Raw genomic sequence first — 70,756 nt, 5'->3', positions numbered from 1 at the left:
GGAAAATATCTCTGATCAGGGAGGAAGAACTCAGGGTAAAATTTCCTCTCATGAGAGAAGTAACTTTAGCTTCAAAGAGGCTAAAGAGTTGCCTAGTGGAGAGAAACAGTTGTTCCTTTTGTGAAAATATCTGAGAAAGGTACATACAGAGATAGTTAATGTACATAATGAGATGGAAGACAATCTACTCTCTGGAAGGGTTTCCTACAGCAGTTCCTCTTAAACTCTGCTTCAGATGGTCTGAAATGTCTCTGAAAGGTCTCAGAGGCAAGACAAAATAGTTAAGAGATTCAAAAAAACTCACAGTAGCCTGCTTCTAGAATAGAACTTAAACAAATTGATCCATGTTCCTTTAAGGTGCGCCTTTAAAGGGATTTTCTTTTGGTTGGATTCTATTCATCTGCTCACCAGCCATTTACTTAATGCATATTGGAAAAGAGAATTCTAGAGTTGGTAAGAACTTCAGGCATCTCTTATTCTGATTCTTTTATTCTCAAAAAAGCATCATGAGGACCAGAGAGGGAAAATGTCACTCATTTATTCATTCATTCAAGTTTACGGATCACTTCCTATGTGTTAGGAACTGGAATTTGTATGAAGAATAAAAGAGGAAAAAGCATTGAGAATAATCTAATGGGGGTAGGGAGGTATGTAGACAAACAACCATAATTCAATAAAGATAATTGCTTTAATGGAAGCTATTCCAAAAGCAGAGGGACATAACCCCTTCCTACATCTGCTAGAGGAAGATCACAGTGGAGGTAGAGGTTGGGCTGAGACCTGGTGGATGAGTAGGGGGTTGTCAGGTGGGCTAATTGTGTTTGTTCCAGGCTTTGGAAATGGTGTGCACGTTGGTCCGTGCAATATGGTGCCAGACCAAGGGATGAGAGGGGCCTGAAGCCCAGCCTGCACTCCGCTGGTAAGAGGAGGTCCCTTTTCCTAATTTTCACAAAGGCACAGTATAGACCACCGGTCCTGAGATGTGGGCAGAAGCACAGAAATGTACCAGAGCAAGGTATGCTCTGAGAACTATTAGTTCTCAGAACCATAGCTCAGAATCCCTAGTATAAAAGCAGACGGAGAGGTGATGAGTCTAGCCAGGTAAGTCTGGACAGGGGTCTGGGCAGGTGAGTGAGGCCACTCTTCCAATCAGGTTATGGAATAGTTCCATTATGCAATGATGTTCCCTGGTGCCGGTTTCTACTCTACCTCCCTCAACCCCCTCATCTAAAATTAGATGACGCAACCATCGTTCTAGTTTTAATCACCATAGATTAGCTTTGCCTGTTTCTTCTCAGGCTCTATCCACCTCCCCACACTGACCACGCACCTCATGAAAACCTGTTTTTAAAAGCCAGTTAAGGGCTTCCCTGGTGGCGCAGTGGTTGAGAATCCGACTGCCAATGCAGGGGACACGGGTTCGAGCCCTGGTCCGGGAAGATCCCACGTGCCGTGGAGCAATTAAGCCCGTGCACCACAACTACTGAGCCTGCGCTCTCTAGAGCCGGCAAGCTGCAACTACTAAAGCCCGTGCGCCTAAAGCCCGTGCTTCGCAACAAGAGAAGCCACCGCAATGAGAAGCTGGGGCGCACCACAATGAAGAGCAGCCCCCGCTTGCCGCAACTAGAGAAAGCCCGCGCGAAGCCACGAAGACCCAACACAGTCAAAAATAAATTAATTAATTAATTTAAAAAAAAAAAAGCCAGTTAAATGTGGATCTCACCCGTGTTTTCCCTTCTTTTAAGCATTAAATCTCTTCCACTTTTTGCCCTTTGGGACACTCTCCAATGTACTCAAGCAACTATTTTTAATATTTAAAAATATCTATCTATAGATAAAATAAATATCTATCTATCATCTATCTATTATCTATCCATCTACCTATAGATAAATATAAATATTTATCTATCATCTATCTATTATCTATCTACCTATAGATAAATATAAATATCTATCATCTATTATCTATCTATCTATCTAACCAAAACAAGCTATTCTGCCATTATCAGAACATGGTTTGACCTTTTAACAATGTTGTCAAACTTCAGCTAATCTGTATACAAGAATATTGAAGAACTAGTTGGCTGTTTTCTGGACTAGAAAATTCAGACAATCCTGGCAGAGTCTAAATCTTAAAGGGAAACCAGCTCGTGCGTCCATCCTTCTAACACACTTAGATTCACTAAGCCCTTATCGGCATCAGGCAATTTTGCTGGAAGCAGGAATGTCTGAGGCACAATTCCCACCTTCAAGAACCTGACAGTCTAGTGAAAAACCAACCAACAAACCAACACTGGTATGGTGTCTAGCAGTTTACGAAGCACATGCTCTGTCACATTTAATTTTCATTGTTCACTTCTGTTGTTTCCCCCACTTTACAGATGTGGAAACTCTGACCATAACCCCCGATTTCTTGCTCAGCTGCTCCCTCTGTGCCTGTTCTTTACTCAGGGCTGCCAGTCTACGGCCTCATCTGCCTGGTTTCCAGCCATCAACTCCCTCCATTTTCACTTCCCTTTCTGTCCATCTTAGATCCTACACTATTTCTGTCTCTCTCTTGTCAACACTATAAAACTCTTACCTCTTTGTGTTTTTTTTTTGGCCACATGGCATGTGGGATCTTAGTTCCCCGACCAGGGACTGAACTCGTGCCCCCTGCATTGGAATCGTGGAGTCTTAACCACTGGACTGCCAGGGAAGTCTCTCCCTTGCCTCTCTGACCTTTAATCAAACCTTTGTAGAAATACCCCAATCCTGGATGAATGGAACTATTTCCATCTCCATGTGTGCAACTGGGTTTCTGAGCACCACGGGGCAGTCCACAAGTCAGCATAGATCAGTACTTCAGTTTATCACCAGCTGAGTCCCCAACTCTGCCTGGTGACCCTGCTACGTCCTTCTGGTCAACCTGCTCTTTCCCTCCCTGCAATGACCATTCACGCTTCCTCTCTTCAAACTTCCTAGCACTATCTCATTTTTTCACTCTCAACAGATAACTTGGCATCCATCTTTGCCAAAAATCCAAACACTACCAAATTAACAAATACACGTGCATTTGCACACATCCTCACCCTCCTCTCCCCTTACAACAGACAAAGGTCCCTCCTCTGGTCTAAGGCCAGCTCCTCCACATGCACTCTGAACTCCATTTCTTGCGGTCTGCTTAGGAACCTTCTGCTATTGATTATTCCCTCCCTTCGGAGGCTCCAACCATTTCTTCTCTACTGGCTCCTTCCCCCAAACTTTAAAATATGCTCAAGCTTCTCCTCATCTTAAAAAAAAAAATTTGGGGCTTCCCTGTTGGCACAGTGGTTGAGGGTCCGCCTGCCGATGCAGGAGACACGGGTTCGTGCCCTGGTCCGGGAGGATCCCACATGCCGCGGAGCGGCTGGGCCCGTGAGCCATGGCCGCTGAGCCTGCGCGTCCGGAGCCTGTGCTCCGCAACGGGAGAGGCCACAACAGTGAGAGGCCCACGTACCGCAAAAACAAAAAAGAAAACAAAAAGAAACTTCCACTCAATATTGTTAAGATTTCAGTTCTTCCCAACTTGATCTGTAGATTCAATGCAATCGCAATCAAAATCCCAGCAAATTATTTTGTGTATATTGACAAACTGACTTTAAAGTTTATACGAGAGGCAAAACGACCCAGAATAGCCAATGCAATATCAAAGAACAAAGTCACAGTACTGAAACTTCAAGACTTACTATAAAGCTATAGTAATCAAGATACTATGGGATGAGCAAAAGAAGTAACAAATAGATCAATGGAACAGAATAGAGAGGCCAGAAATAGACCCACACAAATACAGTCAACTGATCTTTGGCAAAGGAGCAAAGGCAATTCAATGGAGAAAGGAGAGTCTTTGCAACAAATGGCACTGGAACAACTGGATATCCACGTGCAAAAACGTAAGTTTAGAACAGACCTTACACTTTTCACAAAAATTAACTCAAAATGGATCATAGACCTAAGTGTAAAATTCAAAACTACAAAACTGCTAGAAGATAATATAGGAGAAAATCTAGGTGATCTTGGGTTTGGCAATGACTTTTTTTTACTTTTGACCACTCCGAGAAGCTTGTGGCATCTTAGTTCCATGACCAGGAATTGAACCCAGGCTCCTGGCAGTGAGAACCCCAAGTCCTAACCACTGGATGGCCAGGGAATTCCCTCGGCAATGACTTTTTAAATGCAACAGCAAAAGCACTATCCATGAAAAAACTTTTGATAGGTGAGGCTCCATTCAAATGAAAAGCTGCTCTGTGAAAGACAGTGGCAAGAGAATGAAAACACAAGCCACAGACTGTGAGAAAATATTGGCCAAACACAAATCTAGTAAAGGACTTGCGTTAAAAATATACAAAGAGCTCTTAAAACTCAACAATAAGCAAACAAACAAGCCGACCAAAAAATGAGCCCAAAAGGGGCTTCCCTGGCCGCCCAGCGGTTAGGACTCCGTGCCCTCACTGCCGAGGGCCTGGCTTCAATCCCTGGTTGGGGAACTAAAATTCCACAAGCCATGTGGTGTGGCCAAAAAAAAAAAAAAGAAAATAGGCAGAAAGATCTTAGCAGACACCTCACCAAAGAAGATATAGAGATGGCAAATAAGCATATGAAATGATGCTCCACATCATGCGTCATGAGGGAAATGCAGATGAAAACAACAAGCTACTATCGCACTACATACCTACCAGAACGGCTAAAATCCAAAACATCGACAATACCAGCCACTGGGGAATACGTGGAGCAACAGGAACTCTCATTCATTGCTTGTGGGAGGGCAAAACGGTACAGCTACTTTGGAAGACAGTTCAGCAATTTCTTACAAAGCTAAACATAGCTCTACCATATGCTCCAGCAACTGCCATCCTTGGCATTTCCTCAAAGGAGGTGAAAACCTATGTCCACACAAAAACCTGCACATGCATGTTTTAGCAGCCTTATTCACAATTGCCAAAACTTGGAAGTAACCAAGATATCTTCTATAAGTGAATGGATAGATAAACTGTGGTACATGCACACAATGAAAAATTATTCTGCAATAGAAATGAGCTATTGAGCCGCAAAAAAACATGGAGGAAACTTAAAGCCATGTTTCTAACTGAAAGAAGCCAGTCTGATAAGGCTACATACTGTATGATTCCAACTATATGATATTCTGTAAAGAGCAAAACTATAGTGACAGTAAAAAGATCAGGGGTTGCCAGGGGCTGGGAGAGAGGGAGGGATGAATAGGTGAATCACAGGGGATGTTAAGGGCAGGGAAGGTACTCTGTGTGATGGTGTAATGATGGATACGTGACATTATACATTTGTCAAAACCCATAGAACTGTCCAACACAAAGAGTGAACTCTAATGTAAACTATGGACTTTAGTTAGTAATAATGTATCAATATTGCTTCATTAATTGTAACAAATGTACCACTAATGCAAGATGTTAATAGTAGGGGAAACCTTGTGTGTGGAGGGGGAGAAAGCATAGCTGGAAACTCTCTGCACTTTCCATGCAATCTTTCTGTATACCTAAACTTTAAGAAATAAAGTCTACTAATTCTAACAAAACAAAACAAAAACCACCTTTCTTTAATTCTATGCCCCCTTCCAGCTATTGTCATTTCTCTTCTCCCATCATAGCCAAACTTCTTGAAAGGATTTGTCTAAGTTAATACAGAAAATAATAATTCACATTTGTTAAATTCTTACCATGTGCTAAACACTTTACGTAGACTGTTGTCTTTACTCCTCACGACAATCCTGTGGCATTGGTACTATTTCTATAGATTTAGATCTTGAAGTGCAAGAAGTTTGAGTTACTTGGCCAACTTCACATCGTTAGTAAGTGGTGGAACCAGTATTTGAGGACAGGCTGCTGGACCTTAGAGGTCGTGCTCTTCAATCACTCTGCTCAGGGGCTCCATTTCTCTCCAGGGTCTCGGCATAGCACGGCCCTATGGACACCATTAAACTGTAGTCTGTGTACATGGTGCCTCCTGGGGTATAATCTGAACGGTGCTTCTGCAGCTGTGCCACGTGGTGGCCCTGCTTACCTCCCACCCAGCCTTCATCTCACTCCATCCCCATATCTTCATTGGACCTACTCTTGCCGAGGTCAGTGACTACATAAATCCAATGGACACTTTCCAATCTTCATCTTATTTGACCTCCCAGGAGCATCTGACATAGTTGACCACTCCTTTCTGTTTAAAACACTTTTTTTTTTTTTCCCAGACAGCATATTTCCTTGGTTTCTTCCTTCTTTCACTATTCCTCTTCTACCTGACCATTAAATGTGGGAGCTCCACAGGGTCTTGCCCTAAGTCCCCTTTTCTTGTCACCTTCCTACATGCTGTAGGTGATCTTCTCTTATGCTTCAGTTATCATCTGTATATCCAGGACTCCCACGTGTACATCTCCAATCTATTCAGCACCAACATTTGATTGTCTCACAGGCACCTTGTACTAAAATGGTCAAAACTGAATCCTTTGCCATGCTTCACCCAAACCTGTTCCCTTTCATCGTACTGTGTGAAATACACATCCTAGCAGGAAATTGCATAAGCATGTATGTATAGTTTATGAATAACTATAATGTGAGATGACTATGTAATTACCACCTAAATCCAGAGATGGAGCATTACCGGAAGCTCAGAAGTCATCCATCCTCTTCGATCATAATCAACTTCTTCCTTCCTAGAACCATGACTACAGTCTTTGGTGGTGATCATTTCTTGCTTCTTGTTATATTAACTTCACCACTTATGTATGTATGCCCAAACAAGGTGGTTTCATTTTGTAAACTCTATGAATGGAATCACGCTGTATGTTTCCTCTTTTGTCTTGCTTTTTTCTCAACGAAATGTTCATGAGATTTATGCATACTGCCATGTTTCACTATAGTTCATGCATTTTCAGCACTATATAGCACTCCATTGTGTGTCTACACCATTATTTATGATGGTGAACATTGGGTTCACTTCCTGCTTCTATTGACCCCGGCGTATGTGTATACTGGTAACCGTATGCGTGGGTCTCTCTGGGTATATACCCAGGAGTGGACTTGCTGGGTCAGAAGATGTTGTCAGCTTTACTAGACAATGCTAAACTGATTTCCAAAGGGACTGAAGCAATCAACATTTCCTGGACTTTATGTGGGAGTCGCAGTTGCTCCACACCCTTGGCAACATTTAGCACCATGTATTGTCAGAGTTTTGAATTTTTGCCAATCTGGTGCATGTGGTTTTATTTGTACCTCTCTGATGTCTAACAAGGCTGAGCACATTTTTAAGTGTTTATTTGCCATTTAGATTTCTTTTTCGGTGAGGCAAGGATTTAAGCTTTTGCCATTTATATGTCTGCATTCTCACTGTCTCTTAGATTGTTTTTCTGGGTAATTCCCTATTATCTTGTCATTTCTCTGGTACTTTTTCCTTGATTAAAAAAATATGTCCATTATTTTTAGTTTCTTTCAGCCAGAGGTTTGTACTGGAAGACTTAGTCTGTTATTACTAAAAACTGGACTTCTGTTTTCTTTTAAAAAGTACTTTTAGGGCTTCCCTGGTGGCGCAGTGGTTGGGAGTCCGCCTGCCGATGCAAGGGACGCGGGTTCGTGCCCCGGTCCGGGAAGATCCCACATGCTGCGGAGCGGCTGGGCCCGTGAGCCATGGCCGCTGAGCCTGCGCGTCCGGAGCCTGTGCTCCGCAACAGGAGAGACCACAACGGTGAGAGGTCCGCGTACCGGAAAAAAAAAAAAAAGTACTTTTAAAGAAATATTTATGGCATATAAAAAAGTGTAGATAATAATATAACTAATCACACATGTAGCCATGACTCAGCTAAAAAAATGAAACATTGCTTGTAAAATTGAGGCCCATTTGTATATCCCTTTCCCCTCTCTTTCTCCCCAAGATAATATCCTGAATTTGGTTTCATCATTTCCATGCATATTTTAATAATTTTCTACAAATATCTTATAATATATATATATTTTGCATGTTTCTTAACTTCATATAAATGGTATTAAACTATGTGTATCTTTTTACCAACTGACCTTTTTTTTTTTTGTCTCTGCTGCTTATCAGCATGGTAAATTTCAAACACAGATGTATATATGTTATATATATGTATCTGTATATATATAAATACAACATAATAGTAAAAATGAAAGAACTAAAGTTACATGTATCAACATTTTTTTACTATTTACTATATTACTACATTTTACTACTGTATTTTGGCTGCCTTGGGTCATCGTTGCTGTGTGCAGGCTTTCTCTAGTTGTGGCAAGTGGTGGCTTCTCTTGTTGCAGAGCATGGGCTCTAGGCACACAGGCTTCAGTAGTTGTGGCACGCGGGCTCAGTAGTTGTGGCTCATGGGCTCTAGAGCACAGGCTCAGTAGTTGTGGCTCACGGGCTTAGTTGCTCCGCAACATGTGGGATCTTCCTGAACCAGGGCTCAAACCCATGTCCCCTGCATTGGCAGGCGGATTCTTAACCACTGTGCCACCAGAGAAGCCCTGTCTTTTTCTTACTGATTTTTTTAAAGCATTCTGGATACTAATTCTTTGTCAGTTATATGAGTTGTAAATATCTTCTGCTAGTCTGTCCTTTATAGTGTCTTTCAAAGGACAGAAGTATTACATTTCAATATAATCAAATGTATTAACCCTTCACAGTGTTGTAGTTCAGTAAATGACATCATCACCCATTCAGTGCTCAGGCCACAAATCTGGGAGTCATCCCTGGCTCCCTGCTTCTCCCTTACTTTCCACAGCCAATCAGTTAGCAAGTTCTATTTACTCTACTCCCCAAGTATCTCTAGAGTCCATCTTCTTCTTATCCCCACTGGTACAAGCCTTGTCCAGGTGACCATCACCTCCTTCACGTATGACAGCAATGGGCTCCTCCTGACATCTCCACACCCTTCCTCTCTTGCTACCAACAAATCCATTCTCCCCACTGTAGTCAGAGTAGTATTTGAAGTTGCAATCTGGTGGTGATCATTTTGAAATATATAGAAATATCGGATCACTATGTTGGGCACCAGGAACTAACATAGTGTTGTGGGTCAACCGTACTTCAGAAACAAACCAACTCATAGAAAAAGAGATCAGATTTGTGGTTACCAGAGGAGGGGGAATTGGATGAAGGTAGCCAAAAGGTACAAACTTCCAGTTATAAGGTAAACACTAAGGATGTAATGTACAACATGATAAATGTAATTAGCACTGCTTATGTTATATATGAAAATTGTTAAGAAAGTAAATCCTAAGAGCTCCCATGACAAGGAAAAAAAATTTTTTTCTATTTCTTTTACTTTGTATCTGAGATGATGGATGTTCACTAAGCTTATTGTGGTCATAATTTCACGATGCATGTAAGTCACGTCACTATGCTGTACACCTTAAACTTATACAGTGCTGGATGTTAATTATATCTCAATAAAACTGGAAGGGAAATAAATAAAGTTACATAGCTGATCATTTTATTCTTCTGCTTAACACCCTTTAGTGGACTTCTGATCCACACTGAAATGCTGGCAGGAGTATTGCTCCCATCTGCACAAGAAAATAGCTAGAAAAACTGCACACGACTTTTCTTGATCTCATTAGAGAACTGAGGTCATTCGACAAATAATTAACCCGGAATCTAGAGGGTGACAGGCACCTGCATGGAGAAATAGGAACTGTGATTTGCTTACTTGAGAAAGAGGATTAAACTAGACTTTTTAACAATTTAATTAATTAATTAGGCTGTGTTGGGTCTTCGTTGCTGTGCGCGGGCTTTCTCTAGTTGTGGTGAGCGGGGGTTACTCTTCGTTGCAGTGTGCGGGCTTCTCATTGCGGTGGCTTCAGTAGTGTGGCATGCGGGCTCAGTAGCTGGGGCTCGCGGGCTCCAGAGTGCAGGCTCAGTAGTTGTGGCGCACGGGCTTAGTTGCTTCGTGGCATGGGGGATCTTCCCGGACCAGGGTTCGAACCCGTGTCCCCTGCATTGGCAGGCGGATTCTTAACCACTGCGCCACCAGGGAAGTCCCTAGAATTTTTTTAAACAAATTAGTAAAGGCCTAGGATTGACTATTGAGAGAGTGTGAACCCCCTGGGAGCTATAGACACAGAGGGGTTTACATTCCCTTTCAGGCTTTTCCTTCAGGAGCCCCACCGGTCACCCACAGGAAGACAGTGGAAATGGGGAGGGTTCTGAGAACCGCCCTCCTCCCCGCTGCTGGCTATCACTGTTAAAATTCCACTCCTCTCAGACTTCATCTGCTCCAGAAAGGTCATCAAAACCTGTAGGCTGAGAGCACTGATGGAAATCCACTGAAATCAGGGAAGGGGATCAGGGAACAAAAGAAGCTCTTCCTTTCAGGGAGAACAGGAACACATGCTGGTCGCAGCAGTGCATCTGGGGAAGAAGGGGGAACACTCGTGAGGGTCAGTGCCCCCAAGACCCAGGTTCATAGTGCCTAAGACTGCCTGCCTGAGACTCTGGTGATAACACAAGAGAGCACGAATCCTCCTCTACTTCCCACCACCGCATGAACAAGCGTCCAGTCAAATGAACAGAAATACACCTGGGAGAGCTTGCAAGAGACAGACTCTCTGGGAAACAGCACAAAAGGAAGATGCAAAGCCAAGTGGGGAGACACAAACAAGGTACCATGAGAGGAACTTGAAGACCCCAGTGCACTGCAAGTAACCATAGCAAAGGAAACTTCAAGCCCAGTCCAACTCCTGACTAGGTGAATGGAAATGAAACCTCACAACTTGGATTGGGACTTGAGCCCGTGGGCTGGGACTCTAACCCAGACAAAACCCAGACTGGGACTTGAACCCACTGTCTTTTAGCTAAAATCACACAGCTGGTCTCAGGACTTAATGAAACTCAGGCAAAAGAGGCCCTGCAATATGGGGGTGGTTAGTTTTCACAGGCTGGGTAATTTCCTAGGCTGATGACTGGGAGGATTATTTCAATTATCTGGGGGAAGGGGTGGGGATTTCCAGGAACTGGGCCATCACCCACTTCTTGGTCTTTCATGGTTGGCCTCGGGGCCTGTGGGTGTTTCATTTAGCACGTGCTAATGTATGACAGGGAGCATATAATGAGGATCAAGGTCCCTGGAAGTTGAATCTTCCACCATCTTGGACCTAGTTGGTTCTAACCAGTTTATGTCATGTTCTCAATGACTATGTCATTCTTTTAGGGTTGTCCTGCCCCCTTCCCTCCTGTTTCAGAAACCCTGACACTTAAAGGACTGGCAGAAGGAAAAGAAATGCTCATCTTCAAGCATAAAAAATATGTACCTCAGTATCTATGGTGTTATGCAGCATGTCCAGATTTCAACAAAAAGTCACAAGGCACACAGGAAGGATGGATAAGACACAATCTGAAGAGACAAAGAATCATCAGAACAAGACTCAGATATGATATCAGATGTGGAATTTAAAATAACTGTGATTAATATGTTAAAGGCTTTAATGGAAAAGGTAGACAACGTGCCAAGAGCAGATGGATGATTTCAGCAGAGGAAACCTTAAGAATCAAGTGGGGATACTTAAAATAAAAACATAGTGACAGAAATGAAGAAAGCCTTTGACAGGCTCATCAGTAGACTCCGTACAGCCAAGAAGAGGACTAGAGAACCTGAATATAAATCTATAGAAATTACCCAAAGGAATACCAGGTACCGTTTTATGGTCATAAATTTGATAACTTAGATGAAATGGACTGATTCTTTGAAAGACAAAGACCAAAACTCACTCAAGGGGAAACAGATAACCTGAAAGAAATCGAGTTGATAGTTAAAAACCTTCCAGTAAATAGAACTCCAGGCTGAGATTATTTCACTGATAAATTATACCAACACTTAAGAAAGAAATAATACCAGTTCTACACAGTCTCTTCCAGAGAATAGAAGAGGGAATACTTCCTCACCAATTTCACAAAATTAGCTTTACTATAATATCAAAAGCAGACAAAGAAATTACAAGAAAAAAAATTACAGACACTAGTATTCCTCATAAACACTGGTGCAGAATTCTTCAACAAAATATCAACAGTCAAATCAAGTAATATGTAAAAAGGATAATATATTGGGTTAAACGTTCATAAATCAATCAATGTCATACTTCACATCAATGGACCAAATAGGAAAAACCATATAATCATTGCAGTAGGTGCTGAAAAAGTATTTGGCAAAATTTAAAATTCATTCGTGATAAAATCTTCCAGCAAACTAGGACTAGAGGGGAACTTCCTTAACCTAATAAAGAATATCTATGAGCAACCCACAGGTAACATCAAACCTAATGGTGACAGAATGAATAAAGTTCAGGAGCAAGACGGGATATCCTCTCTCACTCCAGTGACATAATAAGACATATGTGTTCGGTCTCTGCCCCCAGATCCTGACACAGAGCTCCTAAAACCCTTTGTAATTTCCTGAGTGCTAGGGCTGCTAGGAGCATCTTTTGTTCTATATTTGGTCTTTGGTTCCTGGCTTTGGTTCCTTTGGTTCCTGGCAGGACTCCTAAACCCCTTGGGATTCCCTAGGTGATAGGAGTGTCATTTGTTCTAACGAGGTGACTCTGGGTGGGCTCCTGGGTGACTTCAGGATGGGAACTGTTCACCAGAAAGACTAAGCCATGATTAGCAGCTTGGAACGTTCAACCCTACCCCCGCATCCCCCCAGGAAGGGGAGAGGGGCTGGGGATTGAGTTAGTCATTGATTATGCTTACATGATGAGAACTCCATAAAAATCCCTAAACCATGGGGTTCAGAGAGCTTCCACGTTGGTGAACACATCCACGAGCTGGGAGGGTGGTGCTCCCCAAGCTCTGTGGGGACGGTACCGCCTGTATTCTGGACACTTCCAGACTTTGTTCTATGTACTTCTTTATCTGGCTTCTCATGTTTATCTTTTGTAATATCCTTTATAATAAACCTATAATAGTAAACAAAGTGTTTCCCTGAGTTCTGTCAGTTGTTATAGCAAATGATGGAACCTGACGGGGGGGTCTTGGGGACCCCTGATTTGTTGCCACGTTGGACAGAAGTGTGGGTAACCTGCTAACTCTGGGTGTTTAGTGTCAAAACTGAGCTAAATTGTAGCACACCCAGCAGGTGTGAAAACGGAAGGGTATCTTGCTGTGGAAAACCCACACATTTGGTGTCAGAAGTGTTGTGAATAGAAGCAGATCCTATTAACCTCTGTCAGAGAAGTGGGATTTGCTAAAACAGCCTTGGCTCATGGAAACTTGTGGTTTGGGAAAGAGAAGCATGAAAGGGTGCAGGATGAGGAAGCTTTGATCCCGGATGGCTACCTAGTCACGCAAAGTCTGAAACTGTCGCTGTGCTGCGATCAGTTACCAGTGGGATTTAGAAATGGTGGTAGCCTCAGTTCCCAAGGAGTTGGCTTACTGGATACATAAGAAATGAAAAACAATCAGAAGCATGCTAAATACACAGTCCCTTAGTTATTGTTAGCTGACATAGTGAAAGTGAAAGTAGAAGTGAGCGCTACAGACGAGATGTTGGACCAAACTCAGGCTGAGGTCAGGCCTCAAAGCTGCTCCCAAGGGAAAAGCTTTGCCAGGGCCACAGAAAGCACCGTACGTCCTCTGCTTATGGAGAAGGTAGTCAACATCGGGGGGAGGACAAAACGAACAAGCTACTGAAACCAGGGAGTAGAGTGAGAAGGAATTGTCTCGTTTTGTAGACTGGTATCATCAACTTCCTAAAGAACCCTTACTGAGATGGATTGTGGGAGTATTTAATTTGGGGGCTGTGTCTTTGGTTTTGATGCTGCAGAGTGGAAGAGTGTGTTGGGTTGACACCGGACCACTGTTGAACAATCATCACAGATGGCTGGATGAAAGCCACTGTAAAGTGTGTTGATCCTGAGAGGAGGGACTACCCAGCTCCCCCTATAAATGCCAAGTGGAACACCCCAGATGAAGCAGCTTATATGCTTCATGTACAAGCCCTGCAGGACTGGCTTTGTGATGCCCAGGATATTCACCTGCTGATCATACTTGTTACCCAGGTCATAGGAAATGCTGGGATTAAAGGGACCCCTTTAGTAGGCACACCTCAGATATCCTTCCTGCTGCAAAATTGGACGACAATCCCAGAAGCCCTATCAGACTCGCGGTCTCAACTTCCTTGTGTGATTCTTACTGATATCAAGACCATTAAAGTAATTAACAAGAAAATGGGGTGAGACAGAGGGGAGCGTCCAGGGCAGTCCCATCGGGGTGGAAGTCTTGAGATGGTTATTGAGAAATGAGGTGAATGATGGTGGACTTTTAATGGTGTTGAAACAAAGCTGTTGATAAATTCTACTGAAGGTTGGGTGGACCAATGGAATCCCCTGCTGGTCCCGCAACATTAAAAGGCCCTAAATTAGTTTGTTCCATTTACCCGATTTTGTAGGAGTTTTGAAAATCGGAAGGCAAAGATTACGAAGAGAAATGTGTGGGGCAGTGCTTAGCTTAATCAAGGTAAAGATTGGTGGAGAGGCCAGGGTCTTCTTGTTCCACCCCCCGACTGGGGACTCAAGGCCATATGCATGTGAGTGGATAAAATGGCTGGGATAGGGGGAGGAGGCTCTTCTGGGCTTGACAGGAGAGCCCTATGCACCTGTTGGTGAAGTCATAACAGGGCTAAGATTAGATTAGGAGGATATGCAGATGCCATGGTTGATGGAATTAAGGTGAAAGTTTGGATGAAAATTGATGTTGATGGTAGTTCCAAAACAAAGGGAGTATCCTGTTGGAAAGCTGCATTAAGACAATTGGATAGAAAGACTGATAGTAGAGGGTCGTCTCTCATTGCGCTGAACTTCATGCTGTTTTCTAGCAGTGATGAAAGAATTGAACAATGGTAAACAGCCCTTATGTCTGGCTTTTTACAGACTCATGGGCAGTAGCCAATGGCTTGGCCATATGGTCAAGGTAAATGGGCAACGGAAGACTGGACCGATACGGGGGTGCCTGTATGGGGCACGGCCAGGTGGAAATCACTCTGGGAATGCCCATCAGAAGAACCCCTTCCAGATTGAGAAGGTGATTGGAACGGGCAAGCAGACCTTCTGATGCACTCCCCTGAGGGTGCCACCTGGGTCTATGAAGTGAGCAGACATGTGGGTGGTGCAGCAATGCAGATGGGCTGAATCTAGACAGAGTCCTCTTCACATTCTGAGGCACAGAATGCCAGCAGGAACCGTCCTCTCTGTCAACAAGAGAGACAGACTGCAGAACCCAGAGACGGCACTGGGGAGGATTCCCCAGGGAAGGCCCCACGCAGAGCTGGCAAGTGGATTGCATTGGACTAATGCAGGTAGACCTGGGGGGCTATAAATGGGCCTTAAAAGGAATAGACACTCTGGACTAGGCTTTGCACACTCAGTGGTAGACATAAACGTCCAAAATACGATGAAAGAATTGGTACAGAAGATAACGTACTCATCCGGGCCGCTGAGCTCCATTTCTTCAGACCAAGGGATGTACTTTACAGTCCATCAGGTCCAACGGTGGGTAAAGAGATATCACATCAAATGGACAAACCGTGTTGCGTTTCATCCTCAGAGTAACGGTCTAATAGCAAATTGGAACAGGTAGATGAAACATTTGCTATCTAGAACGCGGGAGATAACGGCATGAGGGGCTGGCTTACGTGCCTCCCTGAGTGTGCACTCACACTCAACATGAGGGGGGCCAAGGGGGAGTCCCCTTGGATAGATTCCTCCCATTTCCTGGGGGATCTGGGAAAGGGGGTGGGGGAGAATGCTGGTGACACTATACAGCTCTTCTCCATATCACCACTACTTGCTTTTATCCTGTCTGCCCCAGTGGTCCTAGGACCAGGGATACAACGGTGGGTGCTGGAAATGGGGATTACCCCTAAGCAAGAAACTGTAACTATACCTTTAAACTTTTATGCCAGAATTCCTAAGGGCCTGGTAGGTAACAGTGAATGCTGCTATGTTGCCTAGTGGTGGGAGCAGCCCACTCGTTCTGTACCTGTGTCACCTTCCCCTTTATGAATAATGGGAGTGATTTGCTTTGTCTGGGGGATGGCAAATTATGCTCGGAGACAGAGATTGTCTTTGCCAACAGTTTAGCACAGGTTCACTGCAGGAATCATAATTTCACAAGGCAACAGCGTACAGTATAATGTCTCTTAATAAGCCAGTAAACTTACATACTCTAAACAGATGATAGACTGATTACACTATTTTTTCCAGGGCAGGGGGAGATGAAAGGAATAAAGTCCAAATTTAGTTTCAAGGTTTATTTTTATACGGGTTGGTACTCCAGGGAGACACTTGACCAACCAAGAGCTGACTTGCAGCTGCCAGTGCAAAAAACGAAAGTCCCTAATGCTAAAGCCTGTTGCTAGGGAACAAAGGCACCGGTGTCGGGGGCAGGTTGGGCTGCTCAGAGGGTTATCACTCCAGGGGCGGAGGGTTATCCCTCACTCCAGGGACCGTGGCTCTGCTTGCGACACTGCCTACGAGGAGTGCCTCATCAATACAGGAAGAGATGTCCCCTCTCTTCCTGAGACTGCTGCGGTTTTAATGCCACTGCCCGCCAAGAGCAGCCTGGCCACGGCAGGTGCAAGTGTCTCAAAATTGTCACAGAGCTGGATCAGCAAAGGGTCGCTTTTCCCCAGACCGAACTCTGGATAATCCTCACACACTCTCAGTATTTACAGTCTAGATGTCCTCTTGCCATAGTTGCTTCTCCACGTGTTCTTTTTTTTTTTTTTTTAACATCTTTATTGGAGTATAATCGCTTTACAATGGTATGTCAGCTTCAGCTTCACAACAAAATGAATCAGCCACACATATACACATATTCCCATATCTCTTCCCGCTTGCGTCTCCCTCCCTCCCACCCTCCCTATCCCACCCCTCCAGGCGGTCACAAAGCACCGAGCTGATCTCCCTGTGCTATGCGGCTGCTTCCCACTAGCTATCTACCTTACGTTTGGTAGTGTATATATGTCCATGCCTCTTTATCGCTTTGTCACCGTTTACCCTTCCCCCTCCCCATAGCCTCAAGTCCATTCTCTAGTAAGTCTGTGTCTTTATTCCTGTTTCACCCCTAGGTTTTTCATGACATTTTTTTTTTTTAAATTCCATATATATGTGTTAGCATACGGTATTTGTCTCTCTCTTTCTGACTTACTTCACTCTGTATGACAGACTCTAGGTCCATCCACCTCATTACAAATAGCTCAACTTCGTCTCTTTTTATGGTTGAGTAATATTCCATTGTATATATATGCCACATCTTCTTTATCCATTCATCCGATGATGGACACTTAGGTTGTTTCCATCTCTGGGCTATTGTAAATAGAGCTGCAATGAACATTTTGGTACATGACTCTTTTTGAATTATGGTTTTCTCAGGGTATATGCCCAGTAGTGGGATTGCTGGGTCATATGGTAGTTCTATTTGTAGCTTTTTAAGGAACCTCCATACTGTTCTCCACAGTGGCTGTATCAATCTACACTCCCACCAACAGTGCAAGAGGGTTCCCTTTTCTCCACACCCTCTCCAGCATTTATTGTTTCTAGATTTTTTGATGATGGCCATTCTGACTGGTGTGAGATGATATCTCATTGTAGTTTTGATTTGCATTTCTCTCATGATTAGTGATGTTGAGCATTCTTTCATGTGTTTGTTGGCACTCTGTATATCTTCTTTGGAGAAATGTCTATTTAGGTCTTCTGCCCATTTTTGGATTGGGTTGTTTGTTTTTTTGTTATTAAGCTGCATGAGCTGCTTAGCAGATGACATGATCCTATACATAGAGAACCCTAAAGAAGCTACCAGAAAACTACTAGAGCTAATCAATGAATTTGGTAAAGTGGCAGGATACAAAATTAATGCACAGAAATCTCTGGCATTCCTATATACTAATGATGAAAAATCTGAAAGTGAAATCAAGAAAACACTCCCATTTACCATTGCAACAAAAAGAATAAAATATCTAGGAATAAACCTACCTAAGGAGACAAAAGATCTGTATGCAGAAAATTATAAGACACTGATGAAAGAAATTAAAGATGATACAAATAGATGGAGAGATATACCATGTTCTTGGATTGGAAGAATCAACATTGTGAAAATGACTCTACTACCGAAAGCAATCTATAGATTCAATGCAATCCCTATCAAACTACCACTGGCATTTTTCACAGAACTAGAACAAAAAATTTTGCAATTTGTATGGAAACACAAAAGACCCCGAATAGCCAAAGCAATCTTGAGAACGAAAGAAGGAACTGGAGGAATCAGGCTCCCAGACTTCAGACTATACTACAAAGCTACAGTTATCAAGACGGTATGGTACTGGCACAAAAACAGAAAGATAGATCAATGGAACAGGATAGAAAGCCCAGAGATAAACCCACGCACATATGGTCACCTTATCTTTGACAAAGGAGGCAGAAATGTACAGTGGAGAAAGGACAGCCTATTCAATAAGTGGTGCTGGGAAAACTGGACAGCTACATGTAAAAGTATGAAATTAGATCACTCCCTAACACCGTACACAAAAATAAGCTCAAAATGGATTAAAGACCTAAATGTAAGGCCAGAAACTATCAAACTCTTAGAGGAAAACATAGGCAGAACACTCTATGACATAAATCACAGCAAGGTCCTTTTTGGCCCACCTCCTAGAGAAATGGAAATAAAAACAAGAGTAAACAAATGGGACCTAATGAAACTTAAAAGCTTTTGCGCAGCAAAGGAAACCATAAAGAAGACCAAAAGACAACCCTCAGAATGGGAGAAAATATTTGCAAATGAAGCAACTGACAAAGGATTGATCTCCAAAATTTATAAGCAGCTCATGCAGCTTAATAACAAAAAAACAAACAATCCACGTGTTCTTACTGATAAGCCCCCAGCCGGGCCCCTCAGCAATGGAGCTCAGTGGTTATCAAAGACAATAGATGAGAGATTGACATCCTGACACAATGTACTTCATTCTTACATCAAAACAACTTTACTTCTTTTTTAATTAATTAACTTTTAGCTGCTTTGGATCTTCGTTGCTGCGCGCGGGCTTTCTCTAGTTGTGGCGAGCGGGGGCTACTCTTCGTTGCGGTGCGCGGGCTTCTCATTGTGGTTGCTTCTCTTGTTGAGGAACACAGGCTCTAGGCGCATGGGCTCAGTCGTTGTGGCTCGCGGGCCCTAGAGCGCAGGCTCAGTAGTTGTGGCGCACGGGCTTAGTTGCTCCATGGCATGTGGGATCTTCCTGGACCAGGGCTTGAACCCATGTCCCCTGCCTTCGCAGGCTTATTCTTATTCACTGCGCCAGCAAGGAAGCCCTGGCCTGACTTCCTGACTCCATCTGGAACCACTTTCCCCTCCATCCACCAGATTTTAGCCTAGACTTACAGGTGCCTAATTCCTCTAATGTCCCAAGGGCCAAGGACCTTTGCACTAGCTGTTCCCTCTGTCTGCAACATCCTTCCTCTTGCTCTTCAGCTCAGATGTCACCTCCTCAAGAAGGACTTCCATGACCACTCAATCTCAAGTAGCTATAGGGTGACTGTCACTTTCCCTATTTCAGTTTGCAGTATGATACTTATTGTTCCTTATTTTTTAATTTATTTTCATTATCTGCCTCATCTCATGAGAGAAGAACTCTTTTTTTTCAGTTCGGAAGGAAAGGTTTATTCTTTGATCGAAGAATGGAGAGGCGTGAGCTCCTGCTCTAGAGGACACACTATTCCCCGGAACTTTGTCATCTTAGCTCTGTATCTTCGATACCTAGAAGAGTGCTTAGCACACAGTAGGTGCTCAGTGGGTAAATATTTGAGATTTAATGAATGAATGAATACCTCCATGCCCAAGCTCTTTCTACCATCACAATTGCCTTCCCAGCTGTTGGCAACCACAGGCTCCTTGAATCTGGTTTCTCCACAGACCACTTAGAGTCAGTCTGTTCAGAAGAGTAGCCGCTAGCCACACATAGCTACTTAAATATGAAATTAAATTAAAGTAAAATTTCCGTTCCTCCACACTAATCACATTTCAAGTGTTTGTCAGCCATGTGTGTCCAGAGGTTACCATATTGGACAACGCAGATAATACTTTTTATCATAACAGAAAGATCTATTGGACAATGCTGATAGACCTCTATGAATAGGACTAACCCCAAAGGGAAGGTTTCGGCCTCAAGCATGATTGCCTTTTGGGGTCTTGTTGCTCTGAAACGGCTTCTGTATAAACCATCCTATTTGACTAATAAGACATTTTATCAAGCAGGTGTTTTGAGGGTCATGATTTGAGGACCTCAGAGGTATGCTACTTGGAACGAGTAACTCTTTTCATGATAAGTACATAAAAGTGAACAGATACCTGGAAGAAGATATCTTAACATAGAACCGTATGACTTTGTGCTAAGAAGTGTGATGGGGGATGAGTTAAGAATGGGTTGGGGAGGGTGAGTAGGCGGCAGTCCTAGATATTAAACTAAATTAACTCTAACGTATAATTCCTTTAGGGTGGATTGTTACATTAGAAATGCCTTCAGGATGGACCTGGAGACTGTCATACAGAGTGAAGTAGGTCAGAAAGAGAAAAACAAATATCGTATATTAATGCATATATGTGGAATCTAGAAAAATGGTACAGATGAAACTATTTGCAAAGCAGAAATAGAGATAAAGACGTAGAGAACAAAACATATGGACACCAAGGGGGGAAAGGCAGGGGTGGGATGAATTGGGAGATTGGGATTGACATATATACACTACTATGTATGAAACAGATAACTAATGAGAACCTGCGGTATAGCACAGGGAACTCTACTTAATGCTCTGTGGTGACCCAAATGGGAAGGAAATCCAAAAAAGAGGGGATATGTGTGTACATATAGCTAATTCACTTCACTGTACAGCAGAAACGAATACAACATTGTAAGGCAACTATACCCCAATATAAATAAATAAATAAATAAATAAAACCAGAAAAAAGAGAAAAGAAATGCTTTCAGCTCGAGACCGATAATGTAGACCAAGCTCACTTATGAAAATATGAAATAAAATATTAGCAAACAGAATCCCAGAGCTACATGAAAAGAAGATACTTCAAGATCAAGTGTGGTTTATTCCAGAAAGTAAAGATAGTTTAGTATTAGGAAACTTATTTATGTCATTCATCAGATTAATAGACTTAAGGGGAAAAGTAGTGAATTGTCTTTGTAGATGCTCAAAAGACATTTGTTTTCTTCTCATAAAAACTCAATATCCATTGTAATTTAAAAACTCAGTGAAATGGTAAGAGATGGATATTTCCTTAGCATAATAAAGTAAATATATCTATTTCAACTCCTGCTTAATAGGGACATACTGAAAATATTTCCATTAAAATCAGGATCGGGCTTCCCTGGTGGCGCAGTGGTTGAGAGTCCGCCTGCCGATGCAGGGGACACGGGTGCGTGCCCCGGTCCGGGAAGATCCCACGTGCCGCGGAGCGCCTGGGCCCATGAGCCATGGCCGCTGAGCCTGCGCGTCCGGAGCCTGTGCTCCGCAATGAGAGAGGCCACAACAGTGAGAGGCCCGCGTACCACAAAAAAAAAAAAAAAAAAAAAAAAAAATCAGGATCAAGACAGCAATGTCCATTAACTACTACTACTATTACTACTGAACATTCTTCTGGAGGTATTAGGCAATGCATTTAGACAAGATTAAAATATATCAGAAGCATAAAGTTAAACAGCAGAGATTAATTTCACATTTTTTATAGTTGATAATCTAAGAGAATCAACTGAAAACCTATTTTAGTTGCTAAGAGAATTCAGTAGGCGGCTGGGTAAAAATACAGAAATAAATTCCATTTCTAAGGCACTTACAAAGATGAAACATCTAGGAATGAATTGAAGAAATACTCAAGAGCTATGTTTTAAAAACATTAAACACTGAAATACTACTGAGAGGAATAAGAGGAATCAACAAATAGAAAGGCATATCATGTTCTCGAAAGGAAGGCTCGCACCAGAAAGACATGAGGGAGTTTTTTCTTTTCTTTTCTTTTCATTTCTTTTTTCTTTTCTTTTCTACTAGATAAACTGATGTTCATGTGGAAAAACAAATAAGAAAATATGGTTGGGAGAATTTTGAAAAAGGAGGTTAAAAGGAGCCCCATAGATATTAAGATATAAAGCTAAAATATATAATTGGAAGACTGTAGTGCTAGCAAACTAAAAAACCAGATCTAAGAAAGAGAATTGAAAATCCAGAAGTAAATTCAAATTCACACACAAATTGAGTTTATGATAATGGTAGTGTTTTAAATTAGTGAAGAAAAAAATCATTGTTCAATAGATGATTTGGGGGATAACAAGATAATATTTCATAATTATCCAGTAGAAAAATGGTAAGAGAAATGAACAGTTAGTGGAAAATAAGTTACAAATGACTCTTTAACATATGAAAGTGTTCAGTCACAATGAAATGAAAAACTTTACTCACAATAAGAAATGCAAATAAAAATGACATTGAGATACCATTTTTCACCTTTCAGATTGGCAAAGATTAAAATGTTCGCTAGCACAGCGAGGTTAGTATTTGTGTATGAAAATGGCACTTATAAACTGCTGATGTTTAATCTCTATGGAGGACAATTTGACAATATTTATCAAAATAGAGTATATGTATCTTTTGACCCCCAATTTTATTTCTAGCAAATTTTTGTTTGTTTGTTTGTTTTTTGCGGTACGCAGTCCTCTCAATGTTGTGGCCTCTCCCGTTGCGTAGCACGGGCTCCGGACGCACAGGCTCAGCGGCCATGGCTCACGGGCCCAGCCGCTCGGTGGCATGTGGGATCTTCCCGGACCGGGACACGAACCCGTGTCCCCTGCATCGGCAGGCGGACTCTCAACCACTGCTCCACCAGGGAAGGCCTCTAGCAAATTTCTGACAGCAATACTTCCATATGTGCAAAACGACATAGGTTACTGTAGAACTGTTTTTAATAGTAAAGATTGGAAATTAATTAAAAATCATCCAAGGGATCTAGTTAAATGGTGCAGATATTGGGATCCCATACAATGAGATACTATGAAGATATAACAATTAAGGAGGACGTTTTGATACCCATATGGAATTATGGCCAAGCTATTTTGATAAATGAAAAAGCCAAAAGGAAAAATATGCAAAGAATTTGCTACCATTTGTGGAAAAAAAGGAGGAAGTTATATATGTGTATATATTTGCTTGAATATGCATAAATCAGTAACAGTAACAGTAACATTGGTTGCTTCCAGGGAGGGGACACCTTGCTGGTTGAGGGGCAGTAGTGAAAGAGAAACATTTCACTGTTTACTCTTTGATACTTTTTGAATTTTGAGCCATGTGAATAAATTACCTACCCCCAAAGAGGAAATAAATAAAGTTAAAACTAAAAAAGAAAAGGAAAACTTGACTTATTGTGATTTACACATATGGGGTTTGCTTTATCTCTCACAAAAAGAAGCCCAGAAGTAGGTGTTCACTGACTGTTGGTTCAGCTGCTCAATGATGCCTCACAAGCCAGGCTCTTTCTTTTCTTCCAGGACTTCCATCCTCAGAGAATTGGCTTTTTAGCTCCATGGCTTTTCTTCATGATAGCAAGATGGCTGCCACAGTGCAGGCATCATGTCCTCGCACAAGCATCCCCCAGACATGAAAGAAGGGACAAGGAAAGCCAAAACCTTTTTCCTGATAATGCTTTTTGTCCTGAGAAGGAAGATTTCCCTGTCCATGTCATTGGCCAGGATGGATCCCATGCTTATCCCAAACCAATTCCTAGCAAAGGGTAACGGGTTTACTGGCCCTTGAAATTGGGGGAAGGGCCTCCCATCCTGATATCAAGGAATCTTTGTCCTAGTACAGAAATAGTGTTCTGTTCCTAGGAAAGGTGCAGAAGTCTATTGGGTGGGTAGTAGACAGAGTCCACTCAGCTGTCAATGTGAACCACTCCATCTTTTGAAAAGAGAAATTCTTAATTACCCCAAGACCACATACCGCCACATCTCCCGTTGCACTGCCCTACACTCGATTTCGTCCGTCTCCCTTGTGGACTGCGGCCTTAGCCTCACACTGGCCTCCTGCACCCATGTTGACATTGGCTGGACTCAGTGTTGGCTTTCTGGCCACCCTGTGTCGCAAGCATGACCGTGGCCTGCTCAGTGACCAGGACGTGCGCAGCCCAGTGTCCGGCCCTCTGAGGCGCCCACCCGACTCGCCCCCAGCCCCACTGCCCACCTCTTGTGCCGAGGCTGTGGTCAGGCCTAGTTGGGCACCAACCGAACCGTGTCTGACTTCAATGCCTTCTACCAGGCATGACAGCGACAGCAAGCGGGTGGGGCCAAGAAGGGCTTCTGCTGGGCCGAGACCCGAGACACGCTTCCGTCTTCGTTCTGATCACAGTCTTCATCATCATGGACTTTTTTTCTTAATCGTAGAGCAGAGGGGAGGCGAGCAGCCCCCAGCCAGCATCCCCTACCCCCAAGAACATGGCCTTGCCTGTCATCTTGAACCTGTTGTTTTCTGCTGGGGTCCGAAGGAACTGCTCTCCCCTTCCTGTTCCCCGGCTGGCCAGCTTAGCCATTGACCTACACATCCTTACCCCTCTGGTCCAGGAAAGAGGCTTTTCCATGCCTAAGAAAGAGGCCCCCAATGAAGCATCCCCAAAGCCCGAGAGTGAGGGGTTTCCTGGAGGCTCTGGGGTGCCTGCTTCCAGATGTTGTCAATTTCTGGAACACTTGCTCTGGCTTCCTTGTAAAGTGAGACTCGTCTGCTCCTGCCCCACGTGTGTAGCGTGGGGTCCTCTGTAACCCTGAAACGTGCAATGTGGCCTGTTGTGGCTGCCAAAAGAAAAATTCCGGAGTTGTATGAAACTCGTCTTTCTGTGAGTTCCGCAAGCCGCGGATGAGACCTATTGTAGGGTAAGGATGTGATCTGTGGGAACCTGGCCATTCTTCGGTGGTCAGCCCCAGACCCCACTCCCCCTTCTGTTGGTGGCGTGTGGGAGCGGGAAAGAAAACAAGGTCATGAGCATAAGGAATAAGGCTTCCTGTGCCCATACTTATCTAGCGTATGACGTTGGAGAAGTTCCTCTGTGGGCATGATGGCAGAGGAACAAGTCGTTTGCTCTCTTGAGGTCTGTCACACTTATTATCCATGTTCTAATGGGCTCAGTGGTTAAAATATGATGCCAGTAGAGTCAGGTTTATCCTCAGGACAGTGTGCCTGCCACCTACCTGGTCATCCCTTGACCAGCCGGACCCATCACTAACTGTGCAGCTCATCCCTTCCCAGAAATAGAGCAACAAACCGGGAGTTTGAGTTGCCTGAATGTGGGGAGACCCTACAAGCCAAGTCCTTGAAACATGATGACTTGAGACTGTGGGAACTGGGGGAGTTTGAGTAGACAGGACTGCTGAAGGACACATGGTGTAATTCACTTCCTTATTCAGAGCTGGTTGAGGATTTCTTTTTTTTTTTTTTTTTTTGCTGTACGCGGGCCTCTCACTGTTGTGGCCTCTCCCGTTGTGGAGCACAGGCTCCGGACGCACAGGCTCATCGGCCATGGCTCACGGGCCCAGCCGCTCCGGCATGTGGGATCTTCCCGGACCGGGGCACGAACCCGTGTCTCCTGCATCGGCAGGTGGACTCTCAACCACTGCGCCACCAGGGAAGCCCAAGGATTTCTTTTTTTTTAACCTCTATGCCTAATTGGTGCTAAGCAGTGGGTCATCACTTGGCTAGAGGTGTGACAATCAGCTCTCTTAACCCTGAATCACTGCATGTGGGGCGTGAATTAGCTGTGAGATGGTAGGTACTCTAGTGTGTATGCACTGTTGAGTGTAAAGCCAGGGCAGGGTGGGGGGATAGAAAACCTTTGCGGGACATCTACTATAAGGATGAGCACCTAAGTCTAGGTTCTAAACAAAGTCAGAGGTGCTTTGCTACTATTAATACCAATTTCTGCACTCAGTCTTTTGTGTGAAATCTTTGTATAATTGGGGATAAACCCATAGCTAGTTCAACTTGGTCTCTTGGGAACCATTCTGTTTTCTCTAGCCTTGGAGGTTGGGGGCAAGCTCTTAGTCATGGCTTTACAGTGACCATATGATTCAGTAGTAAAGATTTAAGCCCACTCTGGTTCAGACATGCTGGGCTCAGCGAGCCTTAGTCTGGGGGGAAGGGCATACGTACTTTAAAAAAGAACATTTAATGTTATTGTGTTTCGTTATTTGGAAAACAAGAGGGAAAGTCTGTTGTTTTCAAAACACAAACTACAGGAAGTGAAGCTTAGTAAAATGTACAGAGGCTGGTGATTCTCAACCAAGGAGTTGTGGCATAACAGAGTGTCCCTGGGGCAAGATTCTATCAAAGTTTCCATCAAACGGGGTTGGGGTTCTTTGGGGGTTTGTTTGTAAAAACACTAGTGGTCTGTGATATCTGGACCTTTCTCATGGGCTCTCAAGTTTGTTTTCTCTCAGTGAAGATCACAGCCAAGAACATTCCTTGAGCCCCAGGACATGGAGGTAGATAGAAAATTCCAGAAGGTTTGGGGTGGGGGATGGGGTCCAGACTCTGTGAAACTTCTAGAACATTCCATGCAATTCCAAACAGGGTAGACAATAAAGTTTATAAACCATCCAAAAAAAAAAAAAAAAAGAAAAGACTAGCTGGATTCAGACCTAATTACCCCATTATTAACTACCATTTTATCCGGTAGTTCCATTAGCATCATTTCCTTAAAAAAATTTCCCTCCTTTTATTTTGTTGAAAAGAAAAAGGATAATTTTTTTTTAATCTAAACACCTTGGAACAATGATTAAGGGAATCACGTTGTCTAGTGCTAGGATATGGCAAGAACAGGAGGATTTAACTCTAAAAATACAGCTCACATTATTTACTTCTCAAGAAAGGAAGTTGGATTTAGCACTTTCAAGGTCAGCCTTAAATAACCTTAAATATCCAACCTTATATATCCATATCCAACCTTAAATAACCATCCATATCCAACCTTAAATAACCCTCCCCACTTTGAAGGGTCCCAGCAACAGAATCATAACATTAGACCCAGATGGTGGCCTTTTATGGAAGGAGCGGTTGGCTGGCAGCAGCTCCCCTCACAATCCTTCAACCTAAGACCGAGCAGCATGGCAGATAAATTCTGGGGGCCCAAACCTTTACAAACAACAAGAGAGCTTGAAAGATTTAAAGTTCTTTTTGGGGAAAAAAGAAAATACAGGCATATTTGGAGATGTTGCAAGTTCCGTCCCAGACCGCTACAATAAAGCGAATCACACGAATTTTTGAGTTTCCCACAGCATCTAACAATTATACATATATGTAGTCTATTAAGTGTGCAATAATAGCATTATGTCTAAAAACCAACGTACACGGCTTCATTTAAAAATACTTTATTGCTGAAAAATGCTAACCATCATCAATAATGCAGGGTTGCCACAATTTGTAAACAAACAAACAAACAAAAAAACCCACACACAATACAGCGAGGTAAGCCTGCAAGACAAGAAGAAATAAAGTAAAGGTCACGAGTGCTCCTTCTGGGTTGAAGGAGGCCGGCCTCTATCTCTTCACCAACAGAATGTGAACTTGGCCTCTAAATTTATGTCAATTTATGTCTAAAGTGTGTATCTTTCCCTTCCTCCAACCTTTCGCCAAATACTTTTGCACTTTGCCTTGAGCCTGAGGGTGGGAGAGCTCGCTGAGACTTGATGCTGGTGGGACATGCAGGAGGTCTGATGACTTCAGAAAACCAGCCCATTTTACCCGTTCAGAGAAATTCTCTTTTTACCCAACAGGCCTCTAGAGCCAGCCTAATTGGGGTGGGGGGGGAGGGCGCATGGCAGCCATGTGCAGCTGAACTGGGCAAGTGACTTACCCTCCTGGGCCTCAGTGTCCTCATCTGTTAAATGGGAAGAGTCATGGTACCTACCTCCTGGGGCGGGTGTGCAGGTTGCATAAGGTCACGTTGCACAGCATTGAGAACACTGCCTGCCACGCCGTCAGTGATTGCTGGCCAATACTGTCATCACCTGAACTCCATATCCCGGCCTCTTACACAAATACCTTGTGGGATTATATTTCACAGCTTTGACCTGTGCCTTTGACATGGCCCCGGTGGAATAGTGTTCCTCTGTAAATCCCAAGGGACTTCTCTAGTGGTCCAGGGGTTAAGACTCCGCACTTTCCTTTTTTTTCTAATTTTATAAATTTATTTATTTATTTATTTATGGCTGTGTTGGGTCTTCGTTGCTGCGCACGGGCTTTCTTTTAGTTGCGTCGAGCGGGGGCTACTCTTCATTGCGGTGCGCGGGCTTCTCATTGTCACGGCTTCTCTTGTTGCGGAGCATGGGGTGTAGGTGCGTGGGCTTCAGTAGTTGTGGCACGTGGGCTCAGTAGTTGTGGCGCATGGGCTCTAGAGCGCAGGCTCAGTAGTTGTGGCGCACGGGGTTTGTTGCTCTGTGGCATGTGGGATCTTCCTGGGCCAGGGCTCGAACCCGTGTCCCTTGCATTGGCAGGCAGATTTTTAACCACTGCGCCACCAGGGAAGCCCAAGACTCCGCACTTTCAAATGCGCAGGTTCGATCCCTGGTCAGGGAACTAGAATCCCATATGCCGTGTGGCACGGCCAAAAAAAAAAAAAAAATCCCACAGAAATCAATGATCTAGGTCTCAGTCTCCTCTTTATTTGCATGTGGTTACAATTCATAAATACACTCACCGTTTTCCTCCCCCTCCAAAGTTCTCCCGTATACCTAAAACCCCACCCAAGCCCCTGGTTATAAGGATTCCCTTTCCTGTCTAGAAGGGGAGGGTGGTCCTCCCTGTCACTCCATCTTCACGTAGCGTCTCCCTCAATCCATTTGAAGTGTGGGCCCTCGAAGGGCCTCTGAAGCTTGGGGATGACGGGCATCACAAATCCGCCAGAGGTCCCGGCCATGTCCTTGAGTGACCATGTGGCTGGCTCCCTTCCGTGCCATGTTTGGGGTACAGATGCCAGGGGGGCGGCAGTTAGCGTCACATGTGCTGTCCGTGCCTGAGGCTGAGCTGGTGCTGCCCCAGTGGGCAGGGGGTCTGCAGTGGAGTCCCGGGCCTGCTCGGGCGGTGGTGAGAGTCCTGCGGGGGCACCATTCCCAGCCAGTGCTGGCCCTGCTCTCAGAGACGCGTCTGAGCCCCGGCCCCTCGGGGTCCAGCTCTCGGGGCCCTACCCAGGCCCTTGGTCAGTCCTGTGCGGGGAGGGCGGCCTCGAGGAGGAGGCGCTCTCAGGCCTCCCTTCTCCTGGCTTCTCCAGACAACACCAGGCGTGGGTGACAAATTGGGTCCTTGGCCCCGTTAGGGGGTGTGGCACCCCAGTGTCTCTGTCTCAGCCAGGTGCCAAGCTTTGCCATCCTCCTGGTAGGGTGTGGAGAGCCCGGGAGGGTTAGGGGCACCCTCTTCAGGGATGGGGTACGGAGGCTCTGGAGGAGCGGGGGTGTCTCCGGGGCCCCGTGCTCCCCCCAGTACTGGCCCGTTGTAGATGTAGATGTTGCCGGTGACAGTCACAGACCCGCCGGTGACGTGAATGCCATTGGTGCCTGTGGGAAGGAAGGCGGAGTAAGGAGTGAGGGGCAAGTTTGAGGGGAAGGCCTGTGTGACCCCAGCATCGGACTCCAGCTTCCCCAGGGCCCCTGTCCGCCATCGCCATTTCCGCTCTGTCCCCCTCCATCGGCGTTCTTGAGCTCTGTGTTTATTCCTTTGTTTCTTGGTTTTCAGTCTCTTCCCTGCTCTGGAGTCGGAACGCTCTGGCTGCTGGAGCTTCCTCTTGCACCAGGGTTAGTCTCCTCATTTCTGCCTGGCTCACACTCTCTCTCCCTGCCCACCCTCCCTCCCCACCCACTCTGCTCCCTGCGCCTGCCCCAGGCTCACCGTGGGCCACCTGGCCTTGCTCTGGGAGCTCAGCCTCCAGCTCCCTGGCCTGGCTCAGAGGACTCTGCTGTTGTAGCGCCTCTTCCTCCAAACCTGGGGACGCCGGGAGCCCGGCCGAAGCTGGGGTCAAGTCTCCAGAGGTGGGCAGAAGTGGCTCTACCAGGTCAGGGTACTGTGGGTTGACCCTCGGGGGCTCCCAGCTTCCTTCAGCAGTATTTGATTCCTCTCCCTGCAGGACAGAGGCCGAGAACCAAGCAGTGACGTGGGCCTCAGACCCCATCTTTCTTTAATTCCTCCCCCCTCCCCACCCCACGCTTAGGCAGCTCAGTGCCCTCTTCTGCTCCTATTCAGGCTCCCTGCCCCAGGGCCTTTGCACCTGATGTTTCCCCAGCTCCTGGAGCACTTTCCTCGATACATCCCGACGGCTGGCTCCCTGTGTTCTTCAGCTCTCTGCTCAAATATCAGCTGATCACAGAGGCCCTCTCTGTCCACTCTAAGATAATATACCCTCGTCTGTTGCCACTGTCACTGTCCCCCTACCATGCTTTATTTAGCAATTATCACTCCCTGAGGTACAGCTGTCTAGCTTTATTCTGGCTCCACTGGTTTGTAACTCTGGGAGGACAGACACTTTGCTTTGCTCACTGCTGTTTCCACTGTGCCTTGAACAGTGCCTAGCACACCGTGTGCTTGATGAATTATTAGTTGAATGAATGAATGGTTGTTGAAGCGGCAGACTCTTTTCCTGCCTGCCCCCCACCTGGTTCACCTGTCCCCCCTGCCCCTCCTTGCTGCCTCCTCAGCCTTCCCCATTACCTCTGGGTGCCTCTTGAGCAGGGATCCTGCAATAGAAAATGAAAGGGCAGGCCTCAGACCCCCAGGCTCTCCCCCTCCACACAAGCCATGATATGGCACTGCTCACCCTGGGCTCCCCACAAGGATCAGGTTATCATTACCCTTATCTCCAGCCTCAGAGTGGGGGGCAGGATGGAGGTGATGTCTATGTGGGGGGCAGGTGCTGGGCGTCTTGGGGGTTTGGAGGTGCAGAAGGGTCATCCCTGGGGGAGCTGAATATTCCCTCCAGCCCCCCTCCCCCATCTAGGTAGGCACAGACCCAGGCCCTGCATCCCTGCCTGCACCCTGCTCCTTCCTACCCAGCTTTCTGCAGAGAGAGGGGTGGCTCTTCCAGGTGCAGGCGAACACAGTGGTGAGAAGCAGCAAGGAGACCAGCGGCAGCAAGACGGCCAGCACCAGCATCGTTCCTGCAGGACGGCAGACAGGACGGGGCATGAGGGCCCGAGGCGGCTGGGGGGTGGGCAGTTAAGGAAGAGCTCTCCAGTTCTCAAGTCACCCGGGCAGAAAAGGGAGAGCAGCTTTCCCCTTCCGGCCCCACTACAGTTCCTAAAGGAGGAGTTGGAGAAACTTCCCTCGGGTTACAGAGAAGGGGCACTAAGCCTGACTAGTGGGGGGACCTCCTGACAGCCAGCAGAAACTCTGCCGCAGATGGAGACGTTTGGGGTGGATGCGGGTGGCCACCGGCACGGGGGCAGCCTTGCGGGTGAGGACAGGCACTTGGGCAGTCGGTCTGCAAGGGCTGAAAGTGGGAGTGGGAAGCAATAAGGGAGGTGGGGAGTCTGTAAGCAGACTCAGGCCACAGGGTGAAGTCATGTCTCTGTGGACTTGACCATCTTACAGAGAGACCCACAGCTGCGGGAGCTGAGGTTGTCCTTCTGCAGCTGTGGAGGTGTTTACAGGGGTGACGGAGTCGGGATCCTGGCTTCTGAACTCTGCCTGTGGCTACCTGGCAGTGGAGGGCTGCCCGGTCTCCACCCGCGGCTCAGGGCAGGTCCCGGGAGGGAGGGAAGCAGAGGCTGGGTTTCTCAGGTGCCCACATGTAGCCATGGTAACTGCTGCCTTCCTATGGGCCTCATGCTGCCGTCAACAGCATGGAGTCTACCATGCCCGTCGCCTGTGTCACCTGTGCCTGAGGAAGATGGGGAGCACTTGGACATTTGCACACTGGGAGTTTGCCCTTTGTGATCGTCTAATTCCATGGCCTAAGGGAGTCCAGAATGGGAGGTGTGGGCAAAAACTAGACCCAGAGTCTTGGACACCTGGGCTCCTGCCCAGTTGTGTATTTTTCATATAAAAATGAGATTAGCTTACATACTCTCTAAAATTCCAGCTCTAAAATGCCTATCGTTTTTGATACACAGTTAGAAATTAATACGAGGATGTGGAAAATATTTATGATATAGTTGAATGAAAAATTAAGTTACAAATGACTGTACTTTTAGGAAAATAATTATTTTTTTCTATTGCACAGAAAAATGTATGGGAAGATATATTCAAAAGTGTTGAGTGTGGGGCTTCCCTGGTGGCGCAGTGGTTAAGAATCTGCCTGCCAATGCAAGGGACACGGGTTTGAGCCCTGGTCCGGGAAGATCCCACATGCCGTGGAGCAACTAAGCCTGTGCGCCACAACTACTGAGCCTGTGCTCTAGAGCCCGTGAGCCACAACTACTGAGCCCACGCGCCACAACTCCTGAAGCCTGCACGCCTAGAGCCTGTGCTCCCCAACAAGAGAAGCCAGTGCACCGCAATGAGAAGCCCGTGCACCGCAAAGAACGGCAGTCCCCGCTCACTGCAACTAGAGGAAGCCTGTGCACAGCAACGAAGACCCAACGCAGCCAAAAATTTAAAAATAAATAAATTAATTAATTAAAATGAAAAAAAAGAAAGTGTTGAGTGGATATGCTAGGTGATGGTTCTGTGGGTGAGGTTTGGTTTTGTTTATCTGAATTTTCTGCAGTCTGCAAGTATTACGGCATGGGCTTTGGAGAAAGAGAGACTTAGAATAGGTCTTCGTAACACCAGTTACCACATGGATGATCTTGGGCAAGTCACCTAACCTCTCTGGGACGCGGTTTCCTCATCTAGTCAGTGAGGATAATAATAAGACTATTTCATAGGATCATTGTGAGGGTCAAATGAGTTATCGAAAGTCAAGTGTTCACAGAGTGCCTGACGCGCTAGCTCTCAATAAGTGGAAGCTATGATTATAAATACTTGGTAATTTTTTAAAGTTAAGGAAATAAACTTTCCCCTGATTAATAACAACCACAGTCATTAGAAACATCCTGTAATCCTCTATTAGGCGAGGAAACCAATGACTCCACAGAAAAGACCAAGAAAGCATCAAGTGTAGAATCTTCTCTCGAGTAACTAGAGACATCCAGTCTAGTAAATGGATTATGTGATGGTGGCATGTCCAAAACGATGACGGTGATGTCAGTTACAATTACATCTCCATGTGGGTGTACTTATTACGTATAACTTATAAGTCATGTGTAGGACATATAACTTAAAAAGTGTGTGTGTATGTTTGTGTGTGATTAACCTGGCCCAGGGATACTCCAATTTCCCTTTGAGGAGCTTTTCTTCTTGCCTCAATTCTGACTGGAAAGGATTCATCATTTCCCCGTTCTTTTAGATGGCTAGAATTAAGGCATCTTCCCAGATGCCCCCTGCCCCTGCCCCTGGCCCCTCACCTGGCGTCTCGGAGGGCTCTGGCGGATTTCTGCAGCTGGTGTCAGACCGGGAGGTGCCTGGCGCTGCCTCTACGAGGCCCTGGTCCTCACACCTGTGGAGGAAAGAGCCCAGCTCAGGTGGGCTCCTGGCGGTAAGTGGGAGGCGGTCCGTGGAGCTGAGCAGTGGATGGGGCTGTCAGCAGCTGGGGCTGGGAGGGTGGGAGGAACACGGACCTGGCACCCTCACCTGGTGTGGGGCTGGCAGCGGGCGCTGGGGGAGGAGGTGTTCTGGAAGTGCCCTGCCTTACAGGGAACACAGTTGCTGTTAGCCTTCCTGTCTTCATCTGGCAAGAGAAATGCATGGCCAGCCAGGGTGAGTGGGCAAAGGGAGCCCACTGGATGGCCCCTTCCCTGACCACCCACTGCAATCCGTAGTTTGCAGCATCTTTCCTGATCTCCGAATTGCACGAGCTTCCTCCCAGTGCTGGGAGGACCCCCGAGCCCTGCACCATCCCAGTTTCATTTCTCTGCAGGTCCCTTCTGTGAGCCTTGCTCAGGGAGGGAGAAGAGCCCTGGGGCCTCACCATGGACACAACCCCATGCACCCTGCCCCCTTCAAGATCACCTGCCTCCTCCCCCCACCCCTTTGCCCCCAGTGACCTCTGACCTTTGAGCTCGGCTTCAGTGCCAGGCGGGCAGTGGGAGAGTGACTCGCAGTGTACACACTCAGAGCCCCAAAAGACGCAGAAGAGTCCTGGCTGGCAGCGGCACTGGGTTTTGTGTTTGCTAGTGCAAGGCGTGATCTCCATGAAGCCCAGCACTGGTGGGGAGACAGAGGGCTCAGCAGAGAGGCTGCGCTCCAGGAGATTCCAGCCCCCGTCCCCGCCAGAACACCCCACTCACTCTGGTCACAGGGGCGGCACAGCTGGCAGATGGAGAGATGGTTCCAGTGCTCGTTGTAGGAATTTTCGGGGCACGTGGCACAAGTGGTGTCCTGGTCGGGGCCACATTCGGCCGAGACGTGTGTGCCTAGGATGTGAGCGGGGCAGTGGGAGTGTCAGGGGACTAGGGTTCCCCCATGCCCTCTGCTGCTTGCTGTGTGACCCTGGACCTGTCGCGGTGCCTACACGGGAGGGACGGCCGGTGTCTCTCACTCTCTGTTTCTGCCAGCGGGTACTCCTGGGAGATGGCGTCCACCTTCCGTCTGAGGCAGCGATGTGGGCTGGAGCGCCCTGTAACCCACCTCCCTGTCCCAGACTTCCTGTGGCCCCCGCCACTCACCTGGGGGGCAGCGGGAGCAGCAGACGTGATGCTTGGGCTCGTAGTACTCCGTTTCCCGGTCCCGGCAGGTTTGGTTCTCCGTGCGGTACGGGGGCACCTTCAAGGGGAGATGGAGTGAGGCGAGAAGTATTCAGCAGTCAGCTGGGAAGGGCAGAGGGGCTACAGAGAGGGCGGCCCAGACCCCTCTTCCCTGGCTGAGCCCACCCCCACCCGCTGGCCTGGGCCCCTCCCTCACCAGCTGGGGCTGGGATGCTGCCAGGAGACCCCAGAGGCCCAATATGAGCGGCCCCCAGGCCAGGCCGCAGGGGGAGGCGGCCCACGGCAGGCGCATGGCGGCCAGTCAGCCAGCCGAGCAGATGGGTGGAGGCCTGGGAGGAAGGTGGGAGGCCTGGACGTTCCGGGCAGTGGTGGCAGCAGCCTCCCGAGCCCAGAGGCTGGGACAGGACTCGGCCGACTTGCCCCCGGGGGCCAGAGCGGCCGGGCCTGGCCTGGCCTCCAGGGCTCCAGCGCTGGGCTCAGGAAGTGGGAGTGGAGGAGCCGGCGGGGCGGGGACAGGGAGAGCTGGGAGCCGAGGCAGCTGTCTGTCGCAATCGGGAAGAGGAACAGGCTTGGCTGCCCGACGCAGGGCGGGAGGGGGTGGCGGGGAAAGCACGTGAGGGCAGCGGGGCCGGAACCGGGCCTCCTCCCTTCTTTGGAGGCCTGACTGGAGAGGAGGATGCAGGGACAGGCCAGGCCCAGCCAGTGGGAAAGGGGTAGCAGAGCCAGTGCACACTCCTCGGCTGGGCCCCCGGAAGCCCAGCTGGGAACAGATGGAGTTCCAGACACAGCTGTGTCCAGCTAGCAGGACACCAGATCCGAAAAGTGGATGGGCCTGGACCGTCAAACTTGGAGGGTGCAGAGACCCACCGAGAGCCTCGGCCAGCCAGACCAGCATCTGGGAACCAGAAGTCCTAGCTGGCAGACTGTCTGGACTCCCGGCTTCCCACCCTGTTGTGTGACTTTTGAAGATAAACTACAAAGGAGTCACAGCCAGCCAGCACCCCCTTCCCTGAGTCAGCCCAGCCCACACCCACCTCAGTGGACACGGGTCACCTACGAGATTCTCCAGAGCTTGCAGCGGCCCCTGCTCCCCTGTCCTCAGAGAAGGCAGTAGTGCATAGACCAAGTTCCCATGGGCAGGGCAGCTGGGCTGGGGCGGGGTGGCCACCACCCTCCGTCCCAGCCTCTCACCCAGGAGCCTTTGAATCCCTTTGAGCTGGAGGGAGCTGACAGCCCACCAGACCGGGCCCCTCACATTATGGATGAGGACACAGAGGCCAGGGTGCCATGTAGAGGAGACGGGGATTCCAGGGGTCTCGGTCTGGTCCTTGTCCCTTTTCGTCCCACCATTTCCCTGCAACCCATTAACAGCATCCCAGCCCTTACCCAACCATGCCAGGGTGTCTGGTCTCCAAGTGCCTGTGCTCCTGGCTCACTCCCACCTGTCCTTGAGGGTCACCTGGGCTCTGGGAAGCACCTCCACCCCGGGCTGCCCAGCCTCCCTGCGGACCACTCCCTGTGACCCGCGGCTTACCATCCGCTGGCCGCTGGGCCTTGAGCTCGGCAGCGGCCTGCCCCGGATCTGTAACTCTGGGCTCCCGGAGCTTCACACGGGGTCTGGCACGAACCGCGTGTCCGGTACATATTTATGGACTAAACCGATGATGCCTCGCCAAGTCCCACAGCCAGTCCGTGGCAGAGCCAGCCTAGAGGCCGGGGCTCCGGATGTCTAGGTCCCAGCTCATTCCAGCAACCAGGCTCCCTCCTCGTGACTCAGGGGTGCCTCCCTAAGCATGACGGACTGTCTGGAGAGAGGTCACCTGGGCATCATCCCTGCCCCCTCCTTGGAGGGCTCTGTTCACACATCCTCACCCTGGTTGGTCTGTCTGGCTGGACAGGCTCCTGGTGGAAGAGTGGGAAGTCCAGGTCAGGGGTGTGCCCCTGGTGGGGGGCAGATCACAAAAGGGCGAATCAGCCTGCCTGAGCTATAGACATCTCTCTCCTCTCCTGGTGCAGGCCTAGGACCCGCACTCTGCCGGAGAACATCCGAGGCTGCCTGGGAAGGGAGGAAGTGTCAGAAAGGCACGCGCTGCTCAGGTCAAGAAAATGGGGTCTGGGACTGGACACACCACTGAGCTCTTAAATGCAGAAAGGTCTGTGTGCGCACCTTAGATCCCTTTTTCTATTTATTAACAAAATTTTTAAAATTGAAATTTAGTTGATTTACAATGTTGTATAGGTTTCAGGTGTACAGCAAGGTTATTCAGTTATATATATAACTGAACATATATTCAGTTATATGAAATTTGAAGCATACGTATTTTCAGATTTTATTCCATTCTAGTTTTTTTTTTTTAACATCTTTATTGGGGTATAATTGCTTTACAATGGTGTGTTAGTTTCTGCTTTATAACAAAGTGAATCAGTTATACATATACATATGTTCCCATATGTCTTCCCTCTTGCGTCTCCCTCCCTCCCACCCTCCCCATTCTAGTTTATTATAAGATACTGTATACAATTCCCTGTGTTAGACAGTAGATCCTTGTTGCCCATCTATTTTGTATATAGTAGTGTGTATCTGTTAATCTCATACTCCTGATTTATCCTTTCCCCATCTCTTTCCCCTTCGGTGACCATAAGTTTGTTTTCTATGTCTGTGAGTCTGTTTCTGTTTCGTATATAGACTCATCTGTATTATATTTTAGATTCCACATACAAGTGATATCATATAATATTTGTCTTCTTCTGTCTGACTTACTTCACTCAGTATGACAATCTCTTGGTTCATCCATGTTGCTGCAAATGGCAATATTTCATTCTTTTTTATGAGTTATATTCCATTATATATATATATATATATATATATATATATATATATATATATATATATATATATCACATTCTTCTTAAACCAATTGTCTGTTGCTGACAGTTGGGTTGTTTCTATGTCTTGGCTGCTGTAAATAGTGCTGCTATGAGCATTAGAGTTGCACGTATTTTTTCGAATTAGAGTTTTCGTCTTTTCTGGATCTATACCCAGGAGAGAGATTGCCAGATCATATGGTAGCTCTAGGTTTAGTTTTTTTAAGGAAACTCCACACTGTTTTCCATAGTGGCTGCACCAATTTACATTCCCACCAACAGTGTAAGAGGGTTCCCTTTTCGCCACATCCTCTCCAGCATTTATTATTTGTAGACTTTTAAAAAATTAATTAATTAATTTTTTGGCTGTGTTGGGTCTTTGTTGCTGCGCGCGGGCTTTCTCTAGTTGCGGCGAGCGGGGGCTGCTCTTCGTTGCAGTACGCGGGCTTCTCATTGCAGTGGCTTCTCTTTGTTGCGGAGCATGGGCTCTAGGCACTCGGGCCTCAGTAGTTGTTGCACGCGGGCTCAGTAGTTGTGGCTCATGGGCTTAGTTGCTCCGTGGCATGTGGGATCTTCCCAAACCAGGGCTCGAGCCCGTGTCTCCTGCATTGGCAGGCGGATTCTTAACCACTGTGCCACCAGGGAAGTCCCATTATTTGTAGACTTTTTGATGATGGACATTCTGACTGGTGTGAGGTGATACCTTATAGTGGTTTTGATTTGCCTTTCTCTAATAATTAGCGATGTTGAGCATCTTTTCATGGGCCTGTTGGCCAACTGTGTGTCTTCTTTGGAAAAAAGTCTATTTAGGTCTCTTTTTTTTATTATTAGCATGGAAATCACGCATAATTTATACATATGGAAAAGAGGAGACAATAGTACTGTCAACTCCCAGCCTCAACTCAGGTGGGTCTTATTTCTCCCATAGAACCCTCTCCTACTCTTCTAATCTTCTCTTAATTATTTTGAAGCAAATCCCAGACATATATTATTTCACTTGAAAATATTTTAAGATTTTACTCAAAGACAGGGACTCTTTTTCCTTTAATTGAAGAATAACCTATAAACAATGAAATGCATAAAGTAAACTAATCTTATGTGTACAGATCAATGAATTTTCACTTTTGTGTATTCCTGTGTATCTCCCAGAATACTTCCAGCACCCCAAAATGTTCCTGCACGCCCTTTCCAGGCAAAGCTCCCTGCATCACAGGTAAGCACCATCTCAGATCCTTTTAGCTCCAGCAGTCTGAACTATATTCTTTCTGCTGCTAGCATGAGCTGTCACTTCAGCTTTCAAGGACTCTCTGCATCCTATGGAAAGAGCCCTAAGATCTGGACTTTAATCTTGGCCCCATCACTTCACCTCTCTGGGTCTCTTTTTTTGTGCCAAATCAACTGCTGCTTTGCTTGCAGCTCTGATCTGTTCTCCACCCTTCCCCTGCTCTGTTCTGTTCCCTATTGGGAACTACATTTCCCAGAGTGCTTTTCCCCCTGGCTTCCCTGTAGGCTCAGCCAGTGGGAAGACAGGTGGGTGGAGGACAATTTGGTGGGAAGAGGGAAGAAGCCAGGCGATTCCTCTGCTTCTCTGCTTTCTGACACGGCACGCAACTGGTTGTGTTGCTTCCTTCCATCCTTCCACTATCCCATCCCCTGCCAGGCAGCCCCCACTATTTAGTTCCTGCCAAATAGCTCTGGAGGCTTCTGGGTCTGTAAGGCTTCTGTATAAGTTTGTCTTTCCAGCCCTAGAGAGGTAGCTGCTTCCTGCTTTGCTATTTTCTGGGTTGCCTTGCTGTCCCCCACTGGCTTCTCAGCATTTCCATCAACCATGTACCAATTCTCTGTGTTAAGTTTCTTCCATTTGAAAGACATAGAACGTTTCCTCTTTCTGGACACTGATGGACAAATCTCATCCATGAATGGTGATTATGCCTGCCCTGCCTTCTCCGGGAGGGTGAGGGGAGCCTCACAAGGCGAGGCGTCCATGAACTCTTCACGGGCAGACATTGTCTCTGCTTCTTCCCTTTCGTGTTCTTCATCGGCTTCCTTGAGGTTTTGCTGATTTCCGTGGGGCAACACCAGACCCTGACTGAGTGCCCCATAGACCCCCAGAGTGTGTGGGAGTGAGGCTCTTCTCCAGGCCCTCTCCAGAGGGGGTTGCTGGGAGATCCTTCTTCCCAGAGGCCCACGGGAATCCAAAAGGAGGGTTTATGGGAATGGATTTTTTTTTTTTTTGGTTTTTATTAGAGTATAGTTGATATACAATGTTGTGTTAGTTTCTGCTGTATAGCAAAGTGAATCAGTTGTACATATACATAGATCCACTCTTTTTTAGACTTTTTTCGCATATAGGTCATTACAGAGTATTGAGTAGAGTTCCCTGTGCTAGCCAGTAGATCCTTATTAGTTAGCTATTTTATATAGAGTAGTGTGTGTATGTCAGTCCCAATCTCCCAATTTATCTCTCCCCCTCCTTTCCCCCTGTGGATTCTTCTAAATACTCTTCTTTCTCCCATACTGCTCTCAACCAGCTGCTGTCCTTGAATAGGGTCTGGTAAACACTGAGAAATGTGTAATCGATGAGGGTCATCCTTCTCCAGAATATTTTCACTGGGGACAATCCCTCAGCCCAACTGGGTGATTTTCTCAACTGGGGTGATTTTGCCCCCTAGAAGACATTTGGCAATATTTGGAGGAGTTTTTGGTTGTCACAATTCAGGGGGTACTATTGGTATCTAGTCGGTAGAGGCCAGGGATGCTGTTAAACATCGTACAGTGCACAGGACACGGCCGCAACGAAGAATTATCCAAGTGTCAGTAGTGCCAAGGTTGAGAAATTCAGCCTTAATCCAAAGGAATAAACCTCAAATGGTGAACTTCTAGGCATCGTGCCAGGGGATTGGACCAAGAGTGGCAGGGAGGGATTTTCTGGAACATCATTTTCGATGAAAGAGAAATTCATACTACATAAGCGCAGGTAAAAGGACACTGTTTTCCACAGTGGGCAGCCCAGTGTGGAGAGGCTAATTAGCTCTAAGCAGTAAGAATAAAAATTTACAATTACTTGAGTGACTCCTTTTCACCCTAGAAAGGATAGAGACTGAAATGAAAAGGGGAAGGAAATTTAGATAAATTAACAAAACACAAATTAATGGGTACTCAGAGGAAATTAGGATGTTGGATGTTCTGAGGATATCTTCATTTATTTTTTTAATTTTTAAAACATTCATGGGACTTCCCTGGGGGCGCAGTGGTTCAGAATCCGGCTGCCATTGCAGGGGACATGGATTCGATCCCTAGTCTGGGAAGATCCCCCACACCGCGGAGCAACTAAGGCCGTGCGCCGCAACTACTGAGCCTGCACTCTGGAGTTCGCGAGCCACAACTACTGAAGCCCACGGGCCTAGAGCCCGTGCTCCACGGCAGGAGAAGCCACCGCAATGAGAAGTCCGCACACCGCAAGGAAGAGTAGCTCCCGCTCGCCACAACTAGAGAAAGCCCGCGTGCAGCAACGAAGATCCAATGCAGCCAAAAATCAGTTCTGTATTTCTCTACTTATAATGGTGACTTACGACTATTTCTAGATAATGAAACAAATCTTTTTGTCCTGCCCAAGTGACTCCAAATTTACTCCTTTTTTAGTAGCTTAATAGCTTTATCCTTTGCATTTGAAAGTAAACTTCAAAAGGGGTAAGAGCAATCTTTAGAATTTAATTTGTATCTATGTTATACCTAGTATAGTGCTTCAGACAATAAACTGATTAAAATTGTTAACGGAAAAAAAAATGTAGTCTAGTTGATTTACAATGTTGTGTTAGTTTCTGCTGTACAGCAAAGTGATTCAGTTTTACACATATACACATTCTTTTCCATTATGGTTTATCACAGGATATTGAATATATATTGAATATATTCCCTGTGCTCTCTAGTAGGACTCCGTTGTTTATTCATCCTATGTATACTAGTTTGCATCTGCTAATCCCAAACTTCAATCCATCCCTCCCCCACCACCACCCTTTGGCAACCACAAGTCTGTTCTCTATGTCTGTGAGTTTGTTTTGTAGATAAGTTCGTTTGTGTCAAATTTTAGATTTGAGGATACTTTCTCATAGCACAACACTCTCTGTCAAAGATATACCTTGAGTCTTACCCAAGATGCTAATTCTGCTGTCTTCTGCAGAATGGGGTAGTCAACAAAGAGTGGCCACTAGACCCTGGGGCCACTGGTAATAAACCTAGTGCCTGTCTTCAGAGAACTCATAATATGATCTGTGCATATGGAAACACACACATACACGCATGCACACATGCACACACTGAGATAAGAGTGTACAGCAGTGCATGTTGGAGCATGGGGGAGAAAGCGATCACTTCCACCATCTCCTGTCCCTGGGGAGCAAGAGGCAGGAAGACCCTCCGAACTCACAACCCTCATTCCACTGCAGACCTTCTAGTCTCCCCTCTCTCCCTGTAGCCTTTGCACAGTTTATGGCCAAACCACAGGGTTAGAGGATAGCCAGTCCTGGGAGGGGGAAGGAAGGGCTGAGGCTCTGGGAGAGGCTGGGGGAGCTTCAAGACAAGACCTACAAGGCCCTGATGACCCCCAGAACAGGCATCCACTTCTCTGGAAGTCAGGGAGCATCACTGAGCTTGGAAAGGGGAAGCTCAGCTCTCAATCTGGCCCCACCCCCAACTCCCAGGGTGATGTGGGCAAGTCACTTTGTTTCTGGGGCCTCAGTTCCCTGATGCATTAAGCAAGGGGCTAGATGCAGAGCCAGCTGGAAAGGGCTTTGGTGACCATCTGGGCTGCCTTACAACCCCACCCCCTCCCTTTCATTGAGAGCCTGGTGGCCCAGAGTGGTAAAGTGTCATTTTGTGGGTTTTCTTACATTCTTTTTTTTTTTTTAATGTTCTTTTCCACTGTGGTTTTTCACAGGAGAAACTATCATTTTCTAAGGCACATAGTTTAAAAGCCAACATGGAAGTCATAGAATAATGCCTAGACCGTGGTCCCATTTATGGAAAAAAACTATATATCTTGTTTTTAAAAAATACATGTAAGTCTATAAAAGCACCCAAAAAAGATGGACATAAATGACAGTGGCTCTCCTGGGCCAAGGCGTGGGAAAGGAATGGGACAGAGGGAGGCTTTTATTGTCCTGTAAACCTCCATGTTGTTGGAAAATTGTGTTGTGAAAAAAACGTGTTCAGGTATTTTTTTCTGCACCTTAAAAGATAATATTTAAAACAGAGCCACGACAAGTGCAGGTCTCAGATTTCTGCTTTTTTCACAACAACAAGCTTGCTCTGGCCCGTTCCAGATCTGGAATGCTGCTGTCTCTAAGCTACCACACCCTGGCAGGTGCTACAGGGACACTGGCGCTCGCTCTCCAGCTCAGCCCAGCCCAGGCCTCTCTATCCTGCTCACTGAGCCCTTGAGAGGAAGACGAAAACTATTTGCAGTGAGGCCTTGGGCCAGTGGTTGGATTTCAGGCACCAGCCAGCAAATAGGAAAGGCAGGGATGTGTCTCTCTGAAACTCTGAGATGGGACAAGCAGGGTGCTGAGTACCCCACCTGTAGGTAGGATGTCCCTTGGGAAGGTGGGGACGGCAGAGAGAGCTTCTCAAGGAGCCTGGGAGATAATCCAGGACACTGATGGCTGGTCAATCCACGGACTCTCTGTGGGAGTGTGTGAACCTTCCTGGTGTTCAAAACCAGGTGCAGGGGAGCCCCGGTTCCCCAAGAGTCTGTGGCTGGTCTCTCTTGGGGTGTACGGCAAAAGCCCTGAGCAGACATCCCCGTGCCGAAGAACAATTCTGCTCTGTCCTTCACTCTACTGCTATTAGGTTTTGTGTGCACAGAACACTGGCTTATCTTTGCGGAGGGCAGTTTCTTCATCTGGAAAATAAAGAAAAAGCCAGCTTTTCCCTTCCAAGGGGAGTTGTCCCCTATACGTGTCAGGGAAGCAATGGGGCGCGTTTGGAATCCTGGTCGACAGCAGCTCTCACTTTAAGAGGCCACAGGAGACGGGCGCAGACAGGGCTGTACCCTGAGCCCGCTTGTTCTGCAAGACCCAGCAGAGATGCCATCTTCTCCGGGAAGCCTTCCTGAGCCCCCCTGGGTGAGTGCCTCTCCCTCCCTCCCCGCCGCCAGGCTCGCTCAGCACTTGGCCTCCGCAGCTGTCGCTAGGACCCTTGTCTTATGCCATCGGGGCCTGCCCTCTCCCACCCAGCTACATCAGCGCTCGGGCTGGGCCCCGGCGCCTGCACATCCCAGGCCTGCTCCTCCAGCAGGCGGGAGAAGCCGGTGGACGCCTCCTGCAGGGACACAGTGGCAGACCTCTCACCCGGCGGTGTGGTTTGCTCTCTGTGCCTCCTGGGCCCTGTTCTGAGGCCTCAGTGTCCGATGCCTTCCCTCTTCACTTGGCACTTCACTATTCCCTTGCTCAGTCGCTTGGGGCAGAGACTTTGGAGGAAAAACACAGCCCCACATTGAGCTTTTCCTTCCTTCCAGGGCTGGTGCGGCCTTGGGCCAGGCCCGGCCTCTTCCTCCGCATCTCCCTGCATGGCCCACATCCCTCCCTGTCTCCTCGGTGCCCCCTGTCCCTGAGCTCCCTGGGCTCCGGGGTTCTGCCCAAGTGCCCTGCCTGGCCCCTTCTCCGAGCACACATTCCTGCAACCCCGTGACCACAACTGGGGACATTACACATTCCTGGCCTGGCAGCCAGTGATGTAAAAAAGAACAGAATGTCCCCAGGGCCCCGCCCAGCCCCCAGCTCCACCTGGGCCCCTCCCTGGGCTGGACAAGGTAGGGGTGCTGGTGAGGAGTCATGAGGGACGAGGCTGGACCAGCTCGGACAGGGAGAAGGGTGCTCTGTGCCTGGTGCCAGGTGGGGCCGCGAGGTGTTCCCACCTCAGTGAGCGGGGAGGGAGGTTGCAGACACGCCTTCTCCTTCCTCTCCAAGGCCTGGGGGTGAGGCTGACGCAGGGGTGCCTCTGCAGGGATTCCCCAGGGAGGGGCCCTGGCTCCTGGAAGCCCGCACAGGGGGGCCTTCCTGCTCTCCTTCAGGGGAGGGGCTGATTTTGGGGCCGGCTCCCTCCTCCTCACTCCCCTTCTCTGCCTCTCCTCCCTCCCGGTCCTTCACCCTCTCCTGGTCCATCCACCTCCCTTCTCCTGCCTTCCCTGGTCTCCTGGTCTCCCCACCTTAGTCTCACTCGTCCTAACTTGTCCTTTTTCCCATGCTTTGCCCTCCTGGCTTTGCGTTCAGGGTCCTTCTCCTGGTTCAAGACCTCCGACCCTCCCCTGCCGTTCTGTCTCCTGGTCCCCCTGCCGGCCAGCTCCCCGCCACTCCGAGGCCCTGACTCTTCTCCCCGCCACCTCTCGCCTTCCCCGTCCCTGTGCGCCTGTCACCTGCCCTCAGGCACCCTCCTCCCACCGAGGAGCTCTCAGCTCTGACTCCTCCTCTGCCCCTCCCCCTGCCCGGCTCACCTTTAATTGAGATGCTAATGAGGCTTCTGTCGCTTCCATACCTGGCGGGAGGGCAGGCTGCACCTGTCAGGTGAGGGGGAGGAGAGGCCGGGCTGCCAGATCCAGCTGGAAAGGAACCAGTCCCAGTCCAGCCACAACCCGGGAGTGGGGAACTGGAGGCCACCCAGGCCTCTTGGAGTCCTGCAGTCCTCGGGGCCGAGGTCAGGGCCAGAGACCGGAGGGAGCGGGGGCGGAAAGGAAGGGGGGCAGGATCAGAGAGGCGGGTGCACGGAGAGGAGACAGGCAAAGCAAGGGAGCCCAGAGACACCCAAAGAGAAGCAGGAGGCAGAGACGGGGACAGAGACGGAGAGAAGCTAAGACACAGATCCCAGAGGAAGAAGACCAAAGAAAGGGATTGACTCAGCAGGGCAGAGACCGCAGTAGAGACAGAAGGGGAGATTCTAGGACAGAACCCAAAAGGTGGCCTTATCGGGGAAGCAGGGAGGTCACTCCAGGGAAGCTCCAGCTCTTCTCGCCCCGACTGCTGCAGGTCAGCTGGCTCCCGGGGAGGGGGGCGGGCAAGAGAGGGAGAAGGTGGGCTGAGGGTGGGCTGAGGGCGCGGCCCCGAGGTGACAATGGAGGCACCCAGAGCCCAGGACTCAGTCCTGCCCCTCGTCCTCCCCGACCCACCCAAGGGCTCATGAAGGGAGACAAGCATGAGGAGCCTGAGCCGGGCCCCGAACCTGCAGCCCCCCCGCCGTCCACGGACGAGGAGGAGCCCCTGCTGGAGTTCCACCACTCCTACCGGGAGCTCTTCCAGTTCTTCTGCAGCAACACCACCATCCACGGCGCCATCCGCCTGGTGTGCTCGCAGCACAACCGCATGAAGACGGCCTTCTGGGCTGTGCTCTGGCTCTGCACCTTCGGCATGATGTACTGGCAGTTCGGCCTGCTCTTCGGAGAGTACTTCAGCTACCCCGTCAGCCTCAACATCAACCTCAACTCGGAGAAGCTCGTCTTCCCCGCCGTCACCGTCTGCACCCTCAATCCCTACAGGTCGGTCTCCTTCCGCCGCTTCCCCGAGCCTGGGAGGGGGCTCCAGAGGGTACAGGGGTGCCCACCGGGCAGGCAGATGCTCAGACCCAGAGGTAGGAGACGACACTCCTGTCCCGAGGCAGACCTCCCTTTGGGCAGGATAGGGAGCCCCCGACCTGATGGGCTGGCCTTCGCTCTGCCCAGTGACGCCTTCCTAGTGCCCGGGGCTTCTCCAGAGCAGGCTTGGGGCACCGACAGCTTCCTCCTCCAGCCCTTCATCCTCCCGCAAGCCGGAGGGAGTGCTGATGAGGTCAAGATGCTGAGAACTCCAGAAGGGCAGGGTAGGGATCAGCCCCTCCTCTGCGTCAGGCGGTGAATCTGACGGAGGTTCTGGAGCAGGGGTGGTGGGCTGGGCGGTGGCAGCTGGCAGGGGCCGGGCCCTGGTACGGTGGTCTTTGTTGAGCAGGGGGGGTTGTTCTGGAGAAAGCAAAGTGGCGGGTGGTAGCAAAGCATTCTGTGAGCCGGAGGTGGGAGGCGTGGAGCGTCACAGAGCCAGGAGAACAGGACAGCCCTGGTCAGGCTGTTCCCCCAGAGGCTCAGGTGACCCTGCTGGGCTGTACAGTCCACCTGCCCAGGTGACTGACTGTTACGTACTTGGGTGTGTCCTGAAGTTTTGGGTTTCATCACCGTTCTTTGCCAATTTTCGGTCGGGAAGCCAGAGGGTGTGGAGGTGACCATAGAGAAGACAGGAGGGCAGGGCTGGGTGTCTACACACACCCACATTTTCTGTGTGTTCACTCAGTCCTGCCACACCTTGGGACACCCGAGGCAGGCCAGACACAGGGCTAGGCACCCGGCAAATGGGTTCACCAATAATTCCTGCAGTTGTTGCCGTGGGCCAGGTACTCTGCTAGGTATTTGAAAGATAGGATGGAAGAGACAGGCATATAAACAAATAACTTCAGCTCACTGTGATAGGTACAATAAAAATTGTGAGGTATAGTCTCTGTCTTCAAGGAGTGTAAGATTTACGAGTGCACGTGTGTGTGATCGCAGGAGTGTGTGTGTGAGCACACAAACGGCGTGTGCGTGCGATTGTGGGTGACTGGGATTGGTCACACATTGGGGGTGGCATATTCTGTTGTGTCCGAAGGTGTGTCATGAACTAATAAGGGTTGGGACCTCCTGTCCTACAGAGAAACATTGCCGGGCCATTTCACTGATTAACCCCCTTATAAGGTCTAGGGTAAGAGGCCAGTTACCAAGAAGCTGCCTCACGCACCAGACACAGCTAAGTACCCCACAGGCGTCTCCTTTAATTCTCCCAACCATCCTACGAGGCAGGTACTATTATCATCCGTGTTTTACACTTGAGGAAACTGAGGCAAAGAGAGGTAAGGCACAAGGTCACAGAGATAGTGACTCACCCTGTTTGCCTGATCACAACTCACAAACCCTGCCTCTTCTTAACACCCAAGATGTGAACGTGGAATAAATGGAATCTCCGCTCAGACGTTTACATCTCCTTTCTGAGCTTGTTTTCTTTGCCTTCTCAGCCTTCTTTCTCCTCCTCTGCTCCCTGTGACTTTGCTTCTCCTCTTCCCAACCTCGTGCTCCTCTGCCCTAACCTTTCCCTCCTCTTCCCACACCCTCATCCCCTGGGGCAGTGGCGGAGGGGAGGGAGGGGAGGGCAGGCAGGCCTGAGGACTAGGCTGTCAATAAAATCCTTGTGGTTGAAAGATGTGGGTGAGAGATGGACAGGGCCAGGCTGAGTGTTGAGGCCTGCGTATTTTCCAAGGCTCTGCAGGAAGCAAGGCCCTGAACAGTAGTGGAAAAAGCCCCCAGGGAATGAAAACCAGAGCCCCAGCCTCTGAGGCCTGCAGGCTGGGAGGCAGGTGTCCACACAGGAACAAAATCCCTCCTGCATGACTTAGCGGGGAGAGAACACAGCACCCTGGAAGGGAGGGGAGTCAGGAAAGGCTCCTCAAAGCCGGGCAAGGGTATTGAACGTCTACTACATGCTTGATCCTGCCCTGGGTGCTTTATAAGCACTACCTCATTTAATCCTGACAAGTCCATGGAGATGGGCCTTATTATTTCCATTTTTGCAGATGAGGAAGTGCAGGTGAAGTAACTGAGCAGGGTCAAACAGCAAATAATAAAAAAATGAACAACGAGAATGGCTAACACATACAGTACTTAATATAGTACTTCACAGTACAAACAAATGAAAATTTTCTATTAATTAAATGATTTAATCTTCACAACAGACCTCTAATGTAGAAACCAGTATTACTCCCATTTTACAACTGAGGAAACTGAGGCCCAGAGAGGTTACGTAACTTGCCCAAGTTCACACAGGGAACCGGTGGTGAAACTGAGATTCAAAAATCCGCCCCCCTCCCTCCCCCCAACATAGGAGCCAGTGCATCCTAGGTCAGCAGCTGAGTTACAAACCAAGTGTGTTTAATCTCAAAGCTCTTTCTCCCATTGCACTTTAAGGAGGGGCCAGGCAAAGGCATCCAGGGTTGGGGGGCTGGTGGGAGTCTGTGGGGAAGAGCAGCAGGAGTCTGGAGGGAGGAGGGAGGAGGGAAGGATCCAGGCTATTGGTTCCTGCTCCAGGAGAGAGGCAGGGAAGGGTGGACAGGTTGATGCAGCCTGGTGGGGGTGGGTGGTAGCCTGAGTGTGACCCACGCTGGCATGAGTACTAGAGGCAGAGGCAAGATGGGTGACTTGGACAGGGGAAGCAGGGAGGAGGTGGAAATCGTGACCCAATGCCCACCAGCAGGCAGCTGGGCGTGGCCAGAAGAGGGGGAGGAAGAAGGAGGAGCGTGGTTCTGGGCTGTTCTATAACTGCCAGAAAAGGGGACAAGGCTGAAGACCTTCATGCTAAGCAAGGAGGTGCTGAGAATCCAATGTGAAAGGTCAGCTACAGCAATCCCCTCCTTTCTGGTTAACAAAGGGCTTTCTTCACCCCAGAGACAGGGCCAGACATAGCCACATCAAAGCCCAAGAACATATTTTTCATCCAGTCCTCGGAGGATTGAGGCCGATTCTAAGGAAGAGCTTGGCATTCTTAGACAGCAAAGAAGGTCATGGAATCTTCCTTCCTGGAGATGGCAGAGCAGGGGGCATGGTGGTGAGGAGAAGGGCAGTGCCCCAAAGAGCTGCCTTGAGGCAGGGGAAGGCTCTGAGCCGACCCTGCACTCCCACAGGATCTGGAAAGCAGGCTCTGCATTGGCAGGCCTGGCAGGGACAGAAAGCCCAGACTCTTAGACCTGACACTCTCCCAACCCGCTCCCAGGGATGGACTCCTTCACGTCAGGAACCTTACTACCTCTGTAGCAGCTGTTGCTGGAAAATTCTTCCTTAGGTAAAGCTGCAGCTTACCTCACCGTCACTTCTACCCTCTGGTCCTGGTTCTGTCTCTTTGGAGAAACTCTAAAGACATCTTCTTCTTTGCCCGATGGCCATCAGTTCAGGTGCACCTGACTGTGCTGCACTTTGCCAAGTCCACTATCGCGATCTGATCTTCATCACAAGCTTGCTGGATAAGGAGGGAACTGTCAGCTCAGAGTCAGAGGAGAAGACGGAGGCTCTGAGACCCTAAAGGCTTTGCAAAGGTCACCCAGCTGCTAGGTGGACGAGTCAGAATTGGAATCTGGTCTCAGGCTCCACGTTTGTTAAGACCACAAAGTCGCAGGGCAGGTGAGTGGCAGGCAGTGCTCCTGTCTCCTCAGCCTTCTCTGCTTCAACAACAGGTTACTATTATCGTTCGCATTAAAGAACAGTCATGACAATAATAACAACAGCTGCAGTTATACAGTACCCACTCGGCCAGGTATTTTCCTCAGTACTTTTGATATATTAACCCATTTAATCCTTATCACCACACTATGCAGCAGGTGCTCCCATTTCACAGATGATGAAACAGAAGCCCAGAGAAGATAAAGTAACTTCTCCAAAGTAACTTCTCCAAGGCTAACCATCTAGAAAGTGGCGAGGCTAGGAAATGAGTGTGGAAAGCTGATTAGATCTCAGTTCCAGTAACGTTTCCTTCTACTGCTGTTCTTTTAATGACCAGAAACAAACAAATCTCAGAATGTCAAACACACACCTTCCACCTGAGCTACATTTTCTCCTGGGAGAAGATGAGGGACAGCCGGCTAGTCTTTTATGAGGGAGATAGTGGAGGAGGACTGAGGACTTGGACTAGGCAGTGATTGTGACTGCACACTAGGACCTCCCGGGACTCGTAAAAACTACCTTGTTGGGGCCCCACCCGATCCCACCAAATCTGACTCTGGTGATTGAAGGCCTGCACTGATGGTTCACTTTTTCTTTAATTGAGGCAAATTTACATACAGTAAAATGCACAAATCTTAGGTGCTCTTTGAGGTTTGGCGCTCAAGATATTGAACATTCCATTAGCTGGTGACCCTTTGTAGTCAATTCCTTTCCCTCTCTCACTGTCATCTTCTGACTTCTGTCACCATCCATTCGTTTTTTCTGTTCTTAGACTTCATATAAATGGACTCACACACTATGAATTTTCTTGTGTGTGTGTCTAGCTTATTTTGCTCGGCTTCATGTTTCTGAAATTCTTTCATGTGGTTTTTTGTTTGTTTGTTTGTCTTTGTTTTTCTTCTGTATCAGTCCCTTTTTACTGCTGAGCCGTGGTGATGGACATGTGGGTTCTTTCAAGCTTTTTGACTATTATGAATAAAGTTGCTATGAACATTCACGTACAAGTCTTTATGTGTTCACTGCTCTTGGGCAAATAGCTAGAAGTGGAATTGGGTGAAATATACAGAGGGTAATAAGGTAGATGTAGATTTAACTTTAACTACCAAACTGTCCTCCAGACTGGTGGTACCACTTTAAACTCCCACCAGCAGCAATTCCAGATGCTCCACATTCTCATCAACACTTGATGTTGTCAGTCTCTTACTTTTAGCCTCATGGATGTTAAATGGTACCTCATTATGGATTTCATTTGCATTCACTTGAGGACTAATTGTCTTGAGCACCTTTTCATGTGTTTAGTGACCATTCGTATATTTTGGGGGTTCGTTTTTAAAACAATTTGTCTTTTTCTTGTTGATTCATAAGAAGTTTTTATATTTCAGGATTTCTTCTTTAGGTATATTTTTTAAAATATTTATTTATTTGGTTGCACCAGGTCTTAGTTGCGGCACGTGGGCTCCTTAGTTGTGGCATACATGTGGGATCTAGTTCCCTGACCAGGGATGGAATCCAGGCCTGATGCATTGGGAGTGAGGAGTCCTATCCACTGTGCCACCAGGGAAGTCCCTAGATATTCCTTATTCCAAGGAATTTTGCCCACCCCAAGGACATGAAGATCTCTTCTATATTTTCTTCTATAGTCTTTATGGTTCTGAATTTTTTGTTTAGGTCTGTGATGTAGCTTGACTTAATTTTTGTATATGGACTAAGGTAGAGGTTGAGGTTCTTTTTTTTTTTTTTTTCTTTTTTTTCATACAGTATCCAGTTGTTCCAGCACCACCTATTTTAAAAAAAAATTATTTTTGCCATTGAGTTGAACTGGTGCTTTGGTCAAAACTCAGTTGACCATATATCTGTGATTATATTTCTGGACTCTATTCTGTGCCATTGATCTTTCGTTTATCCTTATATTAGCACTACACTGTTTTGATTACTGTGGCTTTATAGTCTTAAACTCAGGTAGAGTAAGTCCTCTAACTTGGCTCTTCTTTTCCAAAATCGTTTTGGTCATTCTAGGGTCTTTGCATTTCCATATCAATCTTAGAATCAGCCTGTGAATTTCTTCCAAAATGTCCACTGAAATTTTGATAGACACTTGAGTTGAATCTAGAGAGCAATCTGGGAGACCTCGTGAGTTTCTTTTTCCTTCTTTTTTTTTTTAATATTTACTTATTTATTTATTTGTGGCTGTGTTGGGTCTTTGTTGCCGCGCGTGGGCTTTCTCTAGTTGTGGTGAGCGGGGGCTACTCTTCGTTGGGGTGTGTGGGTTTCTCATTGCTGTGGCTTCTCTTGTTGCGGAGCACAGGCTCTAGGCACACAGGCTTCAGTAGTTGTGGCACGTGGGCCCAGTAGTTGTGGCTTGCAGGCTCTAGAGCGTGGGCTCAGTATTTGTGGTGCACGGGCTTAGCTGCTCTGTGGCATGTGGGATCTTCTCGGACCAGGGCTCGAACCCATGTCCCCTGCATTGGCAGGAGGATTCTTAACCACTGAGCCACCAGGGAAGTCCCCCTCATGAGTTTCTGATCCATGAACATCTGCAACTCCTTTTATTTTGGTCTTGGTGGTTTGTTTCAGCAGGATTTTCAGTGTACAGGTCTTGCACTTCTTTCATTAGATTTATTCCCAGTGTTTGATGTTGTTTATGGTGTTGTATTTGATTTCATTTTCCAAATATTTGTTGCTAGCTTGTAGAAATACAATTAATTTTTGTACATTGGCTTTGTGTCTTGCAACCTCGTTTAATTTCTAGGTGTTCTAGGTGTTTGTTTTGTTTTGGTAGATTCTATCCCTAAGGCCCTGCTACTCTGGACTTTCGTGATGCAGAATATAGGCCTTGTATTGAGAAGAAGGAATGTGAGGATTTATACTGGACGGTGCTTAACTTACAGTGTTTGGGCCCCACCCGAAACTCATTAAAACTGAGTCTCCTCTGGTGTCTGGTAGGCGGGAGGGGGCGCGGCGTATGCAGCACTGACATTGGCATTTTTTAAGTTCCTTGGAAGATTCTAGAAATGCAGTTGAGAACCCCAGACTTAGAAAGTGTCAGGTGGCAGACGAACCCAAAAGCCACCCTCGCCGGGGCGGGAAGGGGCGGGGGAATGGGGCGGGATGGCGCGCGCATCGCGGGTCCCTGGAGTGTCTGGGCCCAGCCCGTCCACCCCCCCTCCCGCCCTGGGAAGGGGCAGACAAGTTCTGGGTTCCCTTCCAGGCCAGGTCTAGGTGGGAGGAGAGCGCCTCCCGCCTCTCCCTCACGATAAACACGCGGCAGTAAATGCCGTCACCGCCGGAGCTCACTGTCTCCTCCTATTATTCCGCGGACACACCTGTCTGCACGCCCCCTCGCCCCCGAGATAGCCTGGGAGACCCCAGAACTATTCCCCGCAGGCTTCTCCGGGATGAACCGACCTCTCCGGTTACAGACAGGGAAACTGAGGCCCAGGGGCGCCGGGGATTGTCGCGAGGCCGCCGCCTCCTGTTCCGACCCTTTGCCATCGCCCCTCCCAGGTACACGGAAATGAAAAAGGACCTGGAGGAGCTGGACCGCACCACAGAGCAGACGCTCTTCGACCTGTACAAGTACAACTCCTCCAACAGTCTCGTGGCCCACGCCCGCGGCCGCCGCGACCTGCGGGAGTCCCTGCCGCACCCCCTGCAGCGCCTGCCGGTCCCGGCTCCGCCCCACGCCGCCAGCAGAGTCCGCCGATCCGACTCCAGCCTGAGTCACAGTAACCCGAAGGTGAACAGGAAGGACTGGAAGATCGGCTTCCAACTGGTAAGGCCCCGCCCCCTCGCCCCGCCCCTCTGGTGCGGCCGGAGCCCGGGACTCCGCTCCGCTCCCTTTTCCTACCCACCTCTGCTGCCGGTGATACAAGGCGGACTCAGTCCGCTGGCTGGCAAAATGAGTAAGTTAAATACTTAAATATGGTTTGAAAAATAAAATTAAATGGCATCTCTCTGGGCTCCAGCTTGTGGAGGCTCCTCGCTGGGGGCCTCTGTGGGAGCGTTTATGGGGTGAGAAGTCAGATCTACGGTGGAAAAGGTGCTTTCTGAATTCCAATCCCCCCCAGTGGGACTCAGTTGGGACCCTCCAGTGTGATGGGGCACTGGGGCTCCGCCGGCCTAAGACAGAGAATAGGGAGACAGTAACAAGGAAACTTTAAAAATAAATGGGAGAGAAGCAGAGAGAAGAAAGAGAGGCCCCTTTAGTGAGAGCGGAGCATGGTACCCGGAGACCGGGGTTCCAGTCCCCGCTCTGGTGCTGGGATGAACCACTTGATTCCTCAGTCTTCCCATCTGTGAAATGGGGAGAAGAATCCTTGCTCCACCCTCCTCGGACTGCATAAATGACCCCGAGGTGTGTGCAGCTCCCGGTCTCCTCCATTAATCCCCTGCTCTCTGGGTCCGCTCTTCTCGGGGCTTCTGTTTCTTCCCACTCCTGGCTCCCCACCCCTGTCTATCTGGCTTCAGGACCCCAGACTATCCATTCCTTGACCTTGGCCCCCGTCCTGCTTACCCTTGCTGCTGGTCCTCTGACTCTCTGGTCTCTGTGTCTAGTGCAACCAGAACAACTCGGACTGCTTCTACCGGACGTACTCATCAGGGGTGGATGCAGTGAGGGAGTGGTACCGCTTCCACTACATCAACATTCTATCCAGACGGCAGGACACTCCAATGCTGGAGGAGGAGGCGCTGGGCAAATTCATCTTCGCCTGCCGCTTCAACCAGGTCTCCTGCAATGAGGCGTGAGTCTTGTCCCTGAGGCCTGGCTTCGTGCTCCCCATGGGGTCTCCTTCCCTGCGCCAGCCTGAGGCCCAGCATGGCCAGCACCCCGGAATGCTGGTTGACTAAATACATGCTTGCGGGTGGGGAGGAGGGAGAAGCATTGACTTCAGGTCCAAACCTCTGCCCCAGGAATTGTCCTGCAGGATTTCTGCTGCTCCCTGCAGGGCTGGGTCTGAGTGAAGCAGCCTCAAATGGATGCCCTGGGAAGGCTGGGGTTGAGGTCCGGCTTTGAGAAACCAAGGGCTGGAAGCATGGTTCTCCATTTTCCTAAGGCCTCTTTCTCACTAGCATCAAACTCCAGAGTGCCTGGAAGGCCGTCTGGTCCCCTGCCCCGCTTGCTCAGATGACGCGGCAGCAGTGGTATAGTGGACACAGCGTGGACTGAGTCAGAGTCTGGCCCTCAGTTCCTGCTCTGGCTCTGTTTCTTCCAGGCCAGGTGACTCTGAGCATTTCACATCACTCTTCGGAGCCTACTTCTTTGTAAAGTGGGGGAAATGAGATCCATTCAATGTTCATTGAACAAATATTTTTGACTGTCTGGGCTGTGTGCCCGTCACTGTTGTAGACATTTGGGATACGTCAAAGAAGAAGAAGAAAAATCCTTGTCCTTTTGGCACTTTTTCTTTCTTTTTCTTCTTTTGCTTTCTTTCTTTCTTTTTTTGGCCACACCGTGCGGCATGCTGGATCTTAGTTCACTGACCAAGGATTGAACCCACGCCCCCCGCAGTGGAAGTTCAGGGTCTTAACCGCTAGACTGCCAGGGAAGTCCCTTGGCACTTTTTCTTAAGTGATGAAGATGATGATAACATCTATCTCCAAGTGTGAGAGATGACGAGTTGAGAGCACTTTACACACTGCAGTGAGTGGTGGGTCTCATTACTCCTGTGAAATGACACTCACACAGATGAAGTGACTTGCCCTAGGCCACCAGGCCAGCCCGAGCCAAGGGTCCTCCCCACTCTATTGCAATGCCCACCAGGCATTCTTTCAGTCACATCTCCCGTCATAATGTCCTTGCAAAGAGGTCACAGCAGCTGCCAGCTCTCTGAGGGCTGGGAGGGGCTAGGGGTACAGGGAGGTCCCCTTCTGTAGCCTCTGTCCCCTCCTACCCCCGCCTTCCCCTCCCTATTCCTCGGTGTTCAGGCACCATCTCCCTGCCTCTGCCTGGCTGAGGAAGGGTGTTGACGCAGCGTCTCCACTCTACAGGGACCCCTGCCCTTTTCTGTCACTAGGGCCACGTGTCACCTGGCTCTGCCGCCACCCCTCACCTGGAACACACACTCTGCCCAGCGCACACCTTTGTTCCTGTCTCTTGTTTCTGTGTTTGTTTGAGGACAGAAGCTGCCACTGGGGAAGTGAGACCAGCACCTGACCCTGGGTCAGCCCACACCTGCCACCGACTTGCTCTGTCACCCTCTCACTTTGCCTGCCCCAGGCTGCTGCCTCCCCATCAATGGAAAGTCCATCGTTCATCTCAGACTTGAGGCTTAGGTCACTTCCTCAGTTCAGAGCCTCATTTCTCACCGGGATTATGATAACCCTTCTAATTTGTCTCTCTGCCTCTCAATCCTCCCTTTATTCTGCGACCACAGGAAGCTTTAATACTTCAGGGTTCTGCCTGCACTTCACTGTACTTAACTATTCCAGTCAGGCCCGTTTAAAATCCTTCAGTGTCTCTCTGGCCTTCGGAATTGAGTTCAAGCGCTTTATCATGGCTTTCTCAGTCCTCTCCTCCCCTGTATCCAACACCCTTTCCCCTCTCTCTATAATCTTTTCTTTAATAACAGCTTTATTGAGGGACTTCTCTGGTGGTCCAGTGGGTAAGACTCCGTGTGCCCAATGCAGGGGGCCCGGGTTCGATCCCTGGTTGGGGAGCTAGATCCCACATGCATGCCGCAACTAAAAGATCCTGCGAGCCACAACTAAGACCCAGCGCAGCCTAAATAAAAAAATAAGTATAAAAAAAAACACAGGGACTTCCCTGGTGGCGCAGTGGTTGAGCGTCCGCCTGCCGATGCAGGGGACACGGGTTCGTGCCCCGGTCCGGGAGGATCCCACATGCCGCGGAGAGGCTGGGCCCGTGAGCCATGGCCACTGAGCTTGCGCGTCCGGAGCCTGTGCTCCGCAACGGGAGAGGCCACAACAGTGAGAGGCCCGCGTACAGCAAAAAAAAAAAACCAACAAAAAACCCAGCTTTATTGAGATATAATTCACATACCACAAAATTCATCCTTTTAATGGCTACAGTTCATTTGTTTCTAGTTTATTCACAGAATTGTGCAGCTATTACCACTGTCTAATTGTAGAATATTTTCCTCACTCCCTGTTCCTTCCCCTCCTCCGAGCCTTGGCAACCACTATTCTACTTTCTGTCTCTATGGACTGCCTGCTGGGGACATTACATATAAATGGAGTCACACAATATGTGGTCTTCTGTGACTGGCTTCTTTCACTTAGCATCCTGTTTTCAAGGTTCATCCATGTTTCAGTGTGTATCAGTAATACATGCCTTTTTTTTTTTTTTTTTTTGGCCACATCGAGAGGCATGTGGGATCTTAGTTCACCAACCAGGAATCGAACTGGTGCCCCGCTGCAGTGGAAGCGCGTAGCCCTAACCACTGGACCGCCAGGGAATCCCCCCCCAGTTCCTGCCTTTTTTCTGACTAAATAGCTTTCCATTGTATGCATAAGCCACATTTTGTTTATCTCTTCTTCAGGGATGGACGTTTGGGTTGCTTTCACTTTTTGGCTATTATGAATAATGCTGCTATGAGCATTCTTGTACACGTTTTTGTATGGATGTATATTTTCATTTCTCTTAGGAGATACCTAGGAGTGGAATTACTGGTTCACATAGTAATTTTATATTTAACATTTAGAGGAATTGCCAGACTGTTTTCCAAGTAGCTATGCTGTTTTGCATTCTCATCAGCGGTGTGTGAGGGTTGCAAATTCTCCCCAGCCTCCCCTTGTTATATCTGTCCTTTTGACTTTAGATGTCTTAACGAATCCCTATACTCTTTTTTTTAAAATTTATTTATTTTTGGCTGTGTTGGGTCTTCGTTGCTGCGCTCAGGCTTTCTCTAGTTGCGGCGCGCGGGCTTCTCATTGCGGTGGCTTCTCTTGTTGCGGAGCACGGGCTCTAGGTGCGTGGGCTTCAGTAATTGTGGCACGCAGGCTCAGTAGTTGTGGCACACGGGCTTAGTTGCTCCGCCGCATGTGGGATCTTCCCGGACCAGGGCTCGAACCCGTGTCCCCTGCATTGGCAGGTGGATTCTTAACTACTGTGCCACCAGGGAAGTCCCTGAATCCCTCTACTCTTAATAGCAAATTTACATAGCTCTTACTGAGGGCTAAACACCGTTCTGAGTGTAATTTAATCCTCCCAGTATCCCTGTGAAGTAAGTAGTATGATTATCGCCATTGTATAGATGAGGAAACTGCAGCGCAAAGAGATCAAGTGCCTGGGCTGGTCCTCCAGCTAACACTGGTTAGAGCTAGGATTCGAGTACAAGCTGTTTCGTTCTGGAGCGCGTGCTCTTCACCGTCACGTTACGCTACTGCTCATATACATATTCTCATAATGTGCTTACTGTGTTTCTCTTTTGTATGTGTTTTTACCCAGTGTGTGTGTAATGTGGACATAAATGGCGTTGTGTTATGTATCTCGTGTCACTTTTTATTTTGTAAACTAAGCTCTGTGAGTTTAAGAATGATCCATGGTGCTGTGTCTACGCTGTTGATTCCACCTGCTGCAAACAGCCCGGGGTGTGCGTCTGCCACACTGTCCCTGTCCCTCTCCTCTGAGCAGGGCTCACAGGCCTTGCAGGACTGGCCGCTTCTTTCTTCCTCCCTCCCTGAGGGAAGCCTTTGTTCTGGAAACGCTGACTTCCTAGCCCTTCCCAGAATGTGCACCAGTACTTCACACTCTTGCGCCTTTGCTCTTCAAGGCCGATGGAGCATTCCAGATCATCTAGTTCCATCTCCTCGTTTTACAGATGAGGAGAGTAAGCTTAGGGAAAAATGGCTGCTCAAGGCCGTGCAGCCAGCGCCCCGCTCCTGACCTCCGTCCAGCCTTCTTTCCTCTCCTACTTCTCTTCCTTCCTCCTCTGCCTCTCTCGGCCCAAAGCCTCGTCCCCCTCTTCTCCCTGCTCCCCTCACTGGCTCCCAGAGGGCAGGGTAGTTAGAACACAGATCCCCTCTGTTCCCGTGTGGGCTCTAGCTGCAGCCCCGCACAGCCTCCCTGTTGGGGGACCTGTGATTTGCTGTCAAACCGTGTTCCTCTTGCAACACAAATCTGTGATTCCTTTCTCTCTGTTCCCAAACGTATCCCAGCCCAGCTTTGGACCTACCAGGGGGAGGCATGCTGGCGTGAGAGGCCCCGTTCCCGCCCTCGCATCTGACCTTCCTCCTTGAAGCGTTGTGCTCACTGGTCTCACTCTCTTCCCCCCGGACCCCCCTTCCCTTCCGTTCATCTATCAGCTAGCTGTTAACGATCTCCTGTGTCTCCAGTGTGCCAGGAACCACACCATTACCCTAGAGATGATTCGGACATGAATGAGACATGGCTCCTGTCCTCAAGGAGATTATAAACCAAATGGGGAACTAAGAGTGAGACACACGAGAAGCTAGGGGTGCTGCAGGAGTTCATAGTGCAGCACAGTGACGGGAGGGTCACAAGGCCAGTGAGGTCAGGTGGCCTCACCGTAGGGTGGAAGGGAAGGAGCCTGGGTGGAAGGGTGGAAGTAGGGTGGAAGGAGCCTGGGCTAGAAGATGGCTGATCTGGTTGGTGTCCCATCTCATCCTCGCTGCTTGTGTGACCTTGGGCAGCTACTAGATCTCTCCGAGCCCGTGCTCCCTCTTCCGTGAAGTAGGGATGATGCCCAGTGGAGTGACTGAGGGCTTGTGGGCAAGGCTCCCAGCACTGTGTTGGCACATAGTAGGTGATCAGGAAACAAAGGGCTCTGAAAGTCTTCCTCTCCCTGACCCCCTGCACTTTCCCTTCTGACCCCCCTCTCTCTCTCCTGCATAGGAATTACTCCCACTTCCACCACCCGATGTATGGGAACTGCTACACTTTCAATGACAAGAACAACTCCAACCTCTGGATGTCCTTCATGCCTGGGGTCAACAACGGTGCGCCATCCCTGACCTCGGCCCAGCCCCTCCCCCGCGCTGTGCACCCGCATTTACCCACCTTGAGTCCGCGTCCTAGTGGCGCTTGGGGCCTCACTGCAGCGTGCCCATCTGTATCCTGGAAAAATCCTCTTTGATTTTTTTCCCCCGTGGGCATCACGTGGTACATTCCAGGTGTGGTAGGAATCTTGTCCCAGTCCTGCCTTCCGCTGCCCCTCACCCCAACCCCGAATCCAGCTCAGGGGTTGCCAAGCCCATTTGCAGGTCTTCCTGAGCTTGCTGCCCTGGGAGGCTTAGAGACGAGGCAGGGTGGGCGGGTGGGTTTCCACCCCCAGATGCTTCTCCCAGACCCCCGTCACTCTGTTCCCCCTGCACGCCCAGGTCTGTCCCTGATGCTGCGGACGGAGCAGAATGACTTCATCCCACTGCTGTCCACGGTGACCGGGGCCAGGGTGATGGTGCACGGGCAGGATGAGCCCGCCTTTATGGACGACGGAGGCTTTAACCTGCGGCCTGGTATGGAGACCTCCATCAGCATGAGTAAGGCAAGGAGGCTGACTGCGAGGCCTGGGAAGAGAGCCTCAGGTGAAGGGCGGGGAGAGGGCCTGGGGGGTGACAGCCAGAGGACCGGAAGAGGTCGTGCAGGGGGAGCCTCGAGCGCGTGGAAGTCTTCAGGAGCAGAAACCAGGGGTGAGGGCCCCGGCTGAGTGGGCGTTAGGAAGTAGGGATCTGGGGCGGGGGAGGCTCAGGCGAGAGCACCGAGAAGGGGTGCGGGGCGTGCTTGGGGTTCCAGGGGGTGCTCCGGGCCCAGTGTCCTTGGAAGTAGTCCCGGGCGTGTGTTTTGAAATGGTGAGGCAGATAGGAGAGGAGGTAAGGTAGGACATACAGCCTGGGACTGAGGGAAGACAGAGGCCGGGAAGAGGCCTTGACAACGAGAGGTCTGACCTCTGACCTCCGACTTCTCCATGTCTCTGCATTCGCAGGAAGCCGTGGACAGACTTGGGGGTGACTATGGCGACTGCACCAAGAATGGCAGCGATGTCCCAGTGGAGAACCTTTACGGTACCAAGTACACGCAGCAGGTGAGGCTCAGCCTGTTTCTATGGCGACCATCTCCCAGGCCTGCAGTGCAGGTCAGCCAAAGCCACAGGGTGTGTGTGATGGGTGATGGGGACGGGTGGAGAGAGGGATGGAGGCGCACTGAGGGGACTGGTTTGTGCTCCCCTCCCCTGCCGTTTGGAGCTGCGTCGGGGAGGGCAGTCCTGACCCCCTCCCCCTTCATTCTCCCCTCCTGCAGGTGTGTATCCATTCCTGCTTCCAGGTGAACATGATCAGGGAGTGTGGCTGTGCCTACATCTTCTACCCGCAGCCCAGGGGTGTGGAGTTCTGTGACTACAGGAAGCATAATTCCTGGGGTGAGACTGCGGGAGGCCCGGCCCCACACCCCACTTGAGCCCAGGACAATCCCAGGAGCCCTGCACCCTCAGTGCCCCAGCCGTGGCTTCTGGCTCCCACGGTCTCTGGCAGGTTCTCCTGCCGACTCTTGTGTTCCGGCCCTTAGATGCTACCCCTCTCTGTTTTCCTCTCACTCTCTGTGTCTCTCCTCTATCTCTGTTCCTCCCTCACAGTTTCTCTCTCTCTCTGTTTTGGCTTCTGTGTGTTTATAATGGGATGGCCTCATTTAAAAATAACTCGCAGCAAAAAGGAAGGAAGAGCCATGAAGCAGATCTCCCCCGGGTTCTGCGCTCTGACTGTAGCTTCCCGGCTGACTCCCCAGGGTGCCAGCCAGGCCGGTGCTGGGCACTGGCACTGGGGGCAGGAAGAAAATACTAGACGTTATGTGCATCTGCCTCATTCCCTAACATCTTCCATTTTATGTATGTTTTATAATGTACATAAGGTATCAGTGCAGTGGGAGTGGGTATGTCATTTAGAAACCCAGTACATAGATTGGAATGGCTTACGGAGGAATGTTTTACCTAGAATCTGGAGGGCACTCGATTCTCCTCCTGACCCTGGTCTAGGAGCCGACCAATCCCTTTTCCTTTTTTCTACAGCTGAGTTATTCAGCAGGGAAACTGTGCTTAGAGAGAAAGAAAATCCCCAAGAGACTAGAAGATAGAGGGCAGGCGTCCCTGTGCACATGCCCTTACCTGGCACAGCTGACCCCTCCCAGGGGACGTGGCAGGGCCACAGCAGACCCTAGAGTTGCGTGCTGCTTCTGTCTGGGCTCTGCTGTGTTCATCTTTCTGCCTACTTCCTTTCCTGGCTCTGCTGCACTCAGCTTTCCCCCTGCCTGTGCTCTGCAGTCGGCCTTCCGGCCTTCCGATTCCTAGCCCTCTGGCCTTAGAGCATCACAGAGCATCAGAGCTGGAGGGAAGCTCGGAGGGTGTCTGGCCTAGACGGGCTTCTTTCTCAGATGAACAAGCTGAGGTTTCCGAGGGAAGACGCGATGTCCCAGGACACGCAGGGCAGGGACTCTGCCCACTGCTCCCCCGACCCGCAAACAGTGATTGCTAAGTGGTTGTGAATTTGAAAAAGATCTTCGAGAGAAGAATAACATTGCTGTTTGCTGAGAAGCTGTGAGGATGAGGGAGAGGAGCCTGGCTGAAAACACAGTCTGTTGAGTTTCCTGAGGATGGCTTACTCCCAGAGAAAAGGGCCTAGCTGTTTCCCACTCTTCCTAATTAAAGATTAATTATGTAATTAATAATATAAACCCCGGTAGACAGAGAGATTTGGGTCAGAAATGAAGAAGGACTTCTGGACGGGTGACTAAAAGTAGCAAGAATGACAAAATAACCTTACTTAGAACTTGGGAAATAAGGGTGAAGGGCGAATTCACGGTCCCATTATTTTTTTTTCTTGGTAACAGCTTTATTGAGGTAATTCATTTCCCGGATAACTCACCCGGTGAAAGTGTACAGTGGAACTTTAGTATACTTTCAGTTTTTAGCACAGTCATAGAGCTGTGTATCAATCATCACAATCAATTTAGAACCTTTTCATCACTCAAAAAGAAACTATGTACCCATTAGCCCTCTCCATCTCCCCTTTCCCTGCGACCACAGGCTCTCTCCCTGCCCCTACCATCCCATGCCCCTCATAACCACTAACCTACTTTCTATCTACCGTAAGATTTACCTGTGTTGGACATTTCTTGTATCACAATATGTGATCCTTTGTGATTGGCTTATTTTCATTAGCATAATGTTTTCAAGGTTCATCCACTTTGTAGCACACATCAGTACTTCACTCCTTTTTATGGCTGAATAATATTCATTGTATGCATGGACCACATCTTGTTCATCCATTCGTCAGTTGATGGACCTTTGGGTTGTCTCCATTTTTGGGCTCTTGTGAATAATGCTGCTCTGAACATTTGTGTACAAGTTGTGTGTTGAGTTTTCAATTCTCTTGGGTGTGGAATTGCTGGTGCATAGAGAAGTTCTATGTGTAACCGTTTGAGGAACCACCAGACCGTTTTCCACGACGGTGGTACCATTTTACATTCCCAGCAGTGATGAGTTCCAGTTTCTCCACATCCTCACCAACACTTGTTATTGTCTTTTTCCATTTTAGCCATCCTAGTGGGTGTGAAGGGGTATCTTGCTGTGTCTCATTATCCTTACACTAAAATTGTTCCCATTTCCTTCTTTGACTTTTAAATGTTTGTCCATATCCTGTGCATCTTTACAGAGGTGTACCCTGGTTGATTTTATTTTTTATTGGACTTAGCTTAATTTCTTCTACATTTTCTGTTGCTGCCACTCGGGGGGCATCACTGTAACGCTACATAATACTCTTGTGAAGTGGGCGCCAGGGATCTTGGGAGACCTCTTGGGTGTGGGGTGGAGAAGGCTGAGGGGGCCTAGGGAAATGAGCACGTCTCTGCACCCGCAGGCTACTGCTACTATAAGCTCCAGGACGCCTTCTCCTCAGACCGCCTGGGCTGTTTCACCAAGTGCCGGAAGCCATGCAAGTGAGCCTCCCCCCCCCCCCCCGAGCGCAGGTTGGGCAGCTGGCTGCTTGGCTGGGTAGAATACGGGGTCCTCAGCCCAGCTTTGAGTGGGAGAGCCTCACCCCCCATCACTGAGCACCTTCTCCGTCCCCAGTATGACCACCTACAAGCTCTCTGCCGGTTACTCACGATGGCCCTCGGTGACATCTCAGGTAAAGTGTGTGTGTGTGTGTAACATTGTGGTCTTCTGGCCATATGCTTATGGTTGTGTATGACCCCACCCCATCCCTGTAAGCCTGAAGCCTCTGGGGTGACCCCATTGACACCCCAATCCTTTCCCAGGACTGGGTCTTCCAGATGCTGTCCCTACAGAACAATTACACCGTCAAGAACAAGAGGTCAGTCCTACCCTGGTTCTGGCCCCGGGAAAGGAATCTTTTGGAGGGAAAACAGACCTGGGAAGAGGGGTCATTGATACGGTTGATTGGAGGAGGGTGTTTTCGAGCGGAAGAGAAGTTAACCCTCTGCCGTTTCTTCCCACCCTCTCCGCAATGCCAAAGAGATGGGATTGCCAAACTCAACATCTTCTTCAAGGAGCTGAACTACAAAACCAACTCTGAGTCTCCCTCTGTCACGGTGCGTCCTGCCTCACTGAGGCTAGGGATCTCTTGGGGATCTTAGCGGGGTGGCTGTCCGTAAAGACAAGGGATGGCCTCTGTGGGCCAGAGGGTTTGGGCCTCGAAGGTGGAAAGGGGATAGGGCAAGGGTGAGGATTAGAAGGTTGGAAGGAGGATGCTCGCTGGGGGTGAAGTCTCTGGGGCAGGGGGTGACGGACGATGGGGAGAAGGCCCCTGAGACAGGTCTGGGTTTCAGCCGTCCCCGTCGTGGCCTGGTTCTCAGCTTTCCCTGGAAGAAACCAACCAGTGGCCGTGTGCTCCCAGGGGAGGGGAGCAGAGGCCAGGGGCCCCGGGACCAGGAGAGGCTGAGCGGGCTGGCCGAGGGCCTACGGGCAGGAGGGCAGGGTTCCTCTGCTGAGTGGTCAGTGTGCCTCTCCCCCTTACAGATGGTCACCCTCCTGTCCAACCTGGGTAGCCAGTGGAGCCTGTGGTTCGGCTCCTCCGTGCTGTCTGTGGTGGAGATGGCCGAGCTCATCTTTGACCTCCTGGCCATCACATTCTTCATGCTGCTCCGGAGGTTCCAAAGTCAATACTGGTCTCCAGGCCGAGGGGGCAGGGGTGCCCAGGAGGTGGCCTCCACTCCACCTTCCTCCCTCCCCTCCCGTTTCTGCCCCCACCCCGCGTCTCCATCCTCATCCGCGGTGGGCCCTGCCACCTCCCTGGCCTTGTCAGCCCCTCCACCTGCCTATGCCACCCTGGGCCCCCGCCTGGCTCCATCAGGCTCCACGGAGGCCAGCTCGTCCGCCCACACTCCGGGGGAGCCCTGAGAGGGAAGGGCGGTGTCCCCTCCCCACGGCAGGTGCTTCCCTCGGTGGGCGGGGACCAGCCTTGGCAGGATTAGAGAATGTTTGGGGCTGCCTCTCAGAGCTGCCCAGCTGCCTGTGCTGGGGGGCAGGGAAGCAGGCTGGATAGGGGGCTGAGGAAATTGTCTGGAGAACCATGGCCAGCATGGCCTCGGTTCCTGCCCTGTACCCGCTGGTCCTGCCTCAAGAACACTCCGGTTTCCCCACCCGAGTGCAGACAAGTCCTCTTTTCCCTTGGATCAGCCAAGACAAACTTGGATCTTTGACAAAGAACTTTCCTTGGAAACAACTGACAACCAGAACAAAACACAAACAAGGGCACACAAAGCCATGCACGGTTTCCTCCTCAAAGATGCCTGGATTCAGCCCCAGAATGGCCCTCCACGCTGCTTTCCAGGGACACAGACATTTGCTCCTCTTCTTGAACTTGGGTGGGGAACCCCACCCAAAAGCCCCCTTGGTTGGTTGCTAGGCAATTCCCTTTCCCTGACTCTCAGGGCAGGGGCTGGAACAGCTCAGTGTAGTAAAGACTTGGCCATTCCCAGTCGGAGTCCCAGGACTCTTCCAGCCTCACGACCCCATGCCCCCACGGAGCCACACCCCAGCGCCTCTGCCCTGCATCCCTGTCCTTTGGAACTCTGTGCATCTGCTCAAGCTATTTCCTTAGCCTGGAAGCTTCTCCCACCCTCTGCTGGAGAACTCCTACGCATCCTTTAAACTCCAGCTCAGATACCATTACTTGTGTGCAGGCTTCTGCCCCGTCTTGTCTTGCCCAGGCGTGACCACTTCCCTACCCTGTGGACTCCCATAGCACACCATAACATCCGTGGAAGTGCAGATGCTGCGTTTTACTTTCCTGTTTATTTGCGTCTGCGTCCCCAGCTAGACTGAGCTCGTTGTGGTCAGGATTGAGTCTTGTTCATTTAGGGATCCTCAGGGTCTAGCCCAGTATCCTGCTTGGAGCAAGTAGGCAGGTACTTAATAAATGTTGCTGCATAAAGAATGTCTGGAGTGCTGGATGGGAGCACCATGAAAGGGTCAGGGAGTGGATGCAAGTCCTGGGTCACTGTCCAAGCACCTGGGAGGTCCCAGCTTGGGGGAAGGGACAGTCTCCCGTACCCCTGGCTGCACTACGGCAATGGCCATTCTTCAGGGGCCTTAGGAGAGACAAACTAGCTTGTTAGTTCCTCCACGGGCATTGCTGAGCATCTGCTATGTGCCCATCACCATGTTCAGGTGGGAGGTGAAGACAAGTGCCCTTCCGTCAGGAGACCTGCTGTGCAGTTCCTGGGATGATGTGCCCCTGTCCACGGCCTGAACCTCCTTTCCTTCCCAACCTTGGTTACCACCATGTGTAATCCTCCTCTGCATTCGCTGAGTACCACTCACCACGCAGCTGCAACATCTTCGTCCTCATCTGCCTCGTCTGCAGCATCCTCACCTGCCTGCCTCCCCAGCAACTGCCCGCTAGTGGTGGAGGAGTATGAGAGACAGTCCGGGTTCCTAGGAACTTCAAAGCCTGTATATTCTTACTCTCACGTCATCACAGAGAGAGCAGCATTGGGAATCTTTCCAGCTTTTATTTATTTATTTATTTATTATTATTATTATTATTATTATTATTATTGCGGTACGTGGGCCTCTCACTGCTGTGGCCTCTCCCGCTGTGGAGCAGAGGCTCCGGACGCGCAGGCCCAGCGGCCATGGCTCACGGGCCCAGCCGCTCCACGGCATGTGGGATCTTCCCGGACCGGGGCACGAACCCGCGTCCCCTGCATCGGCAGGCGGACTCTCAACCACTGCGCCACCAGGGAAGCCCCAGCTTTTATTTTAACAAAGGAGAATTGAGGGATGTCTGAATGGAACCCGGGTTTCCAGACCCCCAGTTCCTTCCCCCATTCCAGCATCAGACCTGGAACTCAGAAGTCAGCCTTCCTCATCCTCTTTGGGACCACTTCCCCTGCTGCCTTGGTGTTACTCCCCTCAACTGTAATCTCCCCGTCCTGAGGAGCCACGTGAATCTTGGGAAAGGGGGGGGGGATGGTGGAGGGAGCGGGAAGGTAGGAAAGGTCATGACGAGGAAGTGATGTGACGACTCCTGACTTCCCTTTCGTAGACACAAGAGGATGAGGGGAAAATGCTGGTGTCACAACGGTTTCCTCTCAGAGCCCTCAGGTTCAGCCTGCTCTTGTGCTCTCTGGCCACAGCCTATCGTCAGTCCTGCCCCAGCCCTCCCTGGCTCCGTCTCCCCTGGCTGCGTGGGCAGGACCTGCGGGGCAAAGCTGGAGCTATTGCAGATGACAGCAGTCAGCCACGCTCCCCCTCCTTCCCCTTCTCCCCCAGCCTGCGCTGGAGTTTCTCCTGCCAAAGGCATGTCCACCCTGAGTTGTTTCCTCCTCTCCTCCATCCCTCATCTTTGTGTTACTCCTGGACACTAGGGTAGTTTGTTTGTTTTTTTTAGCTTTAAAAATAGTCTATTTCCTTCTTCACCCACACACAAAGACATGCACCTTCTGACCATTATTCAAGGCATCACAAATTCCATAAAAACTTCTATTAATGTATGTGTCTTACATGATTCAAGATAAAGTGGATTTTAAAAGCAAACGGGTACCAGTTACGGGGGCCGGGAGGGGACTAGGGCAGGTACCAGTAGTACAGGGCATGCGTTTTTCTAGTGTTTATTGAAATCGGCAGTAATCTGCACACTTGCGCCGTATGAGTAGTTATCCAAAATCAGCGCACCCAGGAGAGGTGCGCCTAGTTTCTCTGTCCCAGGTCGATCAGACTGGTAGAGAAGAGAGTTCCAGTTGCCTCACTCTCCTTACTGAGCTTATCAGGTGAAGTGACTTGCCCAAGTTCATGATTCTTACAGAACCAGCTTGGAAGCCAGGTCTTCTGTGACTCAGCCTGTTTTCCTGTGACACATGGAGCTGGGATGTCAGGGGCTGGAACCCATGTCACCCCGACTGAGAGAGAGTTCAGTGCCCTTTTGATGACTCTGCTACTGTGGGGCCCGTGTGTGTGAGTCTGTGTGTGTGTGACATGTGATGGAGAGATGGGGCTCTGTTATCTAAAGCTCTTTATATTCTTTATCCTTTTCTTCATGAGCCCTAACAGCCAATCCTAGTTTGCCCCTGTCCTATTTCTCCAGCTCTCCCATTGTCTCCCTCGCCATGATTTCTTCTTCCCCTGGAGGGATTATGCTCATATATTCTCACCTCCTCCAAGAGACTGGTTAGCTGTTCATATCCCTAGATCCATGCACCTCTCACCATCTTTTCTTTTGTTTTGTTTTGTTTTTTGCGGTACGCGGGCCTCTCACTGCTGTGGCCCCTCCCGCTGCGGAGCACAGGCTCCGGACGCGCAGGCTCAGCGGCCATGGCTCACGGGCCCAGCCGGTCCGCGGCATGTGGGATCCTCCCGGACCGGGGCACGAACCCGCGTCCCCTGCATCGGCAGGCGGACTCTCAACCACTGCGCCACCAGGGAAGCCCCTCACCATCTTTTCTTTTAAACAGAATTTTATTGAACAGTTGAATACCATGTGTCTCAAGACTTTAAACCTGCTGAGTAAATAGGCATTTATCCTAAACAATGAAAGAAATTCTCCTTTTGTGCCGGGCTATGTGTAATGGCATTGACGGTTGGCACAGACTACTAAAAATTCCTTGTAACATTAAAAATAGGACATTGACACCTGAAACTAACACAACACTGTAAATCAACTATATTTCAATAAAAATTAAAAAAAAATAGGACACTGAATAATAATTGTGAATACAAATTATTACCATTGCTACCACTGACCGAATGCTTAGTATACGGCAAAGCCTTGCTAAACACTTTACATGCGTTTGCTCATCAATGCGTGCTTCCCATTTCTTATGTGAGAAGCCTGTGGCTCTTCTGGCGTCTTTACACTGGAAACTGGGCAATTTGACTCTCGCACTTTATTTCAGTGACTCTGCTTCTGTAAGAGCTCTGCTTCGGGTCCATGCGTGCTGTACTTGGAGCCTCCCTGTGTGTTGGTGGAGGGGACCTCCTTCCTCTGTGAGTCCAGCTTCAACCCTCTTGTTCCTCAGAAGCTGGAGGATGGGGTGGAGTGAAGTCAGCCAGAAGTGGGGGCGTCCAAGCTCCGTTCACATCCACAGCTCTGTTCCTGGAATCACAGAGGGGCACCAGGAAAGGGCCAGGGAGGGTGGATAGCAGCGTGGGGAGTCAGCTGGTGGATCAAGAGGCAAAGGGGTGAGTAGCTCTGATTCCAAGTCACAAAGCCCTAGGACCTCACTCCTGTCTGGTCTCCCTGCATTTCCAGCAACGTCAGCGGCTGGAGGACCCGGGGCCCGGACTGGGTCTAGGGAAGGTCATTGTGGCCAGAGAATATTTGGGTGAATGTTGTACCCTTGTTGTGGGAGTCATTGGGGAGATGTCCTGCACAGATAAGCATGGCATAAAATACCCAAAGAGGGACTTCCCTGATGGTCCAGTGGTTAAGAATCCGCCTTCCAATGCAGGGGACGTGGGTTCCATCCCTGGTTGGGGAACTAGGCCCACCTGCTGCAACTACTGAACCCCCATATCTCAACTAGAGAGCCCGCATGCTGCAACTACAGAGCCCACCTGCTCTGGAGCCTGTGCGCCACAACTAGAGAGAAGCCCATGCGCTCCAACGAAAGATCCCGCGTGCTGCAACTAAGACCCGATGCAGCCAAAAATAAATAAATAAATAAATATTTAAAAAAAAATACCCAAAGAATCGGGTTGGGGGGTCTGACTCAGAAGGACTGATGGAAAGCGGTAATTATGTGTCGTAGCAAAATGGGCCCTTAGTCTGAAGTCAGGAGTCTGGGGGCTGGGCTGGCTCTGCAGGGCACATGACCTGCATGTCTCTGGGCCTCAGTTTTCTCGATTATAAAACAACGGGGCTGCGGTAGATTATCTCCGAGCGCAATTCGGATTGATGTATGGGAATATTTGGGAAAGGGGCACTGGGAACGTACTAGTAATACCTGATGGAGAGAGCTGTAATTCCACAGCCTTGTCACGGATGTGATCTCATTAGGACTCATGACATCATCTTCCCCACGAAGTCAGGCCAGGCACTGTCGCTCTCATTTCAAAACCGAGGTCTTTTGAGAGGTCCCACCATCGTTTGGAGGCAGAGCCAGGATCCGCTGTTGGGAGCATCGCCCAGCAAAGACTGGATGAGAACTGGGGCGGAGGGGGTGGGGCAGGGAGGTGCGGGGCGGCAGGGCCCCAAGTCGGGGTCAGGCTTTACTCTGAGGTATGGGTTGGAGGCGTAAATTCCTAAGAAAGTGAGAGATTACGGTGTCAGTGGAGAGCTCTGGGGAAAGGGGAAGGGGTTCTAAGGAACACTGAGGACTTGTCTGGCATCAGACGCTTACCTGCCAGTGTCAATAAATCCCGCCGGCAACCTCACGAGACAGCGGCTCTCCATTTTGCAAACTGGAACAC

The 70,756-nt window shown here is 49.0% G+C and overlaps 2 protein-coding genes across 4 annotated transcripts; one reads left to right on the top strand and one right to left on the bottom strand.

Annotated features, from left to right (window-relative positions):
• Window positions 1-28,235: 28,235 nt before the first annotated feature.
• On the bottom strand, window positions 28,236-35,258 carry LTBR (lymphotoxin beta receptor). The gene is given in 12 exon segments (XM_082850322.1): window positions 28,236-29,380; window positions 29,382-29,404; window positions 29,406-29,623; window positions 29,955-30,183; window positions 30,771-30,796; window positions 31,109-31,216; window positions 33,506-33,597; window positions 33,732-33,828; window positions 34,152-34,304; window positions 34,388-34,513; window positions 34,766-34,862; window positions 35,001-35,258. Coding segments are annotated over 12 exon segments (1,392 nt in total). The 5' UTR covers window positions 35,097-35,258; the 3' UTR covers window positions 28,236-29,253.
• Window positions 35,259-45,419: 10,161 nt separating this feature from the next.
• Window positions 45,420-65,254, top strand: SCNN1A (sodium channel epithelial 1 subunit alpha). Of its 3 annotated transcripts, none has more exons than XM_082849715.1 (13): window positions 45,420-45,687; window positions 45,833-46,193; window positions 53,424-53,691; window positions 54,474-54,661; window positions 59,734-59,837; window positions 60,219-60,382; window positions 60,821-60,919; window positions 61,135-61,252; window positions 63,741-63,819; window positions 63,953-64,010; window positions 64,141-64,196; window positions 64,359-64,434; window positions 64,862-65,254. In XM_082849715.1, the coding sequence occupies exons 2-13, from the start codon at window positions 45,838-45,840 to the stop codon at window positions 65,240-65,242; spliced, it is 1,947 nt and encodes a 648-aa protein (XP_082705841.1). In that variant the 5' UTR covers window positions 45,420-45,687; window positions 45,833-45,837; the 3' UTR covers window positions 65,243-65,254. The 3 variants fall into 3 exon arrangements, with proteins under 3 accessions (XP_082705841.1, XP_082705839.1, XP_082705840.1); XM_082849713.1 differs by having other exon boundaries at window positions 60,821-60,988; XM_082849714.1 differs by lacking the exon at window positions 45,420-45,687 and having other exon boundaries at window positions 45,758-46,193; window positions 60,821-60,988.
• Window positions 65,255-70,756: the final 5,502 nt, after the last annotated feature.

This window comes from Leucopleurus acutus, assembly GCF_964270905.1.
Source record: "Leucopleurus acutus genome assembly, chromosome: 11".
Lineage (NCBI taxonomy): Eukaryota > Metazoa > Chordata > Mammalia > Artiodactyla > Delphinidae > Leucopleurus > Leucopleurus acutus.
This window is presented reverse-complemented; position numbering and strand designations above follow the sequence as displayed.

Bases quoted from the DNA above. Each gene is read 5' to 3' on its own strand.
- SCNN1A (XM_082849713.1), top strand. From the start codon at position 45,838: ATGAAGGGAGACAAGCATGAGGAGCCTGAGCCGGGCCCCGAACCTGCA. The intron at 61,253-63,740 runs GTGAGACTGCGG...CTGCACCCGCAG, and splicing joins CAGGAAGCATAATTCCTGGG to GCTACTGCTACTATAAGCTC. The intron at 64,011-64,140 runs GTAAAGTGTGTG...ATCCTTTCCCAG, and splicing joins GGCCCTCGGTGACATCTCAG to GACTGGGTCTTCCAGATGCT.